This window comes from Podarcis erhardii, assembly GCF_964252035.2.
Source record: "Podarcis erhardii genome assembly, chromosome: 3".
NCBI lineage: Eukaryota > Metazoa > Chordata > Lepidosauria > Squamata > Lacertidae > Podarcis > Podarcis erhardii.
The window spans coordinates 9,799,565-9,861,967 of NC_138507.1; the positions used below are offsets into that span (position 1 = coordinate 9,799,565).

The following is a 62,403-nucleotide window of genomic DNA, read 5'->3' on the forward strand; positions in this document are numbered from 1 at the left end:
ACCTGAGGTACCACTGTAGTTGTTAGAGTGTTGGACCTAGGAGAACCAGGGTTCAAATTTCCACTCAGCAATGAAGCTCAGTGGGTTACCTTGGGCCAGTCGCAGTCTCTCAGCCTACCTCAAAGGGATGTTGTGAGAATAAGGGGGGGGGGAACTACACATGCGGCCTTGGGATCCTTGGAGGAAAGGTGGGAAATAATAATAATAATAATAATTTGCTGTTGTTTAGTCATTTAGTCGTGCCCGACTCTTCGTGACCCCATGGACCAGAGCACGCCAGGCACTCCTGTCTTCCACTGCCTCCCACAGTTTAGTCAAACTCATGCTGGTAGCTTCGAGAACACTGTCCAACCATCTCGTAGTACCATGTTGGACGCCTTCCGACCTGATGGGCTCATCTTCCAGTGTCATAACTTTTATATGCCTGTTGTCTTTGTCCATGGAGTTTTCTTGGCAGGGATATTGGAGTGGCTTGCCAGTTCCTCCTCCAGGTGGATCACGTTTGGTCAAATCTCTCCACTATGACCTGTTCATCTTGGGTGCCCTGCTCGGCGTAGTTCAAAGCTTCTGTGAGTTATTCAAGCCCCTTCGCCAGTGATCCATGAAGGGGAATAATAATAATGGATTTCCTTAATTCTGATTCCTTAATTCCAGCAACAAACCTCCTGGATCTCTGGCCACCTGTAAGCTCTGCCTTCTGCCAGGCAAGATGAAACACCGGAAAAACTAAAAGAACAGAACAGGCAAATGGGGAAAGACTGCCAAGGTTAACACAGTAAATGAACCTGCCAAGGTTAACACAACAAACAGAAGGACGCTAGAGTCAGTCCCTGTTTGCAAGCTCTCTGAACTGACAGCATTCTAAGTGACTTCTGAAAAACAATAAGAACCGTGTCAGTCTAAATTTCTCATTACCCACTTAGGTTTGGTTCCCCTCTATTGGTATCAGAGGTCATAGAACATGTGGCTGGGCTACAGAGGACGTTTATACAACCTCCTCAACAAAGTGCTGAAGTTTAGAGCGTGAATAACTTCCTGATCAAGGCCAGCCCTACCATTAGGCAGAATGAGGTAACTGCCTCAGGTGGCAGATGATGGAGGGATGCAGCAACAGTGCCCCAGCTGTCTCAGCTGAGCCCCCTGGGCATTCTCCTCTGTTAGAAACCAGAGTTGTGTGCACCACAGACCTGCCATGTACCCTCTACCGGAGGACACTATCCCATGCTCATTCAACAGCCGGTTCATTGCATCTGTACATTGAATGGGGAGCGCCATTTTGTCCTGAGCCTCTGGCTTGGGCAAGCCCTGCCTTTGATGTTCCCAAACCAAGATATGGAACCACTATATTGTCCTGACCTAGATAAATCACAGGGGAACCGTTATGTACTGAAGTTCTCACCCTGGGCAAGCAGGGGGATACTGTAGATAGTTTTCACTCAGGTCCGCATATGCAAATAAGGAATTGAAAGAGACATTCGGTGATTGGATAGTTACAGAAAGTTGTTACTGTTGCTTTGTAGTTGAGTTCTATATAAGCAGGTTGGCTGGACCCTTCAGTTCAGTTCTGTTCTGGCCTGTGAATAAACAAGAGCTGTCTGAAGAATCGCTGTGTCATCTGATATGTTCACTCACAACTTAAAAGGAACTTCCATCGAAGGCCTGATTCTATGGAGGAAAAATGGCTCAGACACAATACTGGTAGAAAAACATAATCCCAGTGAAATATACTCAGAGTCGCAAAGTGATTTCATGCTCTTTATTCAGCTCATAGTGGTGAGGAGGAATGAATGAATGTCCCCTTAAAGTATCTGCTTTATATACATTATTTACACAATGGGCTGCACATGATTGGCTAATTCCAGAATTCTACTGTAACCCAATCAGGTTGTGGATTCACTTCTATCTGGAGCATGATTGGGTGGCTCCTGCCAACCAATCATACTGCTGCATTGTTCTAGGACCAATCAGACTGCTGCATTCTGAATCCGATTGTTCTGGGACCAATCAGACTGCTGCATTTTGGATCCTATTGTTCTAGGACCAATCAGACTGCTGCATTTTGGATCCTATTCAACTCAGTACATAACACCCAGCATCTGCTCTGTTCTCTTACTGAGGCTTTTGAGCTGGAGCTGCAGGAACCACATTTGGGCTCTGCTGAATCCCACCAGCTGTTGTCAAAAAGTGGTTTCCTCACAAGGAAGGCCTTACTCACAAGGAGACTTGGACTCCCAATGCGCCTTTCCCTGGAGTCTTCCATTTCTCCTTATGGGGCAGGTGTTCCACGTGCCATTCGCGTTGCCGTTCCTCACCTCTTGTTCAGATCATAGGAATGCCCATACACTTTAATGTGATGGTTTGACCCCTGAGATACAGTATGGTGTAGTGGTTAAGAACGGTGTACTCGTAATCTGGGGAACCGGGTTCACGTCTCTGCTCCTCCACATGCAGCCGCTGGGTGACCTTGGGCTAGTCACACTTCTCTGAAGTCTCTCAGCCCCACTCACCTTGAAGGCTGAACCTTGTCCTTGCCAGGGAATCGTTTGCCCGCGTCCCCAGTGCCGAAGAGAGAGCAAAAAGCACCAGGAAAGTTTCTTCTTTGGAGAAAAGAGTTTATTGCAATCTGTGCACAGTGACAACCAGCAGGATAGCTCCTGCAAACTGGCTGTGTCGCAAGACACTTCAGCAGACTTTCTTATACTTTTCTGAACACTCTCCCCCCTCCCATACCTTCTCAAAAACTTCCCCAATCAGCTGGCAAATGTTCAACTTCTTCCCTTATATGGCACATCTATATTGCTTACCAAACACATTTTTACTGCTTGCTAAACATTCCTCATACGTGTCTTTCTGCTAGCTAAGCACTCCCCCCTCCCCTCTTGCTTATACGTATCTTTTCTCATCTTTGCATTAGTAAGCATAAGGCAGGAAAAGGGGCCTCTTTAGCAGGCCTGGTTAAATCTGCAGACAGCAGCTATAATGTTCTTGCAAGCTAACAAGGCAGGAAATGGACTTTTGACCTGCCAGCCAGATTTAGCAAACAGTCACTGGCGATGTGCTAACTGTCTGGCCAAAATTTGCAGAAGTAAGATTAGCACAGGATTAGCACAGGATTTTACTGCAGATAGTATTTGAGAGCAACCTTTCTTAGGTACAAAGTACAAAGCACAGAGAGTATTGAGAGAAATCCTTCCCATCTCCCTTTAACCTCACAGAGTGTTTGTTGTGGGGGAGGAAGGGAAAGGGGAATGTTAGCCGCTTTGAGACTCCTTCGGGTAGTGATAAAACGGGATATCAAATCCAAACTCTTCTTCTTGCTCTAGACTGGGCTGTACTTTGGGGGCAGTGCTCAGTTAATTCACTCATGCCCCCCAATGAAAACTTGGACCTCCACCCATACTCTCTAACATTTCTCCAATAAAAATTGGGACACCTTAAGGAAAAGTGGGGCATTCCAGGATCATATCAGAAACCAGGGTGGCTTCTGTAACTCTGGGACTTTCCCTGGAAAATAGGGGCACTTGGAGGGTCTGTTCACTGCGCCCCAAAAAGACAACATTGGGCTCCTCCTGACAACCTGTTTATAGAGCATTCATCCTGATTTGCCTGCGCAAAACTCACACAGAGGTCAGACTACATCCAGTCTTTATTGAACGTTTATCCTGATTTGGTTGCGGGAAGGTGAACATTTATCCTGGATCCGCCCTCATTTGTTTGCAATGTGTTCATACGGCTTTGTGAGAAACATGCATTCATCCCACCTTTTCAGTTGTTGTAAATAAAAAATGCCCTTTTCCCTTATGGGGTATCCAAGAGCCCATATAGCGTCCTTACATAGGTTCCCTATTGGTAGGAGAAAATAACAGAGGCCAACCAGAGAATACTGAGAAGCAAAGCAGCTAGTAAGCTTGATCTTTATTGAACTGTTGCAACAGGGTGCTCCCCTCACCTGCAGGAGAGGAGGAGGGATCTAGAAAAATGGTGTGCAAGACTTTTGAAATTGCCACCCTGTAGATCAAGACCACCCCCCAGAAACACCATACATACATCACAGAAGGGGTGTAACCTAAGACCACCCCTCAGATGCATCACACCTACATCACAGAAAAGGCGGTCTAAAACAGAAATTTGAATATTGTTTTTCTCCTGTTGTTTATCTCCTGTCTGGCAGGTTACTTGATTGGATTGCCTGGGGAGCCCGACCATTCTTTTGTAGTGATAAATACTTAGTTCCTGGGCCAGGTCACAAGCTCACACCCTATTCATATCTTAAATGTGTCCTTAAGACAGGATTTGTGAGGAAAGAGACAATGCGGAGGTTTCCCACTTTGACCTTGCAGAGAAAACATTTGGTCAGTTTAGGAATCAAAATGGTTCCAGCTTGGCCTTCCTGTGCTGATCTATGTATGTGCTTGGTTAGTACATTTATGAACATTACCATATATCTAAGCCCATAAAATTCCTATCACACAGTGCATTTCAGCACTGCTTCCTAACTGTAGAAGCCTGCTTCTAGTTTAAAAGTGGACTTGTTGCGTTAGGCTGGCAGAGGGCTTTAATCCATATTAAATGCACAAACCTAAATTTCCTGGTGTGCTCTTGAATCTGACCCCCAAAATGGTCTGGAGGCACCCAGAGTTTTTGCAGCAAAGGTTATCATGGCTGCTCTTCGAGATTGCATTCTAGGATACAAGATAGGAAGAAGATGATCAGAAGGACAGCTTGGTATTCGGAATTCAGCCTTGGCTGAGTCCAGCTATTTGCAGAAGGGGGGGGGGGTAAACCATATCTTCTTCTTCTTCTTCTTCTTCTTCTTCTTCTTCTTCTTCTTCTTCTTCTTCTTCTTTTGTCTTAACAGCCCCTCTTAAGAGCATAGAAATGGATTTCCCCCTGCTGCTCTGTTGATAGCAATCTTTGCTGTTAGTGTGACTGAGCCAAGAATTAAAGCCTCGTTTTCTGAAAGATTTGACATCCATTCTTTTCTAGCACTGACTCCGTAAGTGGAGTGACAACAAAGGGGAGTTGTTATAAACAAAGCTTTGGGATCGCTTCCCCCTTGAGCATGCTTTGGCTTTAATTACAGTCTGCCAAATATATGCATGCCATTTGTCAGCGATTTGAATTGAGCTGTCTTTCTTGCCCGGCTCATTATTCACAAGAGCAGTCTGAAGGAAAGAAAGGAAATAAAAGTGGGACGGCTCATTGCTGCCCCCCTCTGGTGCAAGAGCATTTCGGTTTTCATGTGTGAGCAGCATCCATCTCAGGACAGAATCCTGCACCACAAATTGCTTTTGAGGGATTGGGATTTTGGGGGGAGGAGAGGGGTATCCCTGTGGTCATCCAGGTGTTTTTGGGACTCAAATCCCCATCATCCCTGGTTCCCCGTCCCTAATTTAATTGTATTTATGCAAGTAATGGCTCATGAAAGGGCCTTTTCTTCTGAGGGACTTAACAGACGAGGAGGAAACTGAAGCAAGCAACACCCCATGAATAAGGAAACCTGCTCACAAACACAGTTATTGAGCATGTGTGGAGGTCCGCAGAGTAGAGTAACTGCTGCCATCTTTAATGTGTATAAGCCAGTGCTGTTGTAAGCCAGTCAGACCAGCCAAGAGGAGGTCAAGGACGGGGCAGCTGCTACCACCAGGCCATAATGAAGGAGTCTTGGGATTCATAAGCTTAAATAGTCCTTACTGGAGGAAGAAAGTGGAGAACAGAGGCTAGAACAAGTGTGGGGAACAGACCAATATGTTTGGCGCCAACTCAGCTTCAGGAGTTGCCAGAACGAGTACAAGGTGCCATCCAACCACCTTAGGAACTCCATTCTGGATTTGTGTAGGATTTACCCCTTAGCCTTTTAAGGACCAGTTTTCCTTCTCCTGGATGGGCTACCTTGCCAGGTTGACAAGCCCCACCTGCCCCCCACATCCCTCTCCAGCACATGCAGAAACCCCTTTCTTGACTGTTGGACCCACTATTGGTCTCCTCAGCTCAAACTGCCAGCGCCTGTCTTCATATGCAAGGGAAGTCCCTAACTCACCAAGGGTTTGGGACTCATCAGTGACCCTCACCTGGTTTAGTCAAATCTGTTTCTGGGGTGTGGCTGCTGCCGCATGCTGACAGCTTCCAGGAGCCACAGGTGAGAGCTAAGTGCAGGATGGGGAACCAAACTGCCCCAGAAGGAGCACAACCTGTCACCTACCAGATGTACTGCCCCTTCCCTAAAGCTCCACACACCCCTATAAGAAGCAAAACTAACACAATAAGCCCCACGTGTGGATGCAGCCCTCCTGTGTAAGTAGCCAGAAGGGCTAACTAGAGACTTTCAAGACACTAGTCACAATTCAAAGTGTTGGTGCTGACCTTTAAAGCCCCAAACGGCCTTGACCCTGTATACCTGAAGGAGCGTCTCCACCCCCATCGTTCAGACTAGACACTGAGGTCCAGCGCCGAGGGCCTTCTGGTGATTCCCTCACTGCAAGAATCGAAGTTACAGGGAACCAGGCAGAGGGCCTTCTCGGTAGTGGCGCCCGCCCTGTGGAACGCCCTCCCAGCAGATGTCAAGGAAATAAACAACTGTCTGACTTTTAGAAGACATCTGAAGGCAGCCCTGTTCAGGGAAGCATTTAATGTTTGATGTATTACAGCCTTTTAATATTTTGTTGAAGCCGCCCAGAGTGCCTGGGGAAGCCCAGCCAGATGGGCGGGGTATAAATAATAAATTATTATTATTATCTGTAAAGAGGCTATTGTGGTGCCATGGGCTATACAAGCTGGCCAGGCTTAGTGGTGCTGAACTGAACTTTTAGTGTCTACAGCAGATGCTCTTGGAGAGGACCTGGGCACTGAGAGAGACAAGCCAGAACATGCTGAGGAGTTGTTATTGCTCTAACAGCTTTGAGGAGAAGGAATGTGCAGCTGGAGACCTGGGCCTGGACCAAGAGCCAAAGCTTCAATGAATTTGGATTTGCTGCACATTAACTGTGTTAGGTTGTGGGCGAACATATCAGACAACACAGCGATTCTTCAACAGCTCTTGTTTATTCAGAGGCCAGAACAGAACAGAACTGAAGAGCTCAGTCAGCCTGCTTATATAGAGCTCCAGAACAACGTAACTGTAGCAACTTTCTAAAACTATCCAATCACTGAAGTCACTTTCGATCCTTCATTTGCATACAAACTATCCAATCACTGAACGTCACTTTCGATCCTTCATTTGCATACAAACTATCCAATCACTGAACGTCACTTTCGATCCTTCATTTGCATAACTATCTACAGTATCCCCCTGCTGGCCCAGGGTTAGAACTTCAGTACATAACAAACTGTCTGGGCCTCAGTTAGTGTCATGTCTGAGTGTACCCCACCCCAAAACCCACGGAGCACAGGGCATTCGGGGGGGGGGGGAGTACCACTCCCCCAGGGCAGCCATACAAAGCGTATATGAATTCCTTCTTGCACAGTTCAGTTCAATTGAGTGGATGTGTGACATGACAAGTCAGCCAATTTATTTGTTTTGCTCATTGGCAGAGAACATGATTTGTGTGCAGAAGGTGACAAGTTTAGTCCTTGGATTTCTAGTTAAAACAGCTGGAAGGTCCTTCTACTTAAGGTCTTGGAGAGCAGTAGTCTTCTGTAATGATAAATACTTAGTTCCTGGACCTGGTCACAGGCTCACACCCTATTCAAACACAGACATACCCTTAAGACAGGATTTGTGAAGGAAAAGACAGTGGGGAGGCTTTTCCATTTTCCTTGACCTTGCAGAGAAAACATTTGGTCAGTTTGGGACAGTTTGGGAATCAAAATGGTTTCAGGTCGGTCTTCCTGTGCTGATCTATGTACGTGCTTGGTTGGTACGCTTATGAACATTTAACATATATCTAAGACCTCAAAGGGATGTGGGTGGCGCTGTGGGTTAAACCACAGAGCCTAGGACTTGCCGATCAGAAGGTCGGCGGTTCTGATCCCCGCGACGGGGTGAGCTCCCATTGGTCAGTCCCAGCTCCTGCCAACCTAGCAGTTCGAAAGCACATGCAAGTAGATAAATAGGTACCGCTCCAGCAGGAAGGTAAACGGCATTTCCATGCGCTGCTCTGGTTCACCAGAAGCGGCTTAGTCATGCTGGCTACATGACCCGGAAGCTGTACGCCGGCTCCCTCAGCCAGTAAAGCGAGATGAGCACTGCAACCCCAGTTGGCCACGACTGGACCTAATGGTCAGGGGTCCCTTTACCTTTACAAGACCTCAAAATTCGTATCACAGTATGTTTTATGTTATGAAAATAAGGCAGTGCGTTGTGTATGTGTATTGCGTAAATGTCTATGTTTTATATGTTAATAAAATTTAAATATTTATAATAAAAAATAAGTATTTGGGGGGGCAAGAGAGTGGGGTTCTAAGCTATAGCTTGTTTAGCTTATATGTAAAACCGACACTGGTTCGTCAAATGTACATTTAAAAGGGACTTTTGGGGGATGCAAATTTTAAAAAGCCATTTAAAAGGGACTTTGGGGGATGCAAATTTTTAAAAGCCATGGCCACCCTGTAGAGAATTTGATCACTTCCTCTGCTCTCGACCTCGCAGAGGCGACCTCTAGCAGACCAGTCCTAACTCTGCACATTTAGCACATCCCATTACGTCAAGCCGCGCACGCAGCATTGCAGCCCGTTTCGTCAGGCGCTTGCGAACTGCGCACGCGCGCCTAGAAATCCCCGAGCAACAACGCGCTTTCCCCTCTTTCCCCTGTGAAAAAGCCTGCTTCCGGTCCCGCCTCCCCCCCTCCCGTCGTGCGTCAATCAAGCCATCTTTGACCTTGAGGCGTTGCGCGGCCGCTGCCGCCCCGCAAGGGCCCATTCACGAAGCTGTCCTAGGAAAATGCCTGATGCGGCACTTTTCTTTGAGTGGTAATTAAAAACAAAAAACAAAAAAAAAACCTCTTACAAAAAGAAACTGGTGCCTTTCAAAGCGGTACCCGGGTATAGGTGGGTGGGTGGATGTTTCCTGACACGGGCGTTTCTCCCCCCCCCCCGGCGCTTTGCTAAGACGGCCGCGAGAAGGCGGAGGGCCCCCTCCCTCGTACGACGCGTGCGCGCGAGCGAGCGAGGGCTTGGGCCACGCCCCCTCGCCTCCCTCACGTGGGCCAGAGGCTTCGAGAAAGCCCCCGCAAGCGGCCGCGCGCAGCTCTCTCCGCTTCTCCTCAGGCCTCCGACGCCGCCGCCGCCGCCGCCGCCACCATGTTGACTGCCGCCCGCTCGCTGGTTCTGCGCCGCGGAGGGGCCGCCGCAGGGCCTGCTCAGGTGAGGCGCCCTGGGCGGAGAAGGAGAAGGCGCGACGGACGGACGGACGGACGGACGAGCGGAAAGGGGAGGAGGGCAAGGGCGTCGGGAGCCCCCTCAGAAAAGGAAGGGCCCCGTTCCCTGCCCTTCAGGCGGGGTGGGGGTGGGGGTGGAGCTCAAAACCGGCTAGTTCCCACGACCTTTCCGCGGCTCACGCGTGTCGCGCAGGACACGTGTGTCAAGGCAGACACGTGCTTCGTGAAATCTGACCGGCTTTTTAAAATTATTATATATATATATATATATATATATATATATATTTGCTCGTGTGAGGGGGAGGGTCGGGGGTAAAGAAAACGAGTTTTCTTTTGCCGCTGGGTGTCAGATCCTTGCCTGGCTCGAGGGCCTGAGGGCTTGGTTCAGGCATCCAGTGAGGAGAGCACGTGTGTTAAAGCGGGGAGGGTGGGGGGGCGGGGAGCATCTCCATTAAAGAATTTATGTAACGCGCCGAATAATTTATGTAACGGTTCTGCACCGTTTCCTGATTATTTTGGTTGGCCTAATAACGCGGGTGGCGCTGTGGGTTAAACCACAGAGCCTAGGACTTGCCGATCAGAAGGTCGGCAGTTCGAATCCCCGCGACGGGGTGAGCTCCCATTGCTCGGTCCCTGCTCCTGCCAACCTAGCAGTTCGAAAGCACGCCAGTGCAAGTAGATAAATAGGTACCGCTCTGGCGGGAAGGTGAACGACATTTCATTTGCTGCTCTGGTTCGCCAGAAGCGGCTTAGTCATGCTGGCCACATGATCTGGAAGCTGTAGTCTGGCTCCCTCAGCCAATAAAGCGAGATGAGCGCCAAGACCCCAGTCGGTCACGACTGGACCTAATGGTCAGGGGTCCCTTTACCTAATAATAAGTATTGCTGCAAGGCTGGATTTTGGACCTTTTTTTATTTTAAAGGGAGTAGCACAGCTGCCCCCTTTCTTTCTGAGCTTTCTGCCCTTTAGTTCAGGGGTCAGCAAACTTGTTTTCCAGCAGGGGGCTGGTCCACTGTCCCTCAGACCTTGTCGGAGGCTGAACTATATATTTTTGGGGGGAAATATGAACCAATTCCTATGCCCCACAAATCACCCAGAGATGCATTTTAAATAAAAGCACACATTCTACTCATGTAAAAACACCACAAAAACTCACAAATAACAGAGATGCATTTTAAATAAAAGGACATGTTCTACTCATGTAAAAACACGCTGATTCCCAGACCGTCCACAGGCCAGATTTAGAAGGCGATTGGGCCAATTTGGTTTGCCTACCCATGCTTTAGTTAGTAGGTACAGTGATTATTTAGCACGGTAGATAAGAATCCGAAAGGGTATGTTAAAAATCAAGTTTTTTCAGGACGTGGGGAGCAGCAAAATTAGCCTTGGTGGATTAGAATGATTGGGACCTGCATATACCATGACCAAACTAGCTTCTGTTGAAGTAGTAATTGGTAAGGTGGGAGATGCTTGGGAACTGATAAGCAGTATGATTGAGATTACATCTTAGTAAGGAATTGCCCCTGGAAAGCAAGCTTGCTCAGGTCTGTTTGATATAGCTCATGAGGCTGAATTTCTGTGTGGGCTTGTTTAGGAGTAAGTTCCATCCAGCTCAGTGGGACCTCTTCGTTAACATGCATAGGATCAGAATGTAAATGAGCTGTAGCAGGTAGGGCAATAAAAACTACAGAAGTCGGGAGGTTTGCCAAGCTGAAGCCATCATCAAGCTTTTAACTGCTGCAGTCTTCTTGTAGGAAGACAAGTTTTTGAGTTTTAAGAGCAGTAAGAGTGGTGGCAGAAGGTGGTTTATTTTCATTGATATATAGTAGCTGTTTATGAATACATCTCATTAGCTTCATTTGTTTTATAGGTTTTCTGGAATGGCGTAAGTCAAGATATCCTCAGATCTGTAACAAGCAGGCAATATGCGTAAGTAACATAGCTGAACAAGCTAGCATTATTTGTCTTGTTGAAATGACAGTGTGAACTGAAAGTGCAAAAGCAAAGTTTTACTTCAATATTAAAAGGAGCATCACAAAGATGGCAACTCGTTCCTCAGATTGTAGGCATTCAAAGCTTTTGCTTTTGGGAAAGCTATAGTCCTATTAAGAACCCATGGGTGGTGTGAAGACCAAACATTTCTTGAGCGCTCTTTCTCCAAAAGTAGAGGGAAGAAAGACAATAACTAAAAAGAAATGGCGGGTGACAGAACTGGAAATTTATGGTGAGACTGGCTCATAAGTTGGGAGCACGTATGCCAAACAAGTATTAACCTTCGTACTGTTTCCTTTTGGTAAAAAAAAAAAAAAAAAGGTAATTGTTGGGAAATTCAGTCTCGCTCTCAAGAAAAAATAAAAATCTGAGAATTTCAGTTTGTGTAGATCACTGGTTTTCTGAAATCTGTTAATACTGACATGAAAATTTAGCGGTTTGCTTGGGCATGGGTTCTGGTTGGAGAAAAAACTTAAATCCTAGTGTCTTCCATAATTCTTTCTTTAATATATCACCATCTACAAAACGCAGGAGGATGGATCCCAGCGCCAAGGGATTTCAAGGGGGAAATGAACAGGAAACTAATAGTGTAATTATTCCAGGGCAAGGAAAGTAGGAAATTATGCCAAAATCTTCAGTGCAAAGGTTGGCTTTAAGAAGAGATTTATACAAAGAAAGAGAGCTGTCATCATGCAGCATTTGAACATTGAGGCTCCATTTATCTGTCAGGTTAATGGCAATTGATAGACCCAACCTCTATGGTTCATCTACCTTGGTTCTAAAAGCTCTTCAGGCAGTATTGTCCCAGAGAGGTTTAAAGTCAGAATTTCTATGTACATCTTTGAAGAGTGTATCTTCCCTCTATAATTCACAGATCTATAATTCACGGTAGGTGATAGCTTTGTGTTGTTAGGGTGCAGGGCACTGCTGTAAGCAACCTGGGTCAATCCTGAATTTTCTCTGGCTAGTGATGAGGGGGGACAATTGCCTTACCAGTTGTCTCTCAGCATACTGCTGTGTGAAACAGCAGTAGTTGAAAGGGTCATAGGATCTAGTGTGAAGCCCCCATTGTAAAGCTCTTCTGTTTTTCTGAGTAGTGATGGCCAAAACCATAACTTTGCCTTTGAAAAGCTGGAATCAGTTAAAATGTAGTTAAATATGTGAGTTTGTTAAATATGCTGAAGTGCGTGCTTGGCATAGATTAGGGACAAGATAAAGTATGGCCTTGATCTTTTTGTTGTACTGCCTATAATGCAGTCACTATTCTAACTATGACACAGCTGGAAGAACAGTAGTAGACTTGCTGCTTTTGTGGTACGATGGAAGGTAGACATTTCCTTGCTTAAAATACATTTAAATTTATCTTTTCAGATCAGAAGCAATCAAAGGTGCTGTCATTGGCATTGATCTCGGCACGACCAACTCTTGTGTGGCAGTCATGGAAGGGAAGCAAGCGAAGGTGAGTTCGAAATAATTGTTTATCCACTTCATTGTTTCTTAAAATGTACACCCCATTTTTCTAGGAACCTTCTCCACAAAGGAGCTTATAGTCTTAAATAGAAACCAACCCTTCCTGATGATAAAATAGAAAAACCCAGTTTCTGCTGCTTCGACTACAGTCACTGTTGCATATTCTTTTATCTTGCATAGGTGCTGGAAAACGCAGAAGGTGCCAGGACGACCCCTTCTGTTGTAGCTTTAACAAGCGATGGTGAGAGATTGGTTGGCATGCCAGCTAAAAGACAGGCCGTCACGAATCCCCCCAATACATTCTATGCAACAAAACGACTAATTGGGCGGCGATATGATGATTCGGAAGTGCAGAAGGATATGTAAGGAAGTTATATTTTCTGTTAACGCAAACTGTGCTGCAAACCTAAACATATTTGCACTTTGTAAGCTCCAAATGTAGTTGTGGATGATCAGAATAAAACAATTGAAAGAAAGTGGCCTTCACTGGCCAATTTTCCAGACCAAGATTGGACTTTGGACTAGAGGGTCTCTGTCGTATAATAGTCTAGAGATGGTTTTATAGAAATGCAACATTTGTTCTTTTAAAGTTGTCCTTTTGCTTGCTTTGTTGCTTCATTAAAGAACAATGCCGGTGGAGTGATGGGGATGTTGCATGATTGATTTGTTGACACAGGCTCTGTAACCTTTTAAAAATACTTGTACTTCCAGCAAAAACGTTCCTTTTAAAATTGTCCGTGCTTCTAATGGTGATGCCTGGGTAGAAGCTCATGGAAAGCTGTATTCCCCAAGCCAGATTGGTGCCTTCATATTGATGAAGATGAAGGAGACAGCAGGTTTGTACAGTAAGAGTATCTGAGCTGGGAGTGTGGGAAGTAGAGGGACCCAGCATCCCCACACCAACGAGGTGCCCATGACCCATGGATTATTTACCAGATTGTAGTGGGTTTCCCAGCTAAATTTCCACAGTGTACACTGGTCCAGTACTAGCTCATCTTGCCCTCTTACTTTCTGTTAATTTGAAGCATTTTGCTTGACTTAAGAACTGTGGGCAGCATGGGAGGAGCTCTCTCCCTTTGGTGGTAGAGAATCCTGTCAAGACCTGGGTTCAAATGAAATAAGTTTATTAAGGATTATAATAGAAAGAGGAGAAAGGCAATGAGTATGCCCAAGGAGGGGAAATAGTATGCATTTCATAAACCTGTACTTGGCAGTCATGCATAGTCTTCCACAGCCACCTTGGGTGGCTTACAGCATACAGTAGTACCTCAGTTTACAGACGCTTCAGGTTACAGACTGTTAACCCAGAAATAGTACCTCGGGTTAAGAACTTTGCTTCAGGGTGAGAACAGAAATCGCGCAGCAGCGGCAGGAGGCCCCATTAGCTAAAGTGGTACCTCAGGTTAAGAACAGACCTGCAGAACAAATTAAGTTCTTAACCCGAGGTACCACTGTATATAAAACATAGTAAAACATTAAGCATCAACAACATCCTGATGAGGAAAGGGGTAACACACAGGAAAATATTCCATGTTTTATCTCTACTTAACAGAGCTACTGTAGGTGATTTGCTAGTGTGTCAGATTGTAACGAAAGGGACCCGGATTCAAATTTAATCCAAATATTAGGAACGCGGTCAGAAACTCTGTGTAACCTACCCTGAGGGTGGTTATGAGGAGGAAATGGGACTGTTTCTTGTATGCCACCCTGAACTCATTGGAGGAAGGTCAGAATACAAATAGTTTAAAAAGCAAACCCACCCCCCAATCTTTCATAGAGTCTAAATCATTTCATTAGCTGGAAGCCATCCAGATTGGAACCTCTGCTTTGACATGTCTATATATGAACCTATTTTAAATGATGCTTTTTACGTACTAGAAAATTACCTGGGGCATCCGGCAAAAAATGCTGTCATCACGGTCCCTGCTTATTTCAATGATTCTCAGAGGCAGGTAAGGTTGCTGAAATCTCAATTTGCTTCATCTGTGTGGCTGTTTTCAATATCTTGTCTTCTGCTGCAGTAGTATACATGAACACTTTTCCATATATATTTCTCCATGGATATGTTAATGCCTGAAGTCCAAAATGCATGTGACTCCATTAAGAACCTAGGAAGCTGCTTTATATTGAATCAGACCCTTGGGCCATCTAGTTAAGTATTGTCTACATTGACTTGGCAGCAGCTTCTAGGATTTCAGAAAAGGGGCAGTCTCAGTGAAGCTTGGGGGCTGGATATGTGAAGCTTGGGGCTGGATATGGAACCTGCATGCAAAGGAGATGCTCTAGCCACTGAATTATACCACTTCCCCATTATAGTTGCTTTACAAGAGTTCTCTCAAAAGCTGTTTTGCAGAGGAAACATAGGCCTTCTTTGTAATCAAGCAATGTTTTAACATGCCATTATTTTTTTCCAAGGCTACTAAAGATGCCGGGCAGATTGCGGGATTGAATGTTTTGAGGGTGATAAATGAGCCAACAGCTGCAGCACTAGCTTATGGCTTGGATAAGTCTGAAGACAAAGTGTAAGTATATAAAACCCTGCTTCCTGTCTTTGAGCTCCATTGCTTTCATGTTTCTTAGGTCAGATAAATGAATTGCCAGCTTCCGGGCAGCTTCCTCCAGTTTTTAGGCAAACAATGGAACTGACTTTCGAGCATACTTTCATATGTAGTCCTCTGTGCTCAGTATAGCAAAATATTATATTCCTGTAAGCAGAGATGTAGGGCAACCTCTGAAATTGGTGGCATTCTCTCTTCCATGCAACTAAGCCAGCTGCACTGGCTCCCGGTGGAGTACAGGATCAGGTTTAAGGTGCTGGTTTTAACCTTTAAAGCCCTATACGGCCTAGGACCCTCGTACCTACGGGACCGCCTCTCCTGGTATGCCCCACAGAGAAACCTACGGTCTGCAAATAATAACATCCTCAAGGTCCCAGGCCTCAGAGAGGTTAGGCTGGCCTCAACTAGAGCCAGGGCCTTCTCGGCTGCGGCTCCAATCTGGTGGAACGCTCTGTCACAAGAGACTAGGGCCCTGCGGGACCTGACATCTTTCCGCAGGGCCTGCAAGACAGAGTTGTTCCACCAGGCCTTTGGTCAGGGCGCAGCCTGACTCCCTCCTCTGGCAACCTGCACAGAATCTTGCTTAATCGGTTGCCATTAATTTGATTTTAATTAATTTTTATAATGAAATATTTTAAATGTGTGACTATTTGATTGTTTGATTATTTGATTATTGTTAGCCGCCCTGAGCCCGGCTTCGGCTGGGGAGGGCGGGATATAAATAAAATTTATTATTATTATTATTATTATTATTATTAAGCAGAGTACAGTGGCTTTCATGCCAAGAAGGAGATAAACCCATTAATTCCTGATACCTGCCTTCACAAGCTTCTGTTTCAACAAGTTGCTTGTTGGATTAAAATTAAATAGACAGTGTGGCAAAAATTGGACATCCTCTGAAATCTTAAGATTCCAAGTAATGAAATGAAGCAACTTGCAACAGCCTCACGCCTTTAACATGTTAGCCGTTGATTAAAAAGAGGAAACTGATGGTCCCCCAGGACTGAAGGTGATAATGCATTTATCTCTCCCGCCCCCCTTAGTATTGCAGTCTACGACTTGGGTGGTGGCACATTCGATATTTCTGTCTTGGAAATTCAGAAGGGAGTCTTTGAGGTCAAGTCCACCAATGGTGACACTTTCTTGGGCGGTGAAGATTTTGACCAGGCCTTGTTGCAGCATATTGTGAAAGACTTCAAAAGAGAGGTAAGTCGCTTGTATTTCATGGTCTGGAGATGAAGGAACCAGCAGAGAGCTCTTTCAAGTGTTCATTTAACCTTAAAAAAGGGAGACCTGCATGGATCTAACTTTATTAGAAGAGCCACGCTGGTTTCCAAGACAATAAAGCTGTGCACTCTCTGCTCCTTTGCCACTGGCCTTATTGAAATCCCCTTGTAGTTCGCTTTTAAACACTTCTTCACCTCTTGAACATAAGCAGGGGGAAGGCACGTGATGTGTGTGTTTAGTACATTTTAACTCAGTGGCACTGTGGAGGGATGCGGGTGGCTCTGTGGTTTAGGGCTTGCCAATCAGAAGGTTGGCGGTTCGAATCCCCGCAACGGGGTGAGCTCCCGTTGCTCAGTCCCTGCTCCTGCCAACCTAGCAGTTCGAAAGCACATCAAAGTACAAGTAGATAAATAGGTACCACTCCAGTGGGAAGGTAAACTGCGTTTCCATGCGCTTCTCTGGTTCGCCAGAAGCGGCTTAGTCATGCTGGCCACATGACCCAGAAGCTGTACGCCGGCTTCCTTGGCCAGTAAAGCGAGATGAGCGCCGGAACCCCAGAGTCATCCACGACTGGACCTAACAGTCAGGGGTCCCTTTACCTAACTCTCTGAAGGGCAGTACACATTTTACAGTGGTGGACATGTTTGCTGCATTTCCCTCACAAAAAGTATGAAGCTGGGGGAGACATGTATCTGAATACTTGCAGGGGGAGGGGCACAAGGTCCATGTGTGCTGTAGCGCTGTGTTTGGCTATGGCTCCCTGACACATGTTGCCTGCATGGTCATGAGCCATGGATCGCCATGCCATATAATGGCAGCTATACTTTCCATCCTTGCACGGCTGTTTGAGGCTGGAGTGGATGTAGAAGAAAAAGCCTCTCCCAGAGCACACAGTTTCAGTGCAGTGCCTTTCTTTACGGATGCAACTAAAATGTGGTCAACTGTCAGTCTCGTTTTGTTAGTTTTGTCAGATAAAGTTTAGTGAACAGCCAATCCAAATTCATTGAAGTAAATTGATGGTGCTATGTAGAAAAGGCTTGGGTGCTCGCTGAGTGGATTATATAATGTTGACATTAATAGGCAATTCAGCACTGCCAGATTTAGTTAGCATCCAGTACCGTTTAGCATTCATTTTGTGGCAGTGAAAGGTTTACCTTTTCCCCTTAAACGTAGCTCGGGCAAGAATGATGCGCACCTGAGAAGCAGAACATAACTGGGACTGGAAATGATCGCTTGGCAACAGAGAGGGCACTTGTGTACCAAGATGTAGCTAGTCTAGTATTAGTAGCTGGAGTGAAGAACAGACACATTAGTTCTAATGTTAATTAAAAAGAATGAAGGAAAGAGAATTCCCAGCCTCGCTGTTTAAAGATCCGTTAACACAATGAAAATTAGTAAATTGGCTCAAGTCAGGTAAATCTCTGATGCGTTACATCATATACACTGCAAAGCCTTTTAAGTTGTTGGTAATATAGTTATACCTTGGATCCCAAACACCTTGATAATCCAACGTTTTGGCTCCCAAACGCCACAAACCCGGAAGTGAGTCTTCTGGTTTGCGAACGTTCTTAGGAACCCAAACGTCCAACGGGGCTTCCGATTGGCTGCAGGAGTTTCCTGCAGCCAATCGGAAGCTGCGCTTTGGTTTCCAGGCATTTTGGAAGTCCTAGGGGCTTCTGGAATGTATTCCGTTCAACTTCATGGTATGACTGTACTGTGCTGTTTATGTGGTAACATGTGCAATTAGTACTGTCAGTGCTATAAAGCACATGTGATTTTGAAGAGCCACTTCAAATATTGAACGTGTAAGAGAATGTGGGTTTTGTAATTCTGTGCTATGTCACAATAAAATACTATGAGCATGTTGTTTGTCCTTTTCCAGACAGGTGTTGATCTAACTAAAGATAACATGGCTCTACAGAGGGTGAGGGAAGCCGCAGAAAAAGCAAAGTGTGAACTCTCTTCTTCAGTCCAGGTGAGTAAATGAATTATTTCACTCCAAGCAAAAGCACTATCAAGGGGTGGGGCGTATTCCCCAGTAGTGGAAGTATTGCAGTCCTGGATAAATGTGATAATACTCTAATGGAAGTGTTGCTTTGGGGGAAATTCCTAGAGCCTAGCCAGATGCGTAAACTACTAATCATGTACAATACAGTGACTGGAGAAGCCCCAAATGTTGGTGACTGGTGGTTTTGCCTTTTTCAGTGCTCCGAGGGAATTAGTTATTACTGAGAAAAAATAAATAGCTTTTCTTTCTGGCCAGAGTAATAGATAAGTGCCATATCCTATAAATGTAGCTCATGTAGTGAGCAGTAGCTTGTTCTAGTGATCTTAACTGTGTGACAAGTACATTTTTTTATTCAAGCTTTGCAGTCAAGCATTGCTGTTTGGCCAGAGATCTTCCCTGTAACAACAAAGGATTTGTTTTAACTAAACAATTATTGTAAATTTTGAGTTGGTGTGTTAAAAATTTGGTTTGAAAGAAGTCCTTGATTCTTCGTCTGGACGGAATAAATACGAAGAACAATTTGGTTACCTTTACAGACTTGAGGAAAGAGTCAGATCAGAAAGGGTGCTGTTCGTTTTTTATTTATCTCTGATGGCTGATCTTTCTTTGCATTGCAGACAGACATTAACTTGCCATATCTTACAATGGATGCTTCAGGACCAAAGCATTTGAATATGAAGCTGACTCGTTCTCAGTTTGAGGGGATTGTGGCCGATCTGATCAGAAGGACAATAGCACCTTGCCAGAAAGCCATGCAGGACGCTGAAGTCAGCAAGAGCGACATTGGTGAAGTTATATTAGTTGGTGGCATGACCCGGATGCCTAAGGTATAATAGATTTCCTGTGACTTGATATACTTGGGACCCCCATATCATCAGTTGTGCCCTTTGGACTTTGCTTAACTCTTAAGACAGCAAAAGTGACTGGAGTGAGTGGCAACTCAGCAGATGGTGTTGGCATGAAATGAACATTACCTTTCTGTTGCCTATGCCACTCGTGACTTTGCCTGTTAAAGTTTAACTGCGGCTAAAACCTTGGTAGCTTGAATTTAAAGTCTGTTTTGCAGGGGGAGTTGCTTGTGTTTTTGTTTTTTGAGGTCTTTGCTTTTGGGCTTCCTTCCCAGCTCACCAGCGTATCTCTCTTTAAGTTATAAATGAGGCAATGTGTGCCCAGAGGCTTATGCTTGATGGTTGAAGGCTCCAGAAAGCCCTCGCTGAGGCACTGAAGGGTCAGGAGAAGAACAGTGTCCTCTGTCTTTCAAGCCTCTGTCCTCCTGTTTTCAGATTATTCTGTTGGTTTGCTGCTGTGCCCTTTGTTTGTGGACAAAAGCTTGACTACTGTAATTCGCTCTATGCGGGGCTGCCCTTGAAGCTGTCCCAGAAACTCCAGCGAGTGCAGAATGCTGCAGCGAGGCTCCTCACGGGGTCTCTGCCATGGAAGCATATTCACCCAGTGCTTTTCCAGCTGCACTGGCCCCCGGTGGAGTACGGGGTCAGATTTAAGGTGCTGGTTTTGACCTTTAAAGCCCTTCACGGCCTAGGACCCTCGTACCTACAGGACTGCCTCTCCCGGTATGCCTCACGGAGAGCCTCAAGGTCCATAAATAGCAACACCCTAGAGGTCCCGGGCCCTAAGGAAGTTAGATTAGCTTCAACCAGAGCCAGGGCCTTCTCAACACTGGCTCTGGCCTGGTGGAATGCTCTGTCTCATGAGACCAAGGCCCTGCAGGATCTGATTTCTTTCTGCAGGGCCTGTAAGACAGAGTTGTTCCGCCTGGCCTTTGGCTTGGAGCCAATTTGATTCCCTCCCCCTCTTTCTTTTTCCTTTCTCCTCCTGTGACGAGGCTGCATTTTAATGTTTCAATATTTTAATGTTGTATTTTAATCTTGTTTTTAAGCTGTATTCATTCAACTTGTTTTTATTATTGCTTGTTAACTGCCCTGAGCCTGGCCTTGGCTGGGGAGGGCAGGGTATAAATAAAAATTATTATTATTATATATCTGTCGTTTGAAGGCACAGCACTTGGCCCTATCCAAGTCTTGTGTTCTGTCCCATGTTAATCACATAGAGTGTGAATAAACGCACTCAGCCTGCCTCTCCTATCATATGCCCAGTTCATCCTTCACATGTTAGAGGGTGACTGTGTGCAGTGGGGAGCCTGCTCTGTTCTTGTAGGTTGCCTACTAGAGACGCTAGCCCTCCAACTTACGGAGGATGGCCGGGAGGCTGGGGCAAGTCCATCGTCTGGAGGGGGGGGGAATAACTGAATAGGGCTGATTGTTATATAAAAGAATGCTGTGGGTCCAGAAGGCAAGTGTTTTATAATTTTATTTCTCTTGGCATATGAGAAGGCTGTATTTGTCTCCTGTAAGTTAATGGTGGTGGTTTTCTGCAGATATGTGCAATGATGTACAGTGGTGCCTCGGGTTAAGTACTTAATTCGTTCCGGAGGTCCGAACTTAACCTGCAACTGTTCTTAACCTGAAGGACCACTTTAGCTAATGGGGCCTCCTGCTGCTGCCGCACCACCGGAGCCCAATTTCTGTTCTCATCCTGAAGCAAAGTTCTTAACCTGAAGCACTATTTCTGGGTTAGCAGAGTCTGTAACCTGAAGCGTATGTAACCTGAAGCATATGTAACCCGAGGTACCACTGTATATAAATCTCAAAGCTTCTGTTTCTTATTCAGAGTGGGCTGCATGTTGTTCCTAGAATTAGAGGGAAACTGAGAATGTGTCCACTGTAGAGTAACCTGCAGATTCAGTGGGATTTTTTGCCATTTCTAAACCTCTGCCCCCCCCCCCCAAAAAAAAAAACTTAACAGGCTTGCATGTCTTATGTATCCATTCAGGTACAGCAGACTGTCCAGGACTTGTTTGGCCGGGCTCCTAGCAAAGCAGTTAATCCCGATGAAGCTGTTGCTATTGGTGCTGCCATCCAGGGAGGCGTGCTGGCTGGTGATGTCACTGATGTGCTGCTGCTGGATGTGACTCCTCTTTCCCTTGGTATTGAGACGCTAGGAGGAGTTTTCACTAAGCTCATCAACAGGAACACGACTATTCCAACCAAGAAGAGCCAGGTAGGAGAGTATGCGTGTGTATGGGAGACAGTGTTTTGCGTATTGCTTTATGTGAAATGGTACTGTGTGTTCTTCTATGGTTTATGCTATGTCCCTGCCCCTAAAGCATTCCTTCCTATTCCTCTTGGTCTTTTGGAGGTCATCAATTCTCTTGCTGTTTGTGCTCAAAGGTTTAGACAGTATAGAAAAAAATGAAGATTTTCGTAAGCTGTTCCTCCACTGCCCAGTCATGTAAGAATCCTAGAATTGTAGAGTTGGTAGGGACCATCTAGTCCAACCCCCTGAAATGCAGGACCCTTTTGCCCATTGTGGGGCTCACAACCCTGAGATTAATTGTCTCCGGCTCTACCAACTGAGCTATCCCAAAGAACCTAACAATACAGTGGTGCCTCGCAAGACGAAAATAATCCGTTCCGCGAGTCTCTTCGTCTAGCGGTTTTTTCATCTTGCGAAGCATCCCTATTAGCGGCTTAGCGCTATTAGCGGCTTAGAAAAAGGGGGGGAAGGGGGGGGAAAACTCGCAAGACGTTTTCATCTTGCGAAGCAAGCCCATAGGGAAATTTGTCTTGCGAAGCGCCTCGAAAAACAGGAAACCCTTTTTGTCTAGCGGGTTTTTCATCTTGCGAGGCATTCGTCTTGCGGGGCACCACTGTAGCTATGTAGACAGGTTGCTGGGAAGGGTGGGGGAAGTAGGAGATCCATTGGGAGCACTGCTTTGTCTTACAACTCTAAGGCATAAGATACTTTCCCCCAGAACTTCAGTCATTTGCTAGTACATATTATACTTTCCAGTAGCTAAGAAGTTAGAGGCTGTGATAGTTGTAGTACTATCGGCCCAGTATACCTGAAGGAGCGTCTCCAACCCCATCATTCTGCCCGGACGCTGAGGTCCAGTGCCGAGGGCATTCTGGCGGTTCCCTCACTGCGAGAAGCAAAGCTACAGGGAACCAGGCAGAGGGCCTTCTCGGTAGTGGCGCCCGCCCTGTGGGACGCCCTCCCATCAGAAGTGAAAGAGATAAACAATTACCTGACATTCAGAAGACATCTTAAGGCAGCCCTGTTCAGGGAAGTTTTTAATGTGTGACATTTTGATGTATTTTTACTGTTTTGTTGGAAGCCGCCCAGAGTGACTGGGGAAACCCAGCCAAATGGGCGGGATACAAATAATAAATTATTATTATTATTATTATTATTATTACTTATTTGGAAGAAATTACATTGTTTCTTATTGGTTTGGCTACCTTCTATTCTTCTTGCTTTTCCCTCAGCTATTATTTTTAATCGCACAACACTGCTGTGTAACCCTGCTGATACCAAATGTGTTTCATTTTGACAGGTGTTCTCTACAGCTGCTGATGGACAGACTCAGGTGGAGATCAAAGTGCATCAGGGTGAGAGAGAAATGGCTGGTGACAATAAGCTGCTTGGCCAATTTACTTTGGTAAGTTTGTTTCGATCTGCCGTGATGGTATGAAAATTATAGGAAGTAGTTTCATTCTGCCCACTAGGGTTGAAAGACATGGCTGCACAGGAACAAACCTTTTCTGCAGCAAAAAAACAACAACCCCAGAACATGTTAGAAGAGTTCATTATTTTTTCAGCCTAGCTAAGTTATTAGCACCTCCTTTTAACAATACTTGGAAAAAATGAACTGTAGCGTTAATTTTGCCATTGTCATGTGCAGATTTTCTGTACAAGACTTGCTGTACTAAATCATAGCCAGGGTAGACCCATTGAAATAAGTGGGTCTACTTGGAGTTTGATTGACATTGGGTATTTCTCTACATTTCTATGAATGGGTGTAAGTGTGTAGTCATAGCATAGAAAAGTAGCATAAGAACACAGGGAACTGTGTTCATCTAGCTAAGTACTGTTTACACTGGCTGCAACTCTCTTAGACGTCTTTCAACCCTGCGTACAGATGCCAGAAATTGAACCTTGAACCTTTTTCATGCAAAGCATGTGCTCATTGAGTGAAAATCCTCCTTCAAATAAGCATTAACCTGCAAGTGGGTTTTCAGCAAAACCAGATACCTTCATCTACCCCACCTGCAATAAAGCATGTTTTTCCTGTATTAGTCAGTACAGCCACAGCAGGCGCTGTAATACTCCAGCATTTTGACTTTACTACCAAAGGTGCACTCTTGCATTGTCTTCCAAGGCAGATGGATGCCAACTACAAGGAGTTGTGGAAATCATCATAATCTTGTTATTTATATGCCACCCTTCCAACTGGGTTGCCCCAGCCACTCTGGGAAACTCCCAACAAAATATTAAAAACACAATAAAACATTAAAAACTTCCCTGAACAGGGCTGCCTTCAGATGTCTTCTAAAAGTCAAATAGTTGTTCATCTGTTTGACATCTGATCAGGGATCAATATTAGATTGTACAGTACTACTTCAGTGTTAGTTTGTTTCACTGAATAGCAAGTAGAATCAGCAATTGATCTCAAATACTTACTGTTTATTGCATAATTAATAAGGAAGCGCAAATCTTATTAGTAATTGTACCCTCTCGGTTATCAACAATGCACCTTGTGATTTTAGGTTGGGATTCCGCCAGCTCCACGGGGAGTTCCCCAGATTGAGGTCACTTTTGACATTGATGCCAATGGAATTGTTCATGTTTCTGCAAAAGATAAAGGCACAGGACGGGAGCAACAGAGTGAGTGTGCTAGATAGTTGCTTCTTTGGAGGGCAGGGGGAATGTGAACAGATGGAATCGTTATGGCAGACAGGCACAGTAAAGGACTATCATGAAAGCATGGGAAGGAAGGAAAAATAGAAGAAAGGAAACACTAGTGTGCAACTTCTGTCAAGCTATAAAACATGGCCATTGTTTAGTTTGCAGTTCCCATCTGAGCTTAATTTCTTTTCTAGAAGCTTTTGGTAAGATCTCTGAGCTTTGCTCATGGCCAGAACCAATCAAGTGTGTGCAGTGATGTTATTATCAACACATCATTCTGAAAACACGTGTGGAAGATTTCTAACTGAGCACAACACAACTGAGAAGCTTGTCTCTCCTGGCTTTGAGATCTGTTACATAAGCACTCTTGTTCTAAAAAATGACAGTACTACATCAGATAGTAGAAAATGTCAAATAATATAGGAGGCCTATAGCTCTTGAAAAAGCAAGAGAACAAACTAATTGAAGATACGGATTGCAGAAAGTCAGTTTTGGCAATTTTTATACAAATGTGAGGTGTAAATACCATTTCATTTTTCTGTAGTTGTGATCCAGTCTTCTGGTGGTCTTAGCAAAGACGATATTGAGAATATGGTGAAAAATGCAGAAAAATATGCAGAAGAAGATAGACGAAGAAAGGTAACTTTGCAGTGATGACTTTAGACTGAAATGTTGATTCCCAATGCAGTTATGTCTTTGGAGAACTTTTGAGCAGATGTCTAGGTCCTCAAACTAAAATAGATGCTACACTCGCTTTTCAAAATCCTTGAGTTGATAGAATTGGAGCAATTTTTGCTTACAGATCAATGAATGATTGAGCATCCGAAGAGATACAATTGGGTGAAATATAATTAGATGCCTAATTCTGTGTCAGCTTCATGATCCTCATTGATATGGCAGTGTTAGCGGCACAAATGGGGTATTTCACCAAAGTTGTTGTTTTATACAGGAACGTGTTGAAGCTGTAAACATGGCAGAAGGAATAATCCATGATACAGAATCCAAAATGGAAGAGTTCAAAGATCAGCTACCTGCTGATGAGGTAGGTGTTCTGCCTTGCACTAAACGAATTGTTTTCCTTTGTCTCAGTCTAAAATTAATTGTGTATGGATTTGACACGCTGCCTGGGCATGTACTGAATTTGCTTCCTCTTTTTGTCAGAATGTGCAAAACGATGGCTCTCTAAATTGTATAATCCTTCACACAGCAATTTCCTGGCTGTGCTAATTTATCACCGGAGAAACTAAGCAGCCTACGATAATGAGAAAAGGCTTTTAAAACCATTTATGATCTTTAATTTTAATTCCAGAAAGCCTTTGGCAGAGATAATAAATGCAGACTTCTCCCAAGAAATTAAAAAGAGAAAATCTTGTAAGCTTTGTTATATTGGGGTAGTGTCCCCTGTGTGAGAAAGGTTGCTGGAAAAGCCATGAAGGGGCCAAATCAACTTGGGGGAAGGGAATTCTTATGAGAATCAAATGCTGTTCTGTTCTCTTAATAACTAGTGGTGATGCTAAATTCATTAGCCATCCATTAGAGTAATAAAATTTGGTGATTTTGTGTGGTGGTCTAGTGCAAAGCAAACATTACAGTCCCTGATTGCTTCTTCCACCTACTGATTTTTCTGCTGCTTTGCCAGTGAAGGTGAGGCAGCTATGCAGCGATGTTCATGGTTTAAGCTGTAATCATGCATGACAACATTTCAGGCTGTCTGGCGCAAATTGGCAGTAAATCACATGGTGTCCATGAACTTGACTCTATTCAGGGAAACTAGGTCGACTCAGGAGACTATAGTGAGCATAGCAACTTGTCCTGATAGATCTTGCCCCAATGAAGCTGCTATCTCTCCCAAGTCCTTCCCAAGCAATCTGAGACTACGCCAATGTGCCTGTCTCTGTTCCGCCCTCATCATACTACGTCTGGTTCTAGGAGACCAGTGGGGAGGGAAGCTGATCACAACAGCGGCATCTACACCAGGCTTTCTTAACCTTTGCCCTCCAGATGTTTTGAGACTACAATTCCCATCATCCCTGACCACTGGTCCTACTAGCTAGGGATCATGGGAGCTGTAGGCCAAAAACATCTGGAGGGCCGAGGTTGAGGAAGCCTGATCGACACGTTTTCATTATTTTTGTTAATTTCAGCACATTTTACCTTTTCACTGTGCCCGCAAGCCATGAACTCGCTAGAATAAATAACTGATTTTTAAATATGATAGAGAGCTGACCTTGATGCTTCTGGCAGTCTGTGCATGTCTGAGAGCTCGTGTAGTGGTTAGAGTGTTGGGCTAAGACTGGGGAGACCACGGTTCAGATCCGCACTTGGCCATGAAGCTCACTGGGTGACCCTGGACCACCACTCAGTGTCTCTCAGCCTAACCTACCTCACAGGCTCGTTGTGAGGATCAGTGGGGGAGAGCCATGTATGTCACCTTGAGCTCCCTGGAGAAAGGGTACAGTGGTGCCCCGCAAGACGAAAAACTCGCTAGACGAAAGGGTTTTCCGTTTTTCGAGGTGCTTCGCAAGACGAATTTCCCTATGGACTTGCTTCGCAAGACGAAAACGTCTTGCGAGTTTTTCCCTCCCCCCCCTTTTTCTAAGCCACTAATAGCCGCTAAGCCGCTAATAGGGGTGCTTCGCAAGACGAAAAAAACGCAAGACAAAGAGACTCGCGGAACAAATTAATTTCGTCTTGCGAGGCACCAGTGTAGGATAGAAATCGAATAAATAGACTTTAAACTTTAGTCCCCTGCAGCAAGACCCAGGAGAACAAAAACTTATTAGGCAAGTGATTTATTTTTTTAACTAACGGGGTAAGGGCAGGCAGATGGGTTTCCATGGCCTCCCCCTTGCTGAAGGTACCCATAAAATACCCTCCACCCTGGCAGCTGATGGCACCTTCTAATTACTGTAGACTGTGTGGCTTTATTGAGGTCAAGATCCGCTTTGATAAATGCCGAAAGGGTTATGAACATGTGTTTCTCTGCAATTGCTTCACAGTGCAACAAACTGAGAGAAGAAATTGCGAAAATGCGAGAACTGCTAGCTCGTAAAGATAGCGAAACCGGCGAGAACATCAGGCAGGCAGCATCCACCTTACAGCAAGCATCCCTGAAACTCTTTGAAATGGCCTATAAAAAGGTAGGAGGGCCATGTGCCGGAGTGTATTGGGGGGAGGGCGCAGTTAATTTCATTGTACACAAGTTGTACATTGACAATAAATGTATTATTATTTATTAGGGTGGGCAAGAGCAGCTGGTTTGGAATTTCCAGTTGTATGTATGCTCCTGGTCTTAGCAAGTGAAAGACTAGCTGGGTAAACGAAAAGTAAGCAAAACTACTTGGTCAAACCATGAGAGAGATTGCTAGACATTGCCAGTACTAGCTGATCGTAGCTGACCTTAGGAATGGGAGGTGATCGGAAGAAAAAAAATGTAGCACAAGTTTTGAATGCTTGCATCTTGAGATCTGGTGATTAAGGGAGAAGATTGCAGTCTCCTCAGCTCAGCTGATTGGACTAGCAGATAAAGATGTCAAATTTCCATAATTTATTTGAGCACTTGGCAAAAGTAAATATATATATATTTTGCCAGTCGACACACTTCCTTGTGGCTCAGCTTGCCAGCAAGAAATAAGGAGCCCTGTTCTTACATCCTCCTGTTAGTCGGTGCCCTGCTGAGCTAACACTGCTCCCCCCCCCCCCCCTTCAGATGGCATCCGAGCGGGAGAGTTCTGAGAGTTCAGGAAGCTCTTCAAGCTCTGGGGATCAGAAGGAAGAAAAGCAATAATTCCTCTGTCTCGCATGGACTGGAGCAGGAAGAGAACAATGTTCCGAAGCTTGGGAGCCAATGGACCTTCCTGAGCAGCTGTGGGCAGATTTATGTCTTACTGTGTTTTTGCAGTATACTATACATAATTTCCTGAATGTATAAATTTAGTGATGGCGTCCTACTAGTGAAATTATCACCTGATCAAAAATTTATTTCGGAACAGCTCCTCGGGGGTCAGTGACATTTTCAAGTGCATCCTGAGGATTCATGGAGCTCTTATTGAATAGGGGGGAGTAAGTACAGCAGTGATTTCTGAAGGTTTAGAAACCATGTCTCGCAGCTTGAGGGTGGCACGATGAGGCCCATGGGGTGCCTGAACTGTGTATATTCCACCCTTAATTATGGATCCTCCTTTTGGGAACAGATTTCTGCTTTAGCATGAAGGGATTTCAATAGGGCCTGGGTTGGGCAGAGGCAGGGCTTGCCTGCTTTGGCAGAGAAAACACAAAACTGCACCTTAGCGTAGTATCCTTGTCTGAAAGGAAATGGGTTGTTTTTAATGTAGCTGTTACTATATAAATAAGGCTACTCTGAAGTTCCATGCACTGCTTGTCTAGGCTTTCTGCTCTGCCCAGTGTCTCTTCTTGCAGAAAAACAGCTTCCCTATTAATAAAAATGTTCTTATTTGATCAATCCTGTGTGTTTTTAAAAATCGCAGCTGTCTTCTGTTTCAAACACCACCACCCCAGCCTGATATTTGCTACCTGCTACTACCGATATAAGATGTCAGATGTACTAGAGATTTTAAACAGGTGTTTTGAAACATCCTTTCACAGGAGTAAAGCTCACAAGTGTACCTTTTTTCTTCCCTCTTGAGTGCATCACTTAATACAGGTTTGCTCCTGAGGAATCCAGAATCCATTCTCCATTATTAGTGTCTACTGACATTTCATAGAATTGAGTGTGCCGTGGGGCATCTGACCCTACATACAATTCCAAGTAATGTATCCAGTGAGCCAAATAAAAGAATAATGATTAAAGGGTTGTTAAAGTATTGACCGTAAGAGAAGTTCCATTTCTGCCATGAAGGCCATCCGTAGCTCACCTTCAGGTTTGAAGCAACTTCCCACACTGCAAAGCACAATTAAGCCGTCGCCAACTACTGTATTTTTCTGTGTATAAGACAATTTTTTTGCTTCATTTTTAGTTCGAAATTGGGGGTCATCTTATATTCAGTGCGCAGGTGTTAAAAAAAAAATAAGCAAATAATCTTCCCTTGGCTGCTGCGAAGAAGCTGCTGGAACTGCCCATCTCCCACAAAAAGCTTAGTAACTCTTGGTGATCCGATCTTCCCCCAAAAAGCTCAATATACTTGGTGCTGAGGAGGTGGAGACCAAAGGGGTTGGTCTGTCGCTCACTTGCTTGGGGCTGCCAGGAAAGAGGAGCTGAGGCAAGTTCAGGGAGCCCATGGCCCGGAGATGAGGTGAGCGAGAAAGAGGCCCCCACCTCAGCAGGAAGTAACACTATGACCAGGGGAGAGCCGGTCCACTGTCTCTCAGACCTTGTGGGGGGGCCAGACTATTTTTTTGGGGGGGGGGAATGAACCAATTCCTGTGCCCCACAAATCACCCAGAGATGCATTTTAAATAAAAGCACACATTCTCTTCATGTAAAAACACCAGGCAGGCCCCACAAAAAACTCAAGAGATGCATTTTAAATAAAAGCACACATTCTACTCATGTAAAAACATGCTGATTCCCGGACCATCCGCAGGCTGGATTTCTAAGGCGATTGGGCCAGATCCCGCCCCCGGGCCTTAGTTTGCCTACTGATTCTGGTTCGTTTCCAAGACGATGGAATCAGTCTCCCTTAACTTCATTAAAGAGTTTTCAAGCAGTACAAAACCGGAATCTTTTTGATTGAAAGATCGATTGATTGGTTTAATTTTTGGTTCAAAAAAATAGAGCTCGTCTTATTCATGGATGTACATAGGTGCGGGCAACTGAAACTGAAACTCATTTGATTAGGAGGCTTAGAGTTTTAATTCTGTGATACCCTAATATTCATCAAACACAGCACAAGGGGAAAAATAAGATTCTGTTAGATGTGGGGGAATTACTGTCCCACTTAGGAAATAAATCTCGCAGGCTTTTCAGCAGTTGTACCTTCATCTCAAAGTAACGGTAAAAGGTAGGAACATAAGGCGGTATAGTTACAAATACTGTTTTCTTACCAGTGGTCCTGTAGTTATTCAGCCTGATCCCATGCATGTTTTACTGAGGTCACTGGAATTTACACCTGCCGTGGGGGCAATCCTATGCCTCTAACTATGCCTACCTCTGCTGGTTTATAAGTAGCATGTCTCAGCTTTTTCTGCTTTGGAAACGAGCAAAACGGGTGACTGGAGAAAATTCAAATGGCATAGAAACCATTGGAAGCATTTTAATAGGCTAAAGGCAAAAAGTCACGCTGGTCCAGCTGCAAAAGCAAATGCATAAGACAGTTTTGGCTTACAGTGGTACCTTGGCTTACAACCATAATCCGTTCCGGAGGACCGTTTGTAAACCAAAATAGGTTGTAACCCAAGGCACGCTTTCGCCAAGGGAGCCTCTCCAAAAAACCTGTTCGTAATCCAAAAAAAATGGGTTGTAATCCAAAAAAAAAGGTTGCAAACTGGGACACGCGCTTCCAGGTTTGGCGTTTGTAATTCAAGGTACCACTGTATTTCCAATTATGCTTACTATTTTGTGTAGCCACGGGTTCCACTAAATACTGTAGTGTAAACTAGAAGTGTGGCTGGCAACTTCTCTACTGCTTCCAAGGAGCTTAAAGCACCATATCAGCTTCACAATATTTCTGGGCGGAAAATACAGATGGGAGATGGTTTGACCAAGAGGAACCAGGTTGTGTTTCATGCTGGAAGCTGGTTTGGAATTTCCTGCATCCCTTCCCAACAGTCTAGTTGCTGCACCATATTGGTTCATAAGCAGAAACTTGCTATGTATCAAGCATGACTTAAGCCACTTCTGGCGAACCAGAGCAGCACACGGAAGCGCTGTTTGCCTTCCCGCCAGAGCGGTACCTATTTACCTACTTGCACTTGAACGTGCTTTTGAACTGCTAGGTTGGCAGGAGCAGGGACTGAGCAATGGGAGCTCACCCCGTCGCGGGGATTCGAACCGCCGACCTTCTGATCGGCAAGTCCTAGGCTCTGTGGTTTAACCCACAGCGCCACCCGCGTCCCCTAAGTAAGTGGTAGTGCACACTAGATTCCTACGGGGCTCTTGTGACATGTTTTTTTAAAACATCAGTTAAGTGCTTTTACCAGTAGCAATGCAGGTTCTGGGAGTGCCACTCCTCTGGGAAACTTCCATGCGGCCACCAGCATTTGTGTGTTGGCCTTTGAAACTATTGCAGGAGAGCTGTAGGATGAGCTCAGAGAAAAATGCCCCACTAGGTGACCTGAGTCAGTTTAGAATGCTGTTCTAAATGGAGGAATATGACAAATCAAGTACTGTAGTGGGTTAGGCAAATTCGCGGACAAAAGAAAGATGAGGTCAAAGTCTCAGCTAGACCACAAGCTGTTCTCACATTAGATGCTCTTGGGAAGCCCACAAGTTAGGATATGAGCACTATAGCACTCTCTGCTAGCGTTCCCTAGTCCTAAGAGCATGAGTAGGCAAACTAAGGCCCAGGGGCTGGATCTGGCCCAATCGCCTTCTAAATCTGGCCCAAGGACGGTTCAGGAATCAGCATGTTCTTACATGAATAGAATGTGTGCTTTTATTTAAAATGCAGCTCTGGGTTATTTGTGGGGATATAGGAATTCGTTCTTCTTTTCAAAATATAGTCCGGCCCCCCACAAGGTCTGAGGGACAGTGGACTGGCCCCCTGCTGAAAAAGTTTGCTGACCCCTGCCTTAGAGGCAGCATATTGCCTCAGATACTGCAGGTAGTACACAACCATAAGGAATGCTAGACACTGAGACTTGTCTTCCATGAATGTGTCTAGTCCCCAGTTTAATGGTGTCTGCATTTTATTTATTATATTGCATTTATATACCACTTTCTCCAAGGCACACGTTGGCAGCTGTTACTTTCTGCACCCGCTAGTTATAAGAACTAGATGGAACTTCCACATATGGAGGCAGTATAGGTTAAATAATAGGTTAAAAAGGTAAAGGACCCCTGACCATTAGGTCCAGTCGCGGCCGACTCTGGGGTTGCGGTGCTCATCTCGCTTTACTGGCTGAGGGAGCCGGCGTACAGCTTCCGGGTCATGTGGCCAGCATGACTAAGCCGCTTCTGGCGAACCAGAGCAGTGCACGGAAACACCATTTACCTCCCTGCTAGAGCGGTACCTATTTATCTAGCACTTTGAGGTGCTTTCGAACTGCTAGGTTGGCAGGAACAGGGACCGAACAATGGAAGCTCACCCTGTCATGTGGATTCAAACCGCCAACCTTCTGATCGGCAAGTCCTAGGCTCTGTGGTTTAACCCACAGCGCCACCCGCGTCTAATAGGTTAACGAGGGCCAAAAAATGAAGGAAGGCTATTTTCATGCCCCACTTTTCTACTTTTATTTTGGAAATACCGGTTTTCCAGCATTGAAAACAGAATGCTGGACTAATTTGTCCTTTTTAGTCTGACCCAGCAGGACTGTTCATGGGTTGTTGTTGTTGGTTTTTTTTAAAGGCTTATATAGATTCATGGTACATGAATTAACCTTCAGAGCTAGATAGTCTATCCAGTTTCTAAATTGGCTCAACTCCAAGCATTCTGGGATTACACGGATTGTCTGTACCCATTTCAGTCTGGCTTTTAGCCTGGTTTTGGGACTGAAACACAACTGTTGATTCTAGTAGAGGACCTACACCAGGGGTAGAAAATAGCAGGAATGCAATACTGTTGCTTCTCTTGAGACAAAATTAAAAATAACAACAGACTTAGCAGCTTTGGATACCAAATGCTGCGATAACCCTCTAAAGTGGAAATGCGAGTTAAATGCTCCATGGCACAATTGACACATTATGGAGTACAGCCAAGCTCTTATTTTCTTCAACGTGCTTTAATTTATTATTTACTTATTAAATTTCTATACTTCCCTTCACCCAAGGACCACAGGACAGTCCGTTCCATCTACATGAAACTGCTGGGCGAGGTTGTTTGCAGATGTCTTTATGTGTGCTTTAATGTGCCCTGATACAGTATGTGGTTCTGCATTATTTGTAAATTGTAATGTAAGCTGCCTTGAAAGATATAAGGCTGTAGGATGAAAATATTTTAACAAATAAAAACACCCTTCCTGGACAGAGACTGACCATCTCCATGTTACCCTGTTTATGGGCTTCTTAGAAGTCATGGCTGTACTAGATGGGAACTTGGCCTGATGTCAATCTTATGGCAACACCTGTCAGTACAGGTACTGCAGACATTCTACAGGGTTTACTACCACTGTGTTGTCCTGCATGTAGGTTTCCTAGATGCAAATGGCTTGCTGTGCATAGGAAACAGGATCTCAAAATGGATGGGTCTTTGGTGCTGTAAACAAAAATCTGCCCTTTTCCCTTATGGGGCATCCAAGAGCCCATATAGAGTCCTTACGTAGGTTCCCTATTGGTAGGAGAGAATAACAGAGGCCAACAGAGAATATTGAGAAGCAAAGCAGCTAGTAAGTCTGATCTTTATTGATCTGTTGCAACAGGGTGCTCCCCTCACATGCAGGAAAGGAGGAGAAACCCAGAACAAAGGTGTGCCTGCCCTTATATAGAAATTTTAGACCACCCCTCCATACATCATACATACATCACAGAAAAGGCGGTCTACAGCAGAAATTTTAAAAAAGCATCTTAAAAAGCAGAGACATCACCTTGCCAACAAAGGTTCGTATAGTTAAAGCTATGGTTTTCCCAGTAGTGATGTATGGAAGTGAGAGCTGGACCATAAAGAAGGCTGATCGCCGAAGAATTGATGCTTTGGAATTATGGTGCTGGAGGAGACTCTTGAGAGTCCCGTGGACTGCAAGAAGATCAAACCGATCCATTCTGAAGGAAATCAGCCCCGAGTGTTCCCTGGAAGGACAGATCCTGAAGCTGAGGCTCCAGTACTTTGGCCACTTCATGAGAAGAGAAGACTCCCTGGAAAAGACCCTGATGTTGGGAAAGATGGAGAGCACAAGGAGAAGGGGACGACAGAGGATGAGATAGTTGGGCAGTGTTCTCGAAGCTACCAGCATGAGTTTGACCAAGCCCCAGGAGGCAGTGGAAGACAGGAATGCCTGGCATGCTCTGGTCCATGGGGTCATGAAGAGTCGGACACGACTAAACGACTAAACAACAACAACAGCAGAAATCTGAGTGCATTATCTAGTCTGACAGGTTACCTGTTAATGCTTACTTGATTGGATACCCTGGGGAGCCTGGCCAGTCTTTTGTAATGATAAATACTTAGTTCCTGAGCCAGGTCACAGGCTCACCCTATTCATACACAGACATACCCTTAAGACAAGATTTGTGAAGGAAATGACAATGGGGAGGATTTTCCATTTTCCTTTGATCTTGCAGAGAAAACATTTGGTCAGTTTGGGAGCCAAAAATGGTTTCAGGTCGGTCTTCCTGTGCTGATCTTTGTCCATGCTTGGTTGATACATTTATGAACATTTATTATATATCTAAGACTTGAAAATTCTTATCACATTGAGTCTCACCAAGTGTGGTTCTTTTATGACCGAACCACATTAAAAGTGAGGGGAGTGTGGTCATAGTAGCTCTTTGGTAGACTCTTAATCGCAGGGTTGTGGGTTCGAGTTCCGCACTGGGCAAAAGATTCCTGTATTGAGGAGGCCGGACTAGATGGCCCTCGCGATCCCTTCCAATCCTATGATTTTATGCATGTCTAGGGAAAATTTCAAAGGTATGTCTACCCCTGGCTCCACTGAATTCCTTTTTTAAATTTATTTTTTAAATTTTATTTTTATTAAGTACAAATTAGAAAAACATACATATTTACAACAAAAGGAAATACAAAAGAAAAAGAAAATACATATCGCCAAGGAAAATATTAAGAGAATATTTTGTCTCTCTTCATATTTACAGTTATTTATACCTCTATAATATGCTATTCACAATAAAGAAGTGAAATGAAAAGTAAGATATCTTAAAAAAAAGAATAAAGAGAAAATAAAGAATTAGAAGAAAATCAAAAGTAAATTTTTTTAAAAGTCGGTAAGTATTCACTGTACACAGCCATTTCCAATCTATATTTATATTCGAATATATAATTTCATCTTGTCCTTATCTACTTTAGGTAAAAAAAATTTTTTTAAAGACTTCCATCGTTTGGCTTACGCGTTTTTAATAGTCCATTGAATTCCATGGGAGCCAGTCTTAATCAATGAAAGCAATTACTATTAATTGGGCTCCCTGGCTTAACAAGAGAAACAGGTCAAAACAAAATAAAAAAATTCCTTCCAGTAGCACCTTAAAGACCAACTGAGTTAGTTCTAGGTATGAGCTTTCGTGTGCATGCACACTTCTTCAGATACACTGAAACAGAAGTCACCGGACCTTTCTATATAGTGAGAAGGTGGGGAGGGGTATTACTCAGAAGGGTGGTGGGAATGGGTGATTGGCAGATAGCTGCGATGAGCCTGTTGACGACTCTTAACGACTGCAATAGGTCTAACAGGAAAAAGCAAGGGGTGAGAAGGTGAAAAATGGCTTTGTCATGTATAATGAGATAAGAAGAAGAAGTGTGCATGCACACGAAAGCTCATACCTAGAACTAACTTAGTTGGTCTTTAAGGTGCTACTGGAAGGAATTTTTTTATTTTGTTTTGACCATGGCAGACCAACACGGCTACCTATCTGTAAGAGAAACAGGGTCTCCTTCCAGCTTCTTCCACACGTCGACGTAGCAGATGCTATTGGTCCACCCCGCCCTGCGGAACTCGTGGACGCGGCTCCACACGTTCCCCCCCCCAAACGCGTGCGCGTCTCCTTTAAAGGAAACGCACCCTGACGCGAAAAAACGTCGCTGACACGGACAACGCGAGAGCCCCGCCTCCGCCCTGCGCGACCGTGGCAGCAAACTACGCCTCCCGGCATGCCGCGCGCTGCGGAAGGCGGGACAGAGCTGGTGGGAGGGGGGCGGTGCCTTCTCCTCGGAGAGGAAGCGAGGCAACCAATGAGAGGAGGAGAAGTGGCGGAGAGCGCTCGCGCTCTCTCTCCTCCGCCTGGCGCATGCGCGTTCTCCATCCTTCCCCCCCCGCCTTTTCCCGCTGCGTGCGTACGTGCGGGGCCCGGAACTGACGTCAGGAGCCCCATGTGAGGCGATTGCAACACATGCAGCGCGGAGGAGAGGAGGAGGGAGGGGGCGCGAGCGAGCGAGCGAGGGAGGCGGAAAGGAAAGGAAGGAAGAAGCCGGTCAGCGACGTCACAGGCGCCGTCGCGAGGAGCCCTTCGCTGCCGTCGAGGGAAGGGAGGCGGCGGCGAGGCCTGAGGTAAAAACGCGCGCGCCCGCCCGCCCGCCCGCCCGCTCTTTCGCCTCAGAGGAGGGCTTGTGGTGGCCGCACTCCCGCGGGGACGGGAGACCGGGGCGGGCCTAGCCTAGAGACGGGAGACCGGGGCGGCTTTTACTTTTACCTCAGACGAGGCTCCGTTCTCATTTTTTTCTCTCTCTTTCCCCCCCCCCTCTTTCCGTGCGGCGGCGGCGGCCTTGGCGGTTGACTCGAACAGCCGCAGGAGGGGCGGTGGAGGAGGAGGAGGAGGAGGAGGGAGAAGATGGCGGACGATCCCAGCGCTGCCGACAGGAACGTGGAGATCTGGAAGATCAAGAAGCTCATCAAGAGCCTCGAGGCGGCTCGCGGGTGAGGGCGGGGAAGGGCCTGGGCTCTCTTTTCATGGTTATAAAAGCGGCGGCGGGGGGGGGGGTTGGAACAGGAGTCGCTTCACCTCCCCTCCCCCCCCCCAAAATAATAATCGCCTCTGTATAGAAAGCTTAACATTTCAGGGAGAAAGCCAGGCTGAAGTATTCTCTCTCCCCCCCCCCCTTTCAAAACTGGGTTGGTTCGCTCCAGTATGGAGAACTATGCAGTTATGTGGATGTCACCTGTGTGGAAACCTTCAACTCCCCCCTTTTTTCCCAGACAGCTATAAAGCGATTTGGTCCAGACATATGGGTTGGGTCCCCCCCCCCAAAGAGAGAGTTAGCCCCCCCTCCTCCAAGAGAGAGTTAGGCCTTTTCTTCCTCTTGCCTCTGTTTTTGGGAGGCCAAGGTCCATATGGAGCTACAGGTGCATAGAAGGCAAAGGGAAGGCTTGTGGGCACCTAGGAAGAGAAAGGTGAATGTTTTGAGTGCCCAGGTCCCAACCTTGAATCCCCAAACAAGGAATGTGAAGCATGTGGGTGTTCGCGTGACTTGGGCCCTGCTTCAAAGGCTGTATTTAGCTTTGTCTCTTGGTGTCAAGAGTCATCTTGCCCCCACCCCATTCCCTGCATTTCGTCATCTGGAGTGGAGACATTCCACTACTCTTGGGTTTCTTTAAATTTTTCCATTCTTCGTAGAGAGGTGTATATAGGTGAGATGCAGTTCTCCGCCTTGTGTTTTCTTTGGCTACATTTTTCTACTTCCACTGAATTACTTGCTTGGTAGTCACACTCACCTGTGAAGGAGGAGTGACTTTAAAAAAAACCCCACACTAGCGTCTTTGTTTATACAGAGATTAATTTGGGGCCAAAACTGCAGTCTCTTGATTATAAAGCTATATTTCCTTATGCAGTTTTCCTTCCATTCTCACTGTGTTGTACACATTTGGAGGACTTTTTGTGTGTGTGTGTTTAGTTTTTCCTAATAAAGAACCGTAGTAGGGAATGAAGGCCTGCAAATGAGATTACCAGGGGGTCACCAGGTAATAGTAGCCTTTGTGGCAGTTGTTTTTATTTCAGAGCTCTGAAGTTCTCCATGCACTGAAGAGAGTGGGAGAGTCTCACTTTATACTGGTTGGGAAGAACAGGCCATGCCTATTTCCTCCTCCCTACATACATGGATGACTTGGGAGTGGGGAGGTGCTGTGCTTTGGTGACTCAATTGTCTCTGAAGCCTATCATGAAGTGAGAGTGATGCCTTTCTTCTGAATTATCTGTGTGCCAGAGGACTTGGGAGTGGTGTGAATTTGGTGGGGATCACAAATAGTGGCTCACTATAAAAGCCAGCCAGAATTGGTTTGCCCTTCAGGAGGGACACTACTTAGCTATAAATTCCATGCATGCCACCTGCCTATTCCTGCATTACAGGGGGTTGGACTAGATGAGCTTTCAGATCCTTTTCAACTCTATAATTGTATGATCCTATGATTCATCAGCTGCCAAAGAAAAGCATAGGCCAGACCAATTACCCTCCTAGATTCACATGGGAACTTTACATTTGCCACTTTGCTATGTGTTTTGTGGTGGAGTTAAATCAACCCCTCAAAAAAATAAAATGTTTTTGCCCTTGTAGGTTTTTATGTACTGAGCTGAAAGCATGTAATACCACAGACAGCCTGGTTTTGGGAAAAGGCACATGGTACCCACACTTAAGTGCTCTGTTCATTAAACTCTTGCTCTCGTTTTATAATTAAATGAAATTAGTGTTTGCTGTGTGACTGGACAGGTTGCTAGACATTAAACTTAAGAACTGATATGCTATAGTGGAAACTTGTTCAGGTTATGCCTGTATATCATTAGTACATTCTCAGAAACATTTTTCTTGATACCTTACTTTGTGTATGCCCAGCCTCATAGCTCCGAATCCAAGTAGAATATTTGCTAAGGGAGCTGGACGTTTTATCTCTTCATTATGGATTTATTGTACCTTGTTTGGAGTCTATAGTTAAATCCCAGTGGTATAGCTGATCTAGTAGCCTGATTCAATGGCAACTGCTTATGTCTAACGTGAAATTACTGGCTTTTTTCAGCATATTAGCAATTATTCTTCACACAGAGAGTGCAAGCATTAATTTTATATGCAACCTTACATTTCCCATGCTGGAGGATTATGTGAAACATGGAATCCACATGACAGAGAGGCATGCTTCTGATTTCTGCTGGCACTTAATGTGCTGCCACTGAAAAGAAGTGTTCACTATTGAACACGTGTCAGGAAGACAAGGAATACAAATTGTTGACAAGCTCCAAGTGTTTGTAGCAGCCTGGGAAGTGAGGTGGAAATTCTCTTAGACTGTAGTGGCCAACATCAAGATACGAAGTGCCACAGACAGTGTCTTGCACAAGGAAACTCCCTCCTTCTGGTGACAGACATCTAAAAAGCCTTTCTGAAGTTTGAAGTGCTCTGTGCATGTATACTGGGTTGCCAGGATCCCACCCACTGGTTAATTGTTGATAATGAGAATTTCTGTGTTGGTAGTTGATTGGATACTCTTTCCAGGTAGTAAACTTTGATAGCAGTCAAAAAGCAACATGAGAAGGTCTGCTTATCGTTGCTAATGCTTGTTGTACTGAATTTTAGGTTGCTGAGGCTTCAGGTTGACATTTCTGGAGTATGGTGTTAACAGTCTCACAAGCAAATAATAAGGGCAATAGGAATGTGTGGTGTGTTTTAAAAATAAAAAAACGAACTGTGAAAACTTAAACGTCAAGAAGGAATGATCCAGGATGGTCTTTCAGTGTGTGGAATGTGCAACACAGCAGTGAGACTTTAGAAATGATTGTGCATATCTGAAGTAGGAGCAGCTTCCAAAACGCCACATGTGGGATAGTCTGTCTATGAATCCCATCCGTTTTGTGTGTGTGTGTGTGGCATTGCATACTCCATATGGCCTCATTGCCATGTATCAAAATTTTAATAAACATTACATTCCAGTAACACGCCTCATTAGATTTTGCTGGCAATTTGGGGGAAAGGCTGGAGGACTTTTGATGTTGAGGCTCTGAGTTTTGAATACTGTGTAGTAAATACTAAGGTTGCACAGTCCTTACAGCTATGCCCTCACCTTCAAGTATAAATGAACTGTCCCAAAATTTTGGCAAGCTTAAAAAGAATAGTATCAGAATCATAACCAGTGTTAGAAACTGAGATATGAAAGCTAGGAGCTGGATGGCACTTCTAATTTAGGTTATAGGCGCAACAATGGAATGTCTAGGCACTTTTTTTGTATCAAGAATACAAAGCTGAAAGTGAATGAACTGCAGCTAAAATATTATGTTCATTTTTCACATGGTCTAGTCCTTCCCTTGCCCACCTCCCAAATATTCTTAAAAGGGTCTCTTCTCCAGTCTTCAGAGAGTAGCTGGAAGTGGGGAGGCAGAAAAAGGTCTTCCTTTCCTTTCACTCTGCAGTTTTAATCTAAAATCTTAAACACAGTACTGTGCCCAGAGTTCAGAAACTGTTTGCGCTAATGAAATTCCCTGTCGCAAAATGCACCTGGAACAATGGGAGTTTTGAACACTGATCATAACCTTTCAGTAAGTATTACACCTGGTATGTTTATAAAAAGAAAAAGCCATGACCCTAAGAAGACTCGAGACAGATCCTAATGTTAATTTTTCAAACTCTGGCTTTTAAAAAGACATGTGTATATATAGCTGAGGATAATTGCATAACCTTTTGCATGCTGCTGTGAGTCCTGCTTTGAGGAATTTGACTTATTGTTTGTGGTGAACTTGCTGAACTTGTACCCTGCTAAATGCATGTTAGGATTAAGATTATTGTTGAATGTGCTGTGTCTTGTGGGAAAAGCCTTTCTCATGTCTCTTTACTTTACAATTTTCTAATGCCTAGCAACTGGTGTTAGGGTACAGATTACTGCAGGAGCGAAATGGTCTCTCAGTTTACTGCATTCCAAAATGTGGAGGTTTAGATTAAATAGGAAACTTAAAACTTTTTTGGCAAGTGGAGATTCTTGATAATCTGGGCTCTGTATGCAGCATTGGTTAATTATCATACCATGCTGATTATTTTGACTTAAATCAGCTGTTGGCAACGTGGAAGAACATTGCAGGTTTTCTTTGAAAATTTTTGACAAAAATACAAGTGTGTTTGTGGGGGGGGCAAGTGTAGAAAAGATTGAATGAATTCATGGGTTTAGAATCTGAAGGTGATTAGTTATTGTACTGCTTTGCTTCTCCCCTCTTGCCGTGGTAGAATGAATGTTTATTATTACTGCCAAACAGCCAGCATACAAATGTGGTATAAACAATCTGTAATCCCCGGTTTAGCGTTGCATTCAATCCAGAAATTGTAGTTCGTTTCACTCCAAATAAACCACAATAATTGATTCAGTCATAAGGCCAAACCAGGGGTCTTGATTTGTTTCTCCTGTGTGGTGGATGGTCTGGAGCAAAGCTGGCGAGACAAGCAAAGTCCATGCCCCAACAATTAAGATCAAACAGTAATCCTATACTAAATTTCTGTTATTGCACACTACTGCTAGATAGGCAGTATATTACATCCTGCTTACTTTAATCATTACATTCGTCATTGAGACTATTACCAAAGGAACTATAAAACCACAACAAATAATATTTACTGCTTGGATTTAACAGTACAATTGTTTCAAATCTTATACAATCCTCTGTTCTATTAAGTGGTCCAATAAACAATAGCCTTTCTCAGGAGTACAAATACTGGACTTTTTTAATTGAGCAGTTTGAAGAAGCTCCAACAATGACTGAACAGTAATCCAAGTATAAAATTGGTCATCCACTTTCAATACAATCCACTACCACCTTCAGTACATTTTTTGTGTAAGTATTAAGAAATCACATGGAAATTTTACTAGCTGGCCAGCTGAATTTGGAGTGGGACTGTGGTAGACATAGAAGGATAGGACGCCGTACAAAGCACTGTAGTCCTGACTCCTGTGATCCTTTTTTATTCTTTCCACACATATTCACATATCTGAAGTACAGGGAATGTTTTAAAGTTTATCCAGAACAAAAGAAAAATGTATCTCCTCTTGTTGGGAACTGCCTGATTGCCAGGTTGCACTCTTTATTTCCAAGATGACTTCGGAAGATAGCGGTTGGACTTGGGAGTTAACCTATGGGGAATTGCAGAGTTTCAAATTGGCTCCTATGTTCTGTATCTATATAAAGCTACTGAGAAGGACTGTTTGGAGGTTTGGAGTGTGGTATCGTTGAAGTACTAAAGACACCCCGCTCTATTATTCTCCTGTGACCCAGAAGCAACAGTGGTATATCTGATGAGAGTAAATAAGCTTGAATCCAGACAAACACATTCTTAAGCCTTCTGTGGGACCTGTGTGCATGCATTGTGGTGGGGGTGTTTTCTTTTGAATGGAGCTGCGTTCTACTTGAAGCCATAGGTACTGTTCTGGACCAAATTTAGTTCTGGATGCCCAGGTTATATCTTGGGCCTTGTTGCCTTTTTGCAGGTTAAACTATGCTCACACCTAGAGAAGCAAGATCTAGGAAGTTTAATATACTCTTCTTGATTCGAGATGGTTGGAATTAAGTGGCATATAAATAGTTGAAATAAATTAGCATATTGAAACTTGACATGGAATTTATTCCAAAAACTGTTTGGAAGATATAATGAATACGGAAGTGGGTACTGAGTTTTTAACTAAGATTACTTAGGGAGGGCCCACAACTTTGCTGAGGAAGCTCCACTTTTTGCAGATTCACTTCAGGATGCAACCCAGCATGGCTTTTAAGTGGTGAGGGAGAAAGCATCCCACATTTTTTCAAGGCTTTTCTTTGGCACAGGCAACTCACAATTTAAGTGGGGGTTATGTTCCAAGGCACTGTGCATTTAAGTGAAATTGTGTTTATTTGACACCCTGTGCTGCTGCTTTTTGTGATGTTTTTCTGTCATTTCCAGGTTCAGCGCATGAGCATAGTCGCGCACATATTGGATGCGCCTAAAACGGTCGTTGCCTGTACTCTTGAGTTGCCCAGCACTAGGCTTTTTTCTTTTCTTTTTGCCATGTGATTGCTTTGATTAGAAGCTTGCAAGATGGTTGTGCCATTCTGGTTGTGCTTATTTGAGCAGAAACCACATTAAGGTGCATCCTGATAGCCTAGCAGGTCAAAGCTTTGGACTCTTATAAGGCTTGGAGACGGGGAGTTGAAATTCAGATATTTAGAAGAGAAAGCCATAAACATAAGATGGGGAGGCATGCTGAAAACCTGTTTGTCCATAACAGCCTTGACCAACCTAGTGCCCAACTTGTATCATCACCAGCATGGCTGTGCTGTCACATGAAGCCTCATCTGGAGAAGACGTGTGTTCTCTTCACTTGAAGTGCCACTTATTTTTAGTATGAATACAGACTGCTCCTTTGTCTGTCTTCGGAGAGTCTGGTCTCACTGGCTGATGTATTTGCTTCCTTACTCTTCCATAGAGGAGCTGCATTACCTAATGTTTTTTCCTGTTTAGTGCTGATGGCAGGAATTGTCTAGCATGACGTTAGCAACTCTTTCAGAATGCAACTTCCAAAGTGACCCTTCTCAACCAATTGCCTACCCTTTCCTTCATATTTATTTAAATATGAATCACCTGTAATTATATATCTCTGAGTATATACTCACCTCCATTCTTCATTGTCCTTTTTTTTTAAAAAAAAATTATTTTACACAAGCAATAGGTTGGCTAGAAAACCTAAAAGCTTAGGATTTGGTATTAGTGTGCTTAACTTGCACATTTTGGGGTGTCAGGAAAGTAGGCCTCGTTTTTGTGGGGAGCTTAATGAGAAAATTACATCAGAGACAGATCCTGGGTTTTTGTCTTTAAATAGTGATTTCCATTTGTGCATAAGCGGTTTTGTAAATAAAATGTTCTGCCTTGATCTATGTTTCCCAGAATTATTTTGCCAGTGCCTTCTGTTTATATCATATCTGACCCAACAAAGTCCCGTTAGCACAATAATTTATGTCTGTGCAATGGGACTTTCTATCACTGTGCTTGCCCTGTGCTTCCTCCCAGATCTACCCTGGAGGGTGGGTTGGGGAGAAGCCCTGAACGAATTAGAGAGGAAGAAGTAGGCCTGCTACAGAGGTGGAAGTCTTTGAGTTAACAGGATGGCTTTGTTGGAGACAACTCAGTTGTGCACTTAGATTGTACTCAGACTATGACTTCACCGTGTGCCTGCTCTTGCGCCTGTTGCTTAACCTTTTCATTATCACATTATTCCACATTTCACTTCAGGCCATCTTAGCATTTCATGAATCTGCGCCCCTTTCTGTGTCGTCATAGTGCATGTTGAGGTGGGGAGCTTCAGTGTGCAGTCCTCTGGGCCCAGGATCCACCAGTTATTGTCGCATTACATATCCCTAAGGTGGAGGTAGAAAGGGTATTAAATAAAAATACATTGCATGTAAAGCAGTGGGTTGTTTGGGATTTTTTAATGGCATGCTAGGTCTCCACTGACTTAGATCAGGAAAACTTTAAGACTTAGAACATGCTCAGATGCTTTTCGTTTAGTTGCCCAGAACCATGGGCTGGTAGTTGCATAATGGAAACTTATTTCATGAAATAGTTCAGGGGCGCAGAGCCTTGCAGAAATGCTCCCAGTCCATCAGATTTTTTTATTGGCCTGTGTAGCCCTAGGCTCCTACCTCTTCTGTAAGATGGCCTGAATTATGCTGTCCACCATGACTTCCAATAGGTTTTAAGGAATATTTACAGTTAAGAACCACTTTACTAAAAAAAAAAAAGCTGCGTAAATTCTAATCTACATCACCACTCTGCATCCATATACAAGAACACATATTTGTAAGTAATTATGTCCATTAGCATGTGCACACCACTTTTGTGAAACCCTTGCTGCTAGATTATTATTTTTATCTAATACAAAGTACCTGAACTTTTCAAAGCACCATACAGATATTAAAACATAGGACTGTTCCTGCCTACAGCCTCAGATTCTAGTAGACAGTATACAAAGTGGGAGGAGGGTGGGGTTAGGAAAGAAAGCATTGGATCAGTTGCGCATTCTGGCTGACATTAACCTTATTCTAGAACCTGAGCAGTTTCTGTTGCAGAATATGCTACCTGCCCTCAGAGAGCAGTTTTCAGCGAACAGAGTAGCCCCAAAGAAAAAGAAACCATTTGTCATTGCTCTATAGATTTATTCCTTAGCACCCACAACAAGCTTTGCCTAGGGTGGAGTCAAAACACCAGTGTGTGTGATTTCAGCAGCTAGGCAACTGCTATAGTGGCCTAGTAACCAAAGTGGGATTGGAGTGTTGCTGCATCAGCTGTTTATACAAGCTTCCTGTTTGGCTAGTAAATTGGCACTCACTTTGTCTCTCTAATGATAATCCATATCCTAGCATGCGTAAGTTGTGAGGGCAGTCATTTGCTCTAGTGACTGTACTGCTCTGATGCGCAAGAGAACTCCCAAATGTGTGCACTGTGTTGAAATATTACCCATATGCTCTTGTGAAAGTGTTGAACTTGGACGTAAACGACATAGGTTTAAATTACTATTTGTGAAGCTCCTTGGGTGGTTGTGGGGAACCCCTCAGTTGTGGAGCAGTAAGAAGTGTGGTTTTGTACTATAAAGTGTTTTGAAGCCGCATTTTGGTAATCCATATAATGACCTCATGAGCTGTTACTTAGTCATTTGTTTCATAATTTAATTATTAAATAATAAGCAGTGCTAATTGCATTTGTATGACTGCCCAATAGCAAATGTTCTCTTGTTGGCTCATAATTTTTTAAAGAAATGCGGTATTGAAAAAGCATAAATGAATTCTGGCGGAAAAAGTAGAAGAACAATTAACATAAATATGCAATAGAACACAAATTATAAATGGAGATGCCCAGATCATTAGCATATGTTGTTTAAAAGAGCTGAGTGGCTAAAAAAATGTGCAAAAAAGACCACAAGAATGATGCTGGGCACATTTCTCTGGAGAGGCTCTTCCTTAACTGAGATGAGGTATGCTCTTCTGGTTTTTCACTTGTGACACACACGAGAGAGAACAAACGAACAATTTTGGTTCTAGAAAGGCAGAACATTATTTGTGGTAGTTTCTAAAGATATTTTACCATTAGCCTGTGTTGTAATTGTACAAATTTTCTGCTATCTTAGCATGATAATACCCAGATAGCCTGAGTTCTATTTAATCAACACACAGTGTTTGATTACTGAAGCCAACTGAGGATTCCAAATCGTCTGAATAATTGACAGTATTCAGGGATCAGTTTCTAGAGCACTAAAACTACGGTATGCTGAAAGTTAATCTGAATCTTGATTAAGACAGCACAGATCTGTTATCATTCCTCTTGATCACAGTTTGTTCTGATAAGATATTTAACCAGCAGATGGCAGCAGTGTATTCCACGAGGTGGCAATTGGTATCCTTTTTTAAAATGACATAAGGAAGTGAAAAAACCTTACTGTCATTGAAGTGATTTTTCATTGCATCCTTGAGTAGTTAGATGTAGAAATTGGCTTGTACTGTATCTGAGTGGAAATTAAAATGAGATAAAAGGTCTCCCCCACAACTGAAGTATATACTGATAGATTTGGAAATTTTTTGAAAAGTTAAAGAAACTCGACCCAACTGTAGAATAATATGGTATGGTACAGTACAAACTTTTAAAATGGCTACTCTAACAATTAGTATCTTGAAGTCACTGAAACTGCTTTCATGGAGTTTCAGATCTAATTAGCTATAGCAGTAAGACTTCCATGTAGTTTTAATACTGTCTGCACCTTGCCCGAACTACAAAACACATTTTAGCACCCTGCAGTACAGGTCCAATATGTGGATGATTTCATACAACTGTTTATATAAGATGTAAATTTATACAGATAAAGTATCATAAATGGTCTTGCCTCTTGCCTTAAAAAAAAACCATCTAACCCGATACAGCTAAATCATTTACTGTATTAGTCTCACGGTATAGGTGCTGTAAAGTGCACTACAGTGAAAATCCACGTATCTGAATCAAAAGGAGTAGGTCTGGCGACTTCCTCTGTCCATCATAGCCAATGTTAGAAAATGGGATAGAAAAGCTAGGCCCCCAAGCATGAACTAATACACAATTCGCATAAGTGACACATTTTTAATATCACATTTTTAACAGAAATTGTTAATACATGTTTAATTTGGTGTTTACAGTAAAAAATAATGGTAGCATACTTCAGTTTCCGAAACACTCTACTCTTTATTGTTAAGCTCCTTAACATATTGTTCATCCTTAACATATACTTTGAGGCTTCAAAGCACATACATTTCAGTAATCCTTGAGTGTCAGCCAGGCACAACAAATGGCACCCATACGTTTTAAGATGCTCTCAAATGGAGAATCTTTAGGTGCAAAATGTGCCTGGTGCCCTGCTAGTTTTGAACCCTGATTGTAGCTGTGATGGTTGGGAGAGCAAAGACATAAAAGAAAGGAGTGTTACCTTAGTGCTAGTAACTGACATATTGAAAGCTTGTGTTTTGTAAGCATGGTTAAATTTTTAGCTGCTACATTTTTAGTGTACTAGAAATTTTCTCTTCCCCAATAGGAGAGAGAGTGATCTGTGTGGGTTAGTTGACAAGGAGGAAGTGGAGATTTTTGGGGGGGTGGAATGTGGGTTGTGCTCCTTATTTAAACAATTCCGTAAACTAAAAAAATGAAAATTACTGAAGCATGTGGTAGGCTTGTCCCATTGTTAGATTTGCATTCCTGGCTGCCGTTGTGAGTCTTTCTTGTGGGTTTCCCTTCCATAAAAATGTGGAACTGTGGAACTCCCATATGCCAGTACATTCTATCCTACCATTGTAGGCTTGCTCTCTTATTGAGTACAGGCTACTTGTTACGAGTCAGACTTCTTGTCTTAAATTCAGGGTGAGGAGAAGTAAATATTGTATATTCAATTTGATCTAATATTCGGGGTGCTTGAACTATGCATCTTGTTTTGACTTTGTTGTACAGCTTTCCTAGCAATCTTGCTAGCCCTAGCAAACAGAATAAGTTGCAGTACAAATCTTTTGCCAGGCTTTTAAATGTCAGGTTAAGACTTTTTTATTTACTAAAGCATTTTTAAAAATTTCTATACTTTGGCATGTTTTGTGGTTTGTCTCTTGGGCTACATTTTATTGTATTGTGAAGGATATGACTCACTGCTGTGACATCTGATCCAGTGAAGGGAGGTATAGAAATGTGTTAAAGCACATAAAACTCCCCTCTGTGTGCATTTGGAAGCTTGCTACTACCTAAGACATAATATTTTTCAGAAAATAGCACTAATACTGTAGAAGTAGGCAGCCTCCAAAGGCTATTTGAGTTGCCCATTCTCTTCTGCCCCTTACATTGGAAGGAACCAGCTAGGAAGTTAAGGCATTAATTCCTCATAAAGCACATAGACTTCAGGGATGAAAATACCTGAAGAAAGATTTGGTATTTCTCAAGATGCAGTAGCCTCAAAGTTTCCTTTACCTTCTGGGTTGGTCATTTCAGTTCAGATAAGGCAAATTTAAAGGTTTAAGAACTATCTCTGTTTGGAGAAAAGGTATAGATTGTTGGCTCAAAACAAATCAGAATAAAAATGTGCTTCTCATAAACATTCAGAAGTTGTGATGAAACTTTTAAATATTCTTATCATAAATATTAGGAACTCCCTAATAACTGGTGGAATTTCCTTTATACAAAGATGAGAAGCACAAAGAAAGCTGTGGGAGCTAACTTTGTCATCGAGTCTTTATAACAGCTAGACTAGTATGTTCTAAGAGGTAGCCTGTTTTAAATTGTGGGGTGGCAAGCTTCAGTCCACAGCTTGATTCTGGGACTGCAGATCAGGTGAGTTTGACCCAGAAGGCATGCCTGCTATTTCACTGTATATAACATTACCAGTTTGGTGTGTACATAGGCTCATAGTAGTCCTGTGGTCAGTATAAGCAACTGGCCTGCATGGAAGGCCTTATTTCCAAAAGGATGTTGCAAATCACAGAAAGTCTTGAACTTCTGAGATTAGTTTTGGGCATGCTTTCTTCCAGGCTTGAAGTCACACAACTTGTGTTAACATAGTTTCTTTTCCTTCTTCCCCAGCAATGGCACCAGCATGATATCATTGATCATTCCCCCCAAAGACCAGATTTCACGAGTAGCAAAGATGTTAGCGGATGAGTTTGGTACAGCATCAAACATTAAATCTCGAGTGAATCGCCTTTCAGTCCTCGGCGCCATTACATCTGTACAGCAACGGCTAAAACTTTATAACAAAGGTAAAAAGTTCTTCTGCCCCACAGAGGAACTTACGGTCTTCAAATAAAAACACCTTGAAGGTCCCAGGCCACAGAGAGGTTAGGCTGGCCTCAACTAGAGCCAGGGCTTTTTCGGCTGCGGCTCCAACCTGGTGGAACGCTCTGTCACAAGAGACAAGGGCCCTGCAGGACTTGACATCTTTCCGCAGGGCCTGCAAGACAGAGCTGTTCCACCTGGCCTTTGGTCAGGGCGCAGCCTGACTCCCTCCTTTGGCAATCTTTACAAAACTTTAGTTTATGGTTGCCATCAATTTTGATTTTAATTAATTTTTATAATGTTTTTATAATGTTGTACTGTTTTAGTGTTGTTAGCCGCCCTGAGCCCGGCTTCGGCTGGGGAGGGCGGGATATAAATAAAATTTATTATTATATTATTATTATTATTTATGAATAACTTGGTGCTCGCTTTGGCATCATCTAAGGTTGCTCCCTGTGCTTTTTACAGTACCTCCAAATGGTCTTGTTGTATACTGTGGAACAATTGTGACAGAAGAAGGAAAGGAGAAGAAAGTGAACATTGATTTTGAACCTTTCAAACCAATAAATACATCGTTGTATTTGTGCGATAATAAATTCCATACAGAGGTAAGTGTCATTTTGCATTTCTAGCCAGATTGTAAATTTGGCTCATGATAACTTTGCTCAGTTTGCAGTATGCTCATGAATAGTTATCGTATACAATGTGTTGGTTACTAGATGTTAATTATAACAACCTATTTCTGAATTCAACATACACTTGTGTATTTTACTTCAAAACATGATTTCCTGTTTCTGTTCACATACAAAGATACTAAGCAAGGTTGTTTACTTATACACCCAGCGTCCAGACCTTTCCCGAAACAAAGGCTGATAGCCATCACAAATGTTGGGATCCAAAGGTTCATTTTTGTCTGGAAGGTTGTAAATGTAATTGTGAGCTGAGCAAATTGCAGACATAAAATGCCAGACTATGCAAGTGATTTCAGTGGACTGTTACAATGAGATACAGGGATTTTTTCCCCTGGAGTTGAACACTGTGATCTACTAGGCCTTACCTTCCACTTCAAACACATAATTATAGATAAAATGTGTGATAGCTATTGTGTTATTTCTGGGTCCAGAAACAATTCTGATTCATTGGTTAATTTTTCCAGGCAACCATTGGATATCTGGTTTATTCAGAACTGTTGTGTAGCAATAGCAAGGGGACACCATTTCTTGATCTGCCTGTGAACTTGCCATGTCAGTGATGCTCAGATCAATTAATATTGGTGTACTGTGTTATGCTCAGTGTTGGAAACTGAGATAAAGAAAGCTAGGAGCTAAATGGCACATTAAACCTAGGTTATGGGCACAACAATGGAATGTCTAGGCGTGCTTTTTGTATAACAAGAATACAAAGCTGAAAATGAATGAACTGCAGCTAAAATATTATGTTCATTTTTCACATGTCCTTCCCCTGCCCACCCCCCTAATATTCTTGAGAGGGTCTCTTCTCCAGTCTTCAGAGAAGTTCTGGAAGTGGGGAGGCAGAAAAGGGTCCTCTTTTCCTTACATCTTAGGCACAGTACTGTGCCCAGAGCTCAGAAGCTGCTCTTGGTAATGAAATTCCCTGTCGCAAAATGTGCCTAGAACAATGGGAGTTTCAAATACTGGTTATGCTCCAACTTTCTGGGAGAAACACTGCATTAGCAATTGCTGTGGGGAAGATGCAAAAACAGTTCCCACTTCTCACATATTGGGAGAAATTAAACATTTTCCTGATCATTCAGCATAAACATTTTGACTTTCCACACCAAAAAATCCCACCCTCTCCTTCCCCTTCATTCTGTTCCATAGATTCTCCTGATGCGCGCACACACACCCCGAGCCATTTGGGGGGGGGGCAGAAGCCCTGTTGAGCAAGTACGGTGGTGCCTCGCAAGACGAAATTAAACCGTTCCGTGAGGCTCTTTGTATAGCGGTTTTTTTGTCTTGCGAAGCAAGCCCATTGACAGCTTAGCGGATTAGCGCTATTAGCGGTTTAGCGGCTTTTAGCGGATCAGCTGATAAGCGGCTTAGCGGCTTAGGAAAAGGGGGCGGAACCCGCAGGAACTCGCAAGACATTTCGTCTTGCGAAGCAAGCCCATAGGGAAATTCGTTTTGCGAAGCGCCTCCAAAATGGAAAACCCTTTCGTCTAGCGGGTTTTCCGTCTTGCGAGGCGTTCGTCTTGCGGGGCACCACTGTAGAAGGCTTTGCTCAGGGCTTCGATAGATGGGACTCATTAGTTGAACCTTGCTCAAAGTCTCCAATGTGTGCAGCAAATATCATTGGAAAAGGTCTGGTATTCATGCGACACCAGTTCTGACTGAAAGACTTGAACTTGCTTTTTCTATATTGGTCTAAATAAAACAGTAACAGTATGCTTATGGTTCCTTTTTAATATACATTTCGGGCAGGTTTTTGCCAGTGTTACAGCCACCTGCATCTCAGAACATATTTGTAACGTCCAGTTCTTTCATGTGGTGTGCCAGTCAATGGAGTTGTGAAAGGCTTTTAATAGTTTAAATTGTCGCACACCCCTAACACTGTTTCTAGTCAGAAATGCTAAGTTGGCCACTTTGGGCTGGCCATTCCAGCCGAGTCATATTGCACCTGTGCCTGTTGCTGTCATGGTTCTTGAGCTTTGATGTTCCTGTTTGACGCTCACTTACTCAAACAATTGCTGATTGCCTTAGGGGAGCAATTAATTGCAGGGATGGCACAAAATGCAAGCTTCAGACTTTTATTGTGTATAACTAATACATTCTCCATCAAGCACCAGTTTGAGCCTTTTCTCTTCTGATGCATGCTTTTCTTTTCCCTTTCATAAAATAATGCATTTTTTTTTGTGTTAAAGTGTTTTTATTGGGTTGCTCATTTGCTACTTACTCAAGCTGGCTTCTGATTATTTCCCCTTACTTAGCACATCATCATAATCAGCTTGCACATCATCATAATCAGAAATAACTTGCTAACAGTTCTCTCTAGCAAGCTTAAAGGGATGCTGCACAGTGAGCAGTGACATTCCTAAATTCAAAAAGCCCTAGATGAACATAATTAACTTGTTTTTTTTACATGAGTTTGAAGCGAGTCAAGATAGATTCTCAGAGTCTAAAAGGGATAAAGGCGAACAGGAGAATATTCCTCCTCCTAGATTGATCGTATTGATACAGACTTTCCGTAACTATTGAATATCGTAAGTATAACACTGGCATCTGCTGCATTGATTTTCAGGCCCTTACAGCACTACTGTCAGACGACAGCAAGTTTGGTTTTATTGTAATAGATGGTAGTGGTGCACTCTTCGGAACTCTTCAAGGAAACACCAGAGAGGTGCTGCACAAGTTCACAGTCGACCTCCCAAAGAAGCATGGTAATGTGTAAAAATAGCTCCAAGAATTATTAATAGTAGATAGGACAAAACATGGTTTATCAAGGAAAGAGAAGATGATTGGGAACATTTGTAAGTGGCTCTGTCATGTCATTTGGAAGGAGGGATATTGCATACCTAAATTATTGTTTTCTATGCTATTTGGGTAACTTGAATGTAGTAATACTGCAGATAGATACCGACCAGCATCCCATTGCTTAAAGGCTTTGTGATTTTGCAGAAAGCTGCCATTGCACTAATAAAGCAGTCAATCGACACAGCCAGTAATAGTGCTTTGTGCAGCAAGTATGATCACTAAATAGGCTTGGCTTCATGTGATGAGCACCATCCACGATGTCCTCACACAATAATGCTGTTGTGGTAATTGCAGCTGAGTCATAATTTATAATAATCTGCCTTGAAACAAGTGTCTGTGAACATTAATATAGACGTGTATTTTGTGTGAACTTGGTTATATGCTTTGGCAAACATGTGGTCCAAGCACTTCAAAGTACATGAAAGAATTCTAAAACATTTGGCTTTTTTAAAAAAATGGGGGTGGGGGGAAAACCCGGGGATGGAAACAACTTTCATTATTGCTGTGCTTTTACCTCTGTCTCTCAAAGGAAGAGGAGGTCAGTCTGCCTTGCGTTTTGCTCGTTTGAGAATGGAGAAGCGGCACAACTATGTAAGGAAAGTAGCAGAAACGGCTGTACAGCTGTTCATTTCTGGCGACAAGGTGAACGTGGCTGGTCTCGTTTTAGCTGGGTCAGCTGACTTCAAAACTGAACTAAGTCAGTCAGACATGTTTGATCAGGTAAATGGGGATTTTGGCTGATGGAGAATTGCCCATTTGTAATGAGGGACTGCTTTCTGCTGTCGACTTGATACAGATTTTAGTACTGCTTCTAATGTGATATTGGGCTTTATAGTTTTAATGATGATAATTCTAATTACAGTGGTACCTCAGGTTACATACGCTTCAAGCTACATATGCTTCAGGTTACAAATGCTTCAGGTTACAGACTCCGCTAACCCAAAAATAGTACCTCGGGTTAAGAACTTTGCTTCAGGATGAGAACAGAAATCGTGCTCCGATGGCATGGCAGCAGCGGGAGACCCCATTAGCTAAAATGGTGCTTCAGGTTAAGAACAGTTTCAGGTTAAGAATGGACCTCTGGAACGAATTAAGTACTTAACCCGAGGTACCACTGTATATATGAAAACTTCTCTGAGGTTATTGACAAAGAATAGTATAGAGATTTATTCAGTGAATACATAAAATAAAAAGAGGCGCCATTAACTCTGAGAAGAAGCTTGAAAGAGATGTGCAGGCACTAACGTTCTATCATGTGACCATTGGAATCATTCAGATTATTCTGTCTAGATCTGGGTGTTCACCAAATGCTACCCGTGTATTTGCATTCTTTGCAGAGGGTTTGCAAATTTCCTCTTGAAATGATAACGAGTTATTTGCTACACTTTTTTGAGGGTGGGATTTCACTGCCTTCGAGGTGAAAGCCTGATATTAGTTACCCAGTTTCTCCTGATTTTAGTATTGATAAAGTATGAGGCAACCTCATTTGCAACCAGAGGTTGTGTTAACTCCACAGTGTAAAACTATAGGCTTCTAATTTACTTTGGTGAGCAGCTTTCAAGCATTGGCCTGATTTCAAAAGCCCTTTGCAGGCTATTAGTTCAATTTGTGCTCTTCCCTCTCCCCCAGCAGTCCATTGGGCCAGAGGTAAAAAGAGAAGGGGACAACCACAGCTACTGGTTTTGACCCCAACAGCTGCTGGCTGCTGGCCCCCAACATATCACCCCCAAGGGAATGCTGCCTTCATTCAACAGACATAATGGTTGCTCATGCCTGATGCAATGTGTCTTCTAACAGCACATCTTTTTATTTATAGCGATTGCAGTCCAAAGTACTAAAGCTAGTTGACATCTCATACGGTGGTGAAAATGGATTCAATCAAGCAATTGAATTGTCCACTGAGGTCCTATCTAATGTGAAATTCATTCAAGAAAAGAAACTAATAGGTATGAATAAAATACTATAATTAATCAGTTATCATAAGCTGACACTCGAAGGTGTTGGTAAAGCACAATTTTGGGAAGGGTGTATTGTCTAGTGGGTAGAGCAAGGGGCAGGCAATAGGTTCTTTAGGATCCCAGCAGATGGAAGACTGGCAGACTGTTAGATAAAAAAAGAAAGTGGTTTATTGGTTAGCAAATATTACAATACTACAAGACAGCACCTAATAAACAAAAGAATCCGTCTAGCAATTATATATCATACTCACTAACCAGTTGCACTTAAGATACCAAGCCAGAAGTGCAAGAACAAAAGGATATTGGGGAAAATAACTGCAAAGGCGAAGTTTGTGGTTCATCTCATTTGCTGCGAAGCGCCAGGTGCAGCAGATCCTTCGCTCAGTTGGTGAGACCAATACTGACCATTCATCGGTAGAACTCTGTGCAAAGGCTTGCCAAGCCTCTGAAGTCAGACGCTTAAATAGAGGCTTGCAAGCATAATCTCATAGCAGGACCTCTCTTATCTGTTGCAGTTGACAACAGTGTCCATCCTCCCTCTGTTCCCAGTGATGAATCAAAATTAATTGTCTGTTGTTTGAATTTATATACCGCCCTATACCCGGAGGTCTCAGGGCAGTTCCATGGCTGGGCCAACTACATGACCGCTAGTTGGCTCCTCCTCTCCTCAGGCCAGCTGTCAAGTCCTCTGATGTATAGCACATCTGATGCCTAATTCTCATGAAATAATGAAGTGAGGGACAAGTCCTTATCTATCTGATGTATAGTCCTAATTATATTGACAGATAGCGACGTCTAGTGTCAATTCCTCATCATATAACTATTGTTATTCTAAACAAGCCAGCTTCATAAACCACTGTTTGAAATTGGCATGTTTCAAATAAACCATAGTTAACTTAAGACTAACCACAGTCATTCAGGTTTGAACAACCCAGCAAGGTGTTGGATTCCTCCTTGTAGCATTGCTGAAAGGGGCGGGAAGCAAGTGAGATTGAAGCTTACCAAGACCCATTCTTGTCATGCTAAGCTATGGTTTATCGTGACTTCTGAACCAGGTCACAGGGTACATAACCTGGTAACTATGAAAGTGTCAGTGAGTCAACTGTCAGTGTACCGCCAAAGTAATTATCTTCCACCTTTCTGAACGTAATCAGCATTGTCTCCGTGATGTCACAGCAGTGCGGTGATCTTCGTGAAATTTAGTTGCTCTTGTGTTCCAGTCTGCACTGATTAAAAATATGTATGACATGTTCATTTCCATCTCTCTTGTTTTCTTTAAATGTAGGCCGATACTTTGATGAGATCAGTCAGGACACAGGAAAATACTGTTTTGGTGTTGAAGACACTCTAAAAGCCTTAGAAATGGGAGCAGTAGAGATCCTGATAGTTTATGAGAACCTGGATATAATGAGATATGTTCTCCATTGCCAAGGCACAGAAGGTAAATAGCTCCTACCTACACAAATATTGGGATCTAGGGGAATAGGAATTGTATGTTAACATGGGTAGATCACAATGTAAAGCAGTTTGGCTCTTAGATGTGCTCACACTGATGGCATTTAACGACACATCGAACATATACATTCTCTCCTTGAAGAATATAGGTGGTCCCGGCTTCTAGCCAGTAGCTTTCTCACACATCCCCCAATATTTTTTGGCCCAGCTTGCATTCTGTTTGCACCTTTTCTCCATAATGTTCCAAGTATGGTGACTGGGCTAAAAAATGCCTCTCCACAAAAATTGATGTTCTAGTTCCCTGAGCTTAATAACATTTGGCTTTTCATTTGTCAGGTGCATGTGCAATCTGATTGTCTTGGGGAATTTTTACTAATATGCCTCTTAAACTTCTCTCTCTCTCTCTCTCTCTCTCTCTCCCCCCTTACAGAGGAGAAGATTCTCTATCTGACACCAGAACAAGAAAAAGATAAATCTCACTTCACAGATAAAGAGGTATTTATGCAAAGCCGCATCTTTTTCGTACGTTAGCTACAAAGCAACCTAAGACAGTTGGCATATTAGCTATTGATGGAAGTACGGGAAATAGATTTGCTTAGCAGTTCTCTTCCATTTTCACCTTTAGACTGGACAGGAACATGAGCTGATAGAAAGCATGCCTCTGCTTGAGTGGTTTGCTAACAACTACAAGAAGTTTGGAGCCACGTTGGAGATCGTGACAGATAAGTCACAGGAAGGATCCCAGTTTGTGAAAGGATTTGGAGGAATTGGAGGTAATTGGAAAGGGGAAATGGCAGAGTGGTGTGTTTCTTGTAACCCACAATTGCAGCACCCAACATTACTTTAGTGAATTCTTACAACTGTTAAATATAATAATAATTATTATTATTATTACTATCCCGGCCAGGGCCGGGCTCAGGGCAGCTAACACCAAATATAAATTACAATAAAATGTAATAGGGAAAAAAGCAGTTAATTAAAATATGGCTTAAAATACAGCTTAAAAATGTAGCCTCATTTTAGTAGTAGCCCATAAATCAAGACCATAAAGGGAGGAAACATCAGATATTCACCCGAGCCAGCTATCCATGCTGGTCCTACATGGGCCAGCAAAAAAAAAAAAAAAAACCATGGGAAAATTTATATACCAAATCCCATATAAGGGGTCAGAGTGAGTCTAAGCCGAAGGCCAGGTGGAACACCTCCGTCTTGAAGGCCCTGCAGAAAGATGTCAAATCCCCCAGGGCAGAGCATTCCACCAAGTTGAGGCCATTCTGAAAAGGCCCTGGCCCTAGTTGAGACCAATCTAACCACCTTGAGGCTCGGGACCTCCAAAGTGTTGTTATTTATGGACCTTAAGGTCCTCCGCGGGGCATACCAGGAGAGGCAGTCCCATAGGTACGAGGGTCCTAGGCCGCATATAAGTATGATTGAGGCAGTTGTGGTTCATGCTGCTTTGTGATATCTCAAAGTGATAATAGAATAATGAGATTTCATATTCATAAAAACAAATTCAGATTCAGTACAGATCTGCTGTATCTTTATGTCCACCTTCTCTAATGGATGCTTCCCATGGTCCTATCTTTCATTCCCAAGTCTGTTAACAAGCTTTTCAGGGTAATCTTGGAGGAATTGCATCATAGAGAGGGACTTATGTCCCCATAAGGGGACACAACCTGTAACCAGGAAAGGGGTATGGTTTTCCTTGGGGCAGTACATCCTGTATGCTCCACCCAGAGCAGAAACCGTACATTCTACCCAGCACAGAGGGAATCGGTTTATAAGTAACTCATCTTACAGAGAGAGAGAGAGAGAGAGAGAGCCCCCAATAGTGCATACACGGACACACCTCTGTCAATATTTTATAACTGATGGAGAATAACTTAATGTGATAATTTCCCAGCACTCTTGTTGGCTGCTGGTCAAGATGACAGGAATTTAAAGGCTGGGGTTTTTTTGTTTGTTTGTTTTGTTTTAGTTATATTGAAGATACATACGAATCAGAACTTTTAAACATGAAAAAAGGGGGGGAAAGATTAATAAAGGTTACAAAAAAGAAAAAAGGGGGACTTCTTCATTTGCACATACAGTATAGGCTCGTTCGATGTTGGCTTCTCTCACTACAGATAACAGGCCGTTTACTTCTCAGAATTGAATCCCAAATTTCAACTGCAGTTGGGTCAGACTGTGAGTGCTTGCTTGTTCAGGCTGGAATAATTCTTTACCACCTCCTCTGACTTTAGATTTGTCTTGCCAGTCAAATGCCTCACTTGAAGAATTCACCTGCCAGCTTAGGCACAGGTCTCTTCGCACCTTGCAGCTTTACACAGGTCTTTCCGAGAAACTGAATCAATACAGGTGGAAAGGAAACGTGTACAGTCTTCTTCTTTCGACTCCGGGGTACAAAGTGTTTGTAACATCTTCCTTCTAACGTTTATTTCCCAAAGGTATCTTGCGGTACCGAGTGGACTTCCAGGGAATGGAATACCAAGGAGGAGACGATGAATTTTTTGACCTTGATGACTACTAGGTAGTCGACCTGGGTCTGGCAAAACGTGCCTCACCCCTCCAGCATCCAGCCCAAGGAGAAAGCTTGCGATGGAATACAAAACAGATCCCTGCCTTAGAATTGGAGTTTTTCCAGAACTTTATCCAGAACACCGGGTTTAAAAGAAGAAGAAAGAAGCAAACCCTACTGATTTGTCATAGTGTCAGTACAGCAGCAATCTACTAAGTTTCTATAATGCCATTTTGGACTAATTAAAAAAAAAAAATCCCAGTTTTTACTTTTACTTAATGGTGAAATTGGTTGCTCTTGTATTTTATGAAAATGATTTTTTTAACCTTCATGCTACATTAACTGCTGTAAAACCTTCATTTGAAAAATTAATAGATTATACTGGTTTGTTTCTTAAATTGATTGGAGGCAATTAAGTCGCTGCGTTTTGCAGTGAGACGACCCATTTACATGGCGTTCTTGGCTTAGACTGCGGAAGAAGAACCTTAGGAGGTGTACCCACTGCTCTTGGTCTACAGTGGTGGAAGTAAAAGAAATTGAACCCTTATGGCATGCCAGCTTTCAAAGGTGCGATGTGTAAATTCAGACAGTCTGGGAGCTCCACCCATTTTAATCTTTGACTGCAAAAGCACTGCTTGTTTCAATCAAGAAGTATGTTTCATTTGTGGCAATCAAAATGCCAGGGTCTCGGCAGGCTTGATTGGGATTATGAGTCGTGTGGCCTTCACTCTTCCCTCTTGTCAGTCAATAAACAGTTTCCACAAGCAAGCTAATGCTTCTTATGCTTGGTTCTATTCTTTACTAGGGTTTGGGAGGTGTATTTTTAGTTCTGCTTTGGGACTGCATAAGCTGCCTTGGTGTGAGTTAACATCAAAATTTCACAAACTGCTTTAAATGCAAGTAGCTAGCAAAATGTGACTGATGTCAACCTTGGCACTGGGGGCTGTGAAGCAGCTGTAGAAATTAGCAAGTTCTCTCTTTTTTTAGAAGCTTGGCGCCAAAGGTTCACTTTAAACACTGTGGGATCGCTCACGCAAGGCAGTTAGCTCACTTTCCCGAATCCCCCTGGGACTGTCTGGTTTTCTAAAGGATACTCTTGATATTTTAGTGCCTAGCTATGTTCACATTTTCCTCTTGTCCTTCATGTATTGGTAAAACTCCCCAGCTGGCAAACTTTGCATATCGTTCCAATAATCCTGTCTCACTTGAACTGGAGGGCGGGTTTGTCTTAACGTAAACCTCCTCACAGTGTATTCTTAAAAAGAGGTCCAAAATGACTTTCTGTCAATGTGAGCAATAGAATTTGTATCTTTTTATAACTCCGCAAGCAGGCAGTGTGTGTGATTGTCCACGAGAAGTGTTCACGTAGGGTGAAGTCTCTTCCAGAAAGCAGTACACTTGGATTTTGCCATTGTAAATGGGTCTGCTGTGACATGACAAGAGCAGAAAAAATTGGGTGTAAATTTACATTTTTGAATATACTGCTTGTTTCACATTTAGGGTATGCAGCTCCTTTTTTTGTAGTTTTATTTTTACTATTTAAGTTTGGAAATGATGCCAAATTTTTGTATCTCTTTAATCAATGTGTTATATCTGGTGATATATATTGCATTATATATTGATGTGTATATCAATATATACCGATATGTATTACACTTACACAAACACATTAAAAGGGTGAGAATCCTAGCCTTTTGCATACTACATAGCCTCTTCAGAGAGCTCCCAAGCAGTGATATCTTGGTGTTGTGATGTACAGAATGGAGAAGAGTATTAAACCATATTTAAGAATATACCCTGGATTCCTGATTTTATTTGACGTGGGGATGGATTGCAATAGTGAGTTACTATGAACCAAACAGTAAGATTGGCTAGTGCCTGATACTGAACAATTGCACTAGCGTATCTGGCAATAGGTGAGTGGTGCCTTTAGCACAGTATTTCCCAAATTCGGGTCTCAAACTGTTTTTTGGACAACAATTCCCATCATCCCTGACCACTAGCTAGGGATGATGGGAGTTGTAGTCCAAAAACAGCCGTAGGCCCAAGTTTGGAAAACACTGCTTTAACACACCAGCATATTGTTGCTACCTAAGTAAAGGTAAAGGGTAAAGGGACCCCTGACCATTAGGTCCAGTCGTGACCAACTCTGGGGTTGGGGCGCTCATCTCGCTTTATTGGCCGAGGGAGCCGGCGTACAGCTTCCAGGTCATGTGGCCAGCATGACTAAGCCGCTTCTGGTGAAACAGAGCAGCGCACAGAAACGCCGTTTACCTTCCCGCCGGAGCGGTACCTATTTATCTACTTGCACTTTGACGTGCTTTCAAACTGCTAGGTGGGCAGGAGCAGGGACCGAGCAACGGGAGCTCACCCTGTTGTGGGGATTCAAACCGCTGACCTTCTGATCAGCAAGTCCTAGGCTCTGTGGTTTAACCCACAGCGCCACCCACGTCCCTACCTACCTACCCTACCTGAGTGGAGCTGGATTTTAAACATATATTGGCTGGTTGGTCTTCCAAACCAAACTACTGCCTCAGAATACGTTGATGCCAAAATGGGCTCTGACCCAGAAAAGCTATACATTTGTTAGCCTTTAAGGTGCCATAAGCAACTTCCAAGATTTTGCAGCAGTTGACTGGCACACAACAACTCCTTTTGGCATTCGTCTCAGATGTGTCTGTAGCTGTCACTGCAATGCTTCGCATTAGCTCTTTTACTCAGTACTGTTCTGTTTTCTAGGTCATGTTGACACATTCCTCTCGGATGCCCTGCTTGATAGCCATTTGGTACAGAATTGCCGCAGTATTCGTCCAGCAGCATGAGAATTAAGACATAATTTAGCTTGAGACACAAACACAATCTGGCTTGACATTTTTCTATGGCTGTAAGTTCGCTACCAGGCACACTTGACAAGCAGTAATTGCTAGGGGACCCTGACTGTGATCATATAAGTACAGTGGTACCTCAGGTTACAGATGCTTCAGGTTACAGACTCCGCTAACCCAGAAATAGTACCTTGGGTTAAGATCATCGCTTCAGGATGAGAACAGAAATCGAGTGGCGGAGGCGGGAGGCCCCATTAGCTAAAGTGGTGCTTCAGGTTAAGAACAGTTTCAGGTTAAGAACGGGCCTCCAGAACAAATTAAGTTCTTAACCCAAGGTACCACTGTAGTCCCAAGTCCCTCAGGATCTTGTGTTTCTTGGCCTAACGTGCAATGACCTCCACCAAGCACCCAGCAAAGAAGTCTCAATATAGAACAGGGATGGCTGATCTTCAGATATTGCCACTGTTCCTTGCCATTGGCCATGCGTGTTGGGGTGCCGACAAGTCACAGAGTAGCTACCCCTGATATAGAAGAGCCCTCCTTGAGCTATGAATAGCTGTTTACTGACAGAGGAAGCCGAGTAAGTTCCAACGCCAGTTAGAATCAAGTCCCTGGATAGCTCAGTTGGTTAGAGCATGGTGCTGATAACGCCAAAGTTGCAGGATTGGTCCCCAACAGCTGTATATACCTGCACTGCAAGGGGTTTGGATTAGATGTTCCTCAGGGACTCTTACAATTCTATGACTCTACGACATGGGTAGGCAAACTAAGGCCCGGGGGCCGGATCTGGCCCAATTGCCTTCTAAATCCGGTCTGGCAATCACAATCTTTTTATATGAGTAGAATGTG

General features: G+C 43.5%; 2 protein-coding genes across 2 annotated transcripts; both read left to right on the forward strand.

Annotated features, from left to right (window-relative positions):
• Nucleotides 1–9,130: 9,130 nt before the first annotated feature.
• HSPA9 (heat shock protein family A (Hsp70) member 9) lies at nucleotides 9,131–28,798 on the forward strand. Its single transcript, XM_081855558.1, has 17 exons — nucleotides 9,131–9,300; nucleotides 11,186–11,244; nucleotides 12,679–12,766; nucleotides 12,958–13,139; nucleotides 13,489–13,613; nucleotides 14,656–14,729; nucleotides 15,193–15,299; nucleotides 16,379–16,541; nucleotides 18,445–18,537; nucleotides 19,188–19,397; nucleotides 21,421–21,648; nucleotides 22,985–23,089; nucleotides 24,198–24,315; nucleotides 24,881–24,975; nucleotides 25,286–25,378; nucleotides 27,336–27,476; nucleotides 28,046–28,798. Exons 1-17 carry the CDS (start codon nucleotides 9,238–9,240, stop codon nucleotides 28,121–28,123), a joined length of 2,022 nt encoding a protein of 673 aa, XP_081711684.1. The 5' UTR covers nucleotides 9,131–9,237; the 3' UTR covers nucleotides 28,124–28,798.
• Nucleotides 28,799–36,486: 7,688 nt separating this feature from the next.
• On the forward strand, nucleotides 36,487–60,522 carry ETF1 (eukaryotic translation termination factor 1). The gene is made up of 11 exons (XM_081855638.1): nucleotides 36,487–36,606; nucleotides 36,842–36,972; nucleotides 49,116–49,291; nucleotides 49,776–49,915; nucleotides 52,566–52,704; nucleotides 53,328–53,518; nucleotides 54,615–54,744; nucleotides 56,042–56,197; nucleotides 56,642–56,706; nucleotides 56,837–56,984; nucleotides 58,659–60,522. The coding sequence occupies exons 2-11, from the start codon at nucleotides 36,887–36,889 to the stop codon at nucleotides 58,739–58,741; spliced, it is 1,314 nt and encodes a 437-aa protein (XP_081711764.1). The 5' UTR covers nucleotides 36,487–36,606; nucleotides 36,842–36,886; the 3' UTR covers nucleotides 58,742–60,522.
• The last annotated feature ends 1,881 nt before the right edge of the window (nucleotides 60,523–62,403 follow it).

Excerpts from the sequence above, each read along its gene's own strand:
- HSPA9 (XM_081855558.1), top strand. The coding sequence starts at position 9,238 with ATGTTGACTGCCGCCCGCTCGCTGGTTCTGCGCCGCGGAGGGGCCGCC. Across the intron at positions 19,398-21,420 it reads GCATGACCCGGATGCCTAAG|GTACAGCAGACTGTCCAGGA; the intron begins GTATAATAGATT and ends GTATCCATTCAG. Across the intron at positions 23,090-24,197 it reads TGCTTGGCCAATTTACTTTG|GTTGGGATTCCGCCAGCTCC; the intron begins GTAAGTTTGTTT and ends TTGTGATTTTAG.
- ETF1 (XM_081855638.1), top strand. The coding sequence starts at position 36,887 with ATGGCGGACGATCCCAGCGCTGCCGACAGGAACGTGGAGATCTGGAAG. Across the intron at positions 49,916-52,565 it reads ATAATAAATTCCATACAGAG|GCCCTTACAGCACTACTGTC; the intron begins GTAAGTGTCATT and ends ATTGATTTTCAG. Across the intron at positions 56,707-56,836 it reads CTCACTTCACAGATAAAGAG|ACTGGACAGGAACATGAGCT; the intron begins GTATTTATGCAA and ends TTTCACCTTTAG.